This window comes from Panthera tigris, chromosome D4 (assembly GCF_018350195.1).
Source record: "Panthera tigris isolate Pti1 chromosome D4, P.tigris_Pti1_mat1.1, whole genome shotgun sequence".
NCBI classification, from domain to species: Eukaryota; Metazoa; Chordata; class Mammalia; order Carnivora; family Felidae; genus Panthera; species Panthera tigris.
The window spans coordinates 36,306,258-36,378,346 of record NC_056672.1 but is presented as its reverse complement, the minus strand read 5'-3'; positions in this window follow the sequence as shown (position 1 = coordinate 36,378,346).

Here is a 72,089-nt window from a genome sequence, read left to right as displayed (position 1 = left end):
TATGCTATACTTCTCTTTGCCTCTCTGTGAATAGACCTTCTTGTTAATTCTATTATCATTTGAAAAAAATTGTGAGAAGGGGAAGGGGAGACATATCCAATCTTCAAACTCTTTGATGAATCATTTTAAAACAGTCTTACGTGGTCAGACAAAATTTCCCAAAGGAAGTGCTATCAAAGCTATGCTATGACTAATACGTAGAGAGCAACTTGTTAAAAAAAGAAATGGTGAAATGTGAATAATACAATTTTGGCCATGCTGCCAGGATGCAATGGTGAGGTTATTATTTTGCAAAGTGCTGTGCCAGTGTATTAAATCTGATCTGAGAAATGAAACTATCTAGATTACTGGGAAGATGTCCAAACAGTTTTTGGTGTGTTCGGGCACTGATGATCATTTATTCACATTTTCATTTTACTTAGCTGAGAATATTGATTTAATTTAAACTGGGTAAAATTGTATGTACTTCAGTTTATTTCATTGGATGTGAAATCACCTCTATGCTGTACCGTTACTTACTTTACATAGATGAAATATTTTTCCTCTCTTCAGTGTTTCCCAAGAGCAAGTGACATGTGTTGTATCATGTCACATGTTCACCATTTTTTGAAAAGGCCATTTGTGATTATAATTTTGCTTTATGGTTTCTAAAAAATTAAAATTTGAGGATTACATCAAGAAATTTAATCCATTTTTTGTGGGACTCAACAGATTACTTTGGCATTTTCTGTTGATTTAAGTGATGCCTCTCTTTCATATATAGCATTGTATTTTTTGCCTTATTCATTGGAAAAGAAACTCTTAATAAAAGTCTTTTCTCCCTTCCCTTATTAGCTAACAAGCATTCATTATTGGCAAACCATCTAACCTTTTTGCTATTTATTTTCTTTTTCTGTAAAGTAAGGATATTCATCTCAAAACATGGTTTTCAAATTGTGCTCCTGGGAGCTCTTGTTGGAGTTCAGCATTTTCTTCAGGAACTGTCTTGCTGGGATCTCGAAATGCACTAAGGGCAGAAATTGACTAGGCAGGATTTGAGCAGACTTCAGTCTCTCTTTCTTCCCACTCCTGAGTGCCTACCGAACACCTCTCTATCTGCTCTGCTTCCATATAAGGGATTTTAATTTTTTTTTCCTACAAAGATAATTTTGGTCCAAAATTTAAGGGCTCCCAAATTAATAACATTATTGATTCTGTATTGTTTATAACCTTGCATACCTACAAAGGTCTTCTACCTATTTAAGAGACAAAAGTTCTCTGCCACATCTGTCTATACTGATCGGGTATATATATATATATATATATATATATATATATATATACTGTCTATACTATATCAGATGCATACCCAGTACAGAAACATGCCTTTTTATTCTTGTATCCCCAAAAGTTAGACTAGCACCAAGCTCCTATGGGTGTTCAATAAGGGGTTGGTTATTGACTGCTTTGATGAATGCATAAATATTTAAAATAAGTCTATTATCCAAACTTCCTCTATATATTGCACTACTGATATTTAAATTAATCCATATTCTCAGTTTAGAATAAGGAATAATTTCATAGCTATCAACTTCAAAACACTGACACCTTCATAATGGAACTGTTTATAGAATACTTGTTCTAGTGTCATTTCATGTGTAATTTCCCAATCTATTATCTGTTCTATCCATTAATATAGTTTGGCTTTTTTTTCTTGGGAATTTAATCAAATATTCCAAGTTTCCTTACTTTTTTATGACTATCAAGATTAAGTCCCTGAAATGTTAGTTTTGCTAACTTTGTCATAGATCAGTGTACTCACAGTACTAAAATTCAGGAATAACTAGTTTTCATTAATGCATAGAAAAAACATATTGGATTAATTATAGTCCTGAACCTTTTCAGAAAGCCTACCCTACTAAACAGAATTTACATTTGTGTACTTCATGTTGAATGGAGCAGTTATTATCACTCACTGTAGGATTTTCAACTTTCCCAAACTGTCACAGCACAGAGATTAAATCACTAAGTAGGTTAAATCACAGAGGTTAAATCACTAAGTAGCCATACTGTCGTGAATTATATACAGATTAGGACAATTCTGAATAGATAATATCAACTACTTGTAAAAGCTAAATCCTCTCCCTTATAAACAATGCTCAAGCCCGTGGTGATAGAGAAATACTATTATTCCAAAGTGTACCATCACGATTAGAGAGGGGCAGATAAAAATGTGATTGTTATAGAACCATTAACTCACTCTGATGCATTCAAACATACCACTTTCTTATTTTTTGGTCTCTAAACTATAAATTTAGGACCTCTAGGTGTTGGGATCAGTTAGTTATATGAAGTGGCAAGGCAGGTATTTCAGTGTGTAGATTCACTATTTTTAATGTAACAATCTCAATTTGGGACCTGTGTTTTACTGGGTTTCAGCTCTTGTATTTAAATATGACAAAATTCATAATAAGAGAAACTACACATCTCTGTGAAATAACTGCAGGAATAGATATTTAGAAATATCTTTTTGAAAAACTGAATAGGCGTCAGGCTCTGGGCTGATGGCTCAGAGCCTGGAGCCTGTTTCCGATTCTGTGTCTCCCTCTCTCTCTGCCCCTCCCCCGTTCATGCTCTGTCTCTCTCTGTCCCAAAAATAAATAAAAAACGTTGAAAAAAAAAAAATTAAGGGCGCCTGGGTGGCGCAGTCGGTTAAGCGTCCGACTTCAGCCAGGTCACGATCTCGCGGTCCGTGAGTTCGAGCCCCGCGTCAGGCTCTGGGCTGATGGCTCGGAGCCTGGAGCCTGTTTCCGATTCTGTGTCTCCCTCTCTCTCTCTGCCCCTCCCCCGTTCATGCTCTGTCTCTCTCTGTCCCAAAAATAAATAAAAAACGTTGAAAAAAAAAACTGAATAGGACACTAACAAAGACGTTTGGACAATTATTTTATCACTCCTTTACTTCTACTTCCAAACCTCCTGTTTAACTTTCATTCATTCCTTAAGGTCTCTGCTCAGACTTAATTTTCTCGTTATGATACATCAGATTTCTTTGTTTCTCAGGCAACATCCTCTCTATCTCTGTTTTCAACTAATGAACATTGTTTTTTAAGCAGTTATAGGTTCACAGAATAATTGGGAAGTTCAGAGAGTTCTACATACCATTTGTACAAGTACATGCAGGTTTCCCTACTGTCAACATGCCTGCATCACAGAGGTAGGTTCGTTAACAATTGATGAACCTGCACTGACAGATTGTTACTCAAAGTCTATTGTTTACACTAAGGTTCACTCTTCGTGTTCTGTGTGTTTGGACAAATGTATAATGACATGTTTCTGAATCCACCACAGAATAGTTTCACTGCCTAAAAAATCATGGAGCTCTGCCTATTCATCCCTCCTGTCGCACAAATACCTGGCACCACTAATCTTTTTACTGTGTCTCAAGTTTTATCATTTTGAAAATGTCATAGAGTAGGAGTCATATGTAGTATGCAGCCTATTCAGATTTATTTCTTTCAATTAATATGCATTTAAGCTTCCTCCATGTCTATTCATCACTTGGTAGCTCGTTTATTTTCAATGCTGAATAATATTCCTTTGTCTGGATATACCACAATTTATACATTCACCTATTGAAGGATTTCTTGATTGCTTCCAAGTTTCGGCAACACTTTAAATATTTCACTCCATTGTCTTCTTACTTGCGTGGTTTCTTTTTTTTGTTTTAATTTTTTTTAAATGTTTATTTATTTTTGAGACAGAGAGAGACAGAGCATGAATGGGGGAGGGTCAGAGAGAGGAAGACACAGAATCTGAAGCAGGCTCCAGGCTCCGAGCTGTCAGCACAGAGCCCGACGTGGGGCTCGAGCTCACAGACTGTGAGATCATGACCTGAGCCGAAGTCGGATGCTTAACTGACTGAGCCACCCTGGCGCCCCCTTACTTGCGTGGTTTCTGAAGAGAACTTAGATGCATATATTTTTTTTGCTCTTATATTGGTAAGTAATTTTTTAACTTCCTCTGGCTTCTTTCAAGGTTTTTTTTTATCTTTGATTTTCTGAAATATGACTATGTTTGATATACCTAGGTGGGGATTCTGTTTTGTTTTGGTGTTTATTCTGCTTGCTGTTTTCTGAGCCTTCAGGATGTGTGGTTTGGTGTCTGAAATTACTTTAAGGAAAATTTACAGTCTTTTCTACTTCCAATATTGCTTCTGTTTCTTTCTCTTTTCTCCTCTGGTATTCCCATTATGCATATGTTGTACCTTTTGTAGTTGTCCCACAGATTTTGGATATTATGTTCTGATTTGTTTTTCCATTTTTTCCTTTGCTTTTCAGTTTTGGTGTTTTCTACAGTAATGTCCTAAAGCTCAGAGATTCTTGTTTCAGTAATGCTCCGTCTACTATCAAAGGCATTCCCTAACATTTCTTTTTTGTTATTATTTTTTTAATTTACACTCCCTTTATAAATTAACCATCTATGCTTGTTCATTGGTTACTTCTTCCATTAAGCCCTTAACTTATTAATCATTGCTTTAAAAAAAAAACTTGTTCTGATAATTGCACCATTTCTTCCATATCAGACTCTGGTTCTGACATTTCTTCAGTCTCTTCAAATTGATTTTTTTTCTTTTTTTCTTCTTCTTGTAATTTTTAGTTGAAAGATGGACACGATATATTAGATAAATAGAATTGATAAATAGGCCTTCAATGATATAGTGATAAGGATTGTGGGGAGGGGAACCTTTCTAACTCTTATTATCAAATCTCAGTCTTTGGTGAGACTATGCCTCTGGACTGTTAATTTCACTCATGCTTCTCAATCCCCTCCTCTTCACTCCGTTAGTGATAACTGGATGGCTATGTCTGTAATTGACTATTTCCCTTCCCGCATGCAAGGCTAGAGCCAGTTAAAGTTTGTTATTTCCCTTCCCCTAGGTAAAACCCCAGCAGGTTAGCCTCTGATAAATTACTTTTTCCTAAGGGCAGGCTTTATGAAGAAGAATAGAATACTCTGACATATTTTAAAATATGGTTACTTTTCCTCTCTCTCCTACAAGAAACAAGAGGGAATTTTTCTCTAATATTCACTATGAGAAACTGATAGAACATCTGGATATAGAACTCACAAAAGTGGGGACAACTGGGTGGTTCAGTTGGTTAAACATCCGACTTTGCCTCAGGTCATGATCTCATGGTTTGTGGGTTCAAGCCCCATGTTGGGGCTCTTTGCTGTAAGCGCAGAGCTTGCTTCAGTTCCCCAGTCTCCCCTGGTCTCTGCCCCTCCCCCACTTTCTCTTTCTCTCTCAAAAATAAATAAACATTAAAAAACTCACAAAAGTGTAAGTTCCTCTTTATGATTGAGTCCTTTCGGAGTTTTTAACACTCAGACTTGTCTACACTGAGTTTCTAGGAATTTGTTAATTGAGGGTTTCCTATTAAAGCACTGGTTCCTGCAGGGGTTTCTGTACCTGGGTTTCTACTATGATAAATTAGGATTCTCTGTATCCACCTATCTTTCTTTCCAGTATTGGGAGCAGTGGTTGCCCTGTGTCCTCACTTATTTGTAATCTCTAAAACGAGTTGATTGTTTTTCCAGCTTTATTGGTTTATAATTGATATGTAACAATGTCTAACTATAAAGTGTACAACATGATGATATGATACATTTAAGTATTGTGAAATGATTACCACAATAAGGTTAGATAACACCCACATCTCCCCATATAATTATTTTTTTTGATGGTGAAAACATGTAACATTTATTCTCTTAGCAAATGTCATGTATATGATACACTGATATTAACTATATTCACCATGGTGTATAGTAGATCCCTAGAACTTATTCATCTTATAGCTAGAAGTTCGTACCCTTTAACTGACATCTTGCCATTTTCCCCACATCCCAGTCCCTGGCAACCATTATTCTTTTCCTTGTTTCTCTGAATGTGGCATTTTTTGATTCCACATGTAAGTGAGGTCATGAAAATTTGTCTTACTCTTTCTGACTTACTTCATTGAGCATGATACACTCAAGGTCCATCCATGTTTTGACAAATAGCAGGATTTCCTTCTTTTTTATGGCTGAATAATATTACTTGTATATATACATATAACACATATTCCTTATCCATTCATCCATTGATAGGACTTAAGTTAATTCCATGTTTTTGCTATTATGAATTATGCTGCAATGAACATAAGAGTGCAGGTGTCTCTTCAAGAGAATGATTTCCTTTGGATATATAGCCAGAAGTGAGATTGTTGGATCATATGATAGTTCTATTTTAAATTTTTTTTGAGGAACCTCCATATTGCTTTCCATAGTGACATGGAAACATACACTGTACAGGCATTCTCTTTTCTTCATGTTGTTGCCAATACTTGTTATCTATTATTGTCTTTTTAATAATAGCCATTCTAACACGTGAGAAGATATTCTTTTTGTGCGCTGATTTGCATTTCCTTGTTAAGTAGTGATACTGAGCACCTTTTCACATACCTGTTGGACATTTGTATGTCTTCTTTGGAAAAATTTACGTCCTTTGTCCTTTTTTAAATTGGTTATTTGGTATTTATGCCATTGAGTTGTATCAGTTCTTTATATATATTGCATATTAATGCCTTATGAGATAACATAGTTTGCAAATATTTTCTCCCATTTTGAAGTTTATCTTTTAGTTTTGTTAATCACTTCTTTTGTTGTGCAGAAGCTTTTCAATTTGATATAGTCCTATGTGTTGATTTTTGCTTTAGTTTCCTTTGCTTTTGGTGCCATGTCCAAAAATCATCAAGAACAATGTCTAGGACCTTTACTCCTATTTTTGTACTAGGAGTTTTATGGTTTCAAATCGTACATCTAAGTCTCTAATTCATTTTGAGGTATTTTTTTGTGAATGGTGTATGATAGGGGTATAATTTTCTTATTTTGCATGGTGCAGTGTCCATGCACCATTTATGAAGAGACTATCCTTTGTCCATTGAGTATTCTTGGCTCCCTTGTCAAATGTTAGCTGACCAAATAAATATAAATTTATTTCAGGGCTTTTGATTCTGTACCATTGGTCTATGTATCTGTTCTTATACGAGAACCATGCAGTTTCATTATCATAGCTATGTAATATAGTGCAATGACTCCAGCTTTGTTCTTCTTTCTCAAGATTGTTTCAGTATCCAGAGTCTTTTGGATTTCATATGTATTTTAAGATTTTTTTCCACTTCTGTGAAAAATGCCTTGGGGATAGAAACTGCATTGAATCTATAGATGGCTTTGGGTAATACGGACATTTTAACAACATTAATTCTTCCAGTTTATGAACATGGAGTATCTTTCTGTTTATTTGTATTTTCAGTTTCTTTTACCAAAGTCTTATAATTTTTATTGTTCAGATCTTATTTCCTGGGTTAAATTTATTCCTAAAAATTTTATTCATGGTGATGCTATTGTAAATGAGATTGTTATCTTTACTTCTTTTTCAAGTAGTTCATTGTTAGAGTTTAGAAACATACTTGATTTCTATATGTTGATTTCATATCCTTCAATTTAACTGAATTTGTTTATTAGTCCTAACAGAGTTTGGTGGAGTCTGTAGGGTTTTCTAAGTATAAGATTGTATCTGCAGATGGAAACAGTTTTACTTCTCCATTTTCAATATGTATGCCGTTTATTTCTTTTTCTTGCTTAATGTCTCAAGGTAAGATGTCCCATACTATGTTGAATAGTGTTGACAGTGGGCCTTATTCCTTTCCTCTGTCTTATTCCTGCTCTTAGAGAAAAAAGGTTTAATCTTTCACTCTTAAGTATCATGGTAGCTGTGGGCTTGGCATATATAGTCTTTATTTAATTTTGTTTCTTCAGGACCCAATTTGTCGAGAGTTTTAAAATGAAATTATATTGAATTTTGTTTAATGCTTGCTCTGCATCTATTGAAATGATCATATGATTTTTATCTTCCAGTAAATGTGGTATATCATATTTACTTATTTGCATATATTAAATTGTCTGTGCATCCTGGAAAGAAATAACACTTGATCAGGATATATTATTCTTTTAATGTGCTGTTGTATTTGGTTCGCTAATATTTTGTTGAGAATTTTGCACCTATATTTATCAAAGATACTGGACAGTAGTTTTATTTCCCTTTTTTTTTTATTTTTTTATTTTTTTGTTTGTTTGTTTTGTTTTGTTTTTAGTATCAGTCAGGGTAAGCTTTCCTCATAAAATGAGTTTGGGAATGTGCCCTCTTGTTCTGTTTTTTGGAGGAGTTTGAGAAGGATAGACACTAATTCTTCTCTAAATGTTTGGTTGAATTTATCAGTGAAACCGTCTAATCCTGGGCTTTTCTTTGTTGGGAGGTATTATTTTTCTTTTTATTATTATTTTTTTAAGTATAGTTGACACACAATGTTGTATTAGTTTCAGGAGTACAGCTTAGTGATTCAACATCTCTATATGTTATCCTATGATCACGTGGTGTAGCTACCATCTGTCACCATACAACACTATCACAATATCATTTACTATATTCCCTATGCTGTGCCCTTTATTCCTGTGATTTATTCCTTGGATAACTGGAAGCCTGTATCTCACACTCTCTTTCACTCATTTTGTCCCTCACCCTCCCTTCCCTCTGTCAGTCATTACTTTGCTTTACTTATAGGTCTGATTCTGCTTTTTGTTTGTGTATTCATTTTTCTTAGGTTCCACATATGAATGAAATCATATTCATATGTAAATCCTCTTCATAAGAAAAAAGTAACACCTAGAAACTTGCTCCCTAAATTCTACTTTAGTGTTCCATCCAATATTACTCTTGAGATAGCTTCAGAATTGTTACTTCTGTGGATATTCAACTCTTTTCTAAATAGAATAATAGAATTCATTCTTTCAACTCCCCTTTTAAAATGTGAATGTGGTCTGATAGTATATACACAGGGATATACTACCCCTGCTAATATATAGAGGGACAGGTACCTCCTGCTGGATGCTTTTATTTTCTTTCTACTGCCCAAGTGGGTTCCTTTCTTTCTTTTTTTCCCAACCTTCATCGTAGTAGGTTCCTTCTGTTTTATTTTTTATGGTAGCCTTAACAAATTGATAAAATGTAAAACATTTTTATGTTGAAATCATATATAAAACATTTTTAAAGCATATGTTTTAAGGTTCCTCTCTCTCTCTCTCTCTCTCTCTGTCTCCCTTCCTCCCTCCCTCCCTCCCTCCCTCCCTCCTTCTCCCTCTCTCTCTCTCTCTCTCTCTCTTTTTGGACCAGTGTTTCTTTAGAACAATAACCTCAGCTTTGGAGACCTCTGTGCCCTAAAACATCTTCAATTTCTTGTCATTATTGTTTAGGAAGACTACATATACATAATTATTTTCTGATTGAATGTCTGAGAATTGTTTTTTTCATTAGTTCAATTGAACAACCTTAACTTCAAGTGAGTGATATGTTTTGAAGTCAGAGTATTTCCATATGACTATTTATATGCAACAATTCCTCTTTTTCTTTAGTCGTATTAAAGAATCTAATTGAATCTGTGTCATTCCAGAAGATCTCATGTGTGGGTTGTCTATTTTTTCACACTTGTTTAGTTGACATCATTGAGGAAATATGTTCTTTTTGAGTATACAGGACATATTTTATAAAATGTGTATTTTTCTTTATTTAAATCTGTTTCAGAAATTCCTGAGTTTTCTCTGAGCATTGCATCTTTTTTCATGATATCAGAATATATTCATAGGTTTCTTTTTTTCAATTTACTCATTCTTAAAAAAATAATGGATTCTGATTACTCTGTATTGATTAATAACCCAGATGGAATTTCCTCCTAAAATGTTCCCACAAGATCCATAGAGAAAAATAAAAATCTGTTAAGTAACCTGTGTGGAGGGTGAGACAACCACTGAAATAGGTTGATTCCTTTCTTTCTGACTCTAGTTCTGAACAAAATGAGTCCCATTAAATGAACCCTTCAACATTACATTATTTTTTGGGTTTGTATTCTGGTACAGTTCTTGTGCAGAAATCATACAACCATAGTTTCAAAAACAAAAAAATTCTAAGTCTTATGTTTCCCAGTTAGTTTCTCCCTGCCCTTGCTGCATGTGTGTATCTGTGCATGTGTGTGTGAGTGTGTATGGGGCACATATGCTCATCCATGAGCATGTTAAATTAAGGCTGATAACTGAAATTTTTGGAAGAGAGTCAGAGTAGTCTATGGAGTGTCCACTGAACTTACTATGCTACCACATTGCTTAACTTTCCATCTACTTTCTCAATCTCTACATTATTGGAGACTGCTGGTATATTTATATGTACAATGGAGAGAATCAAGAAGTTACAGTGCATGTGAGAATAACGATTGGAATTAGATATGCCTAATGAATTAGAACTAGGGACAAAAATTAATATATAGTTTGGTTATATTGGAGATAAGCAGAGTTTTAGGTAAGTTAGAATTTCTGTAGACTAGCAAAGAAGAAAGGGCAAATTTATAGTGTATTGAATATCCTAAAAAAAACTGGCAAATAAAATATTTATAGTATGTAGGTGACAAGCATGTAGAATGATGAAATTGTTATATATTTCATGATTTAATAAAAATAATAAATTTCTTTTAAAAATAGTTTTATGAAATTTTATGCAATATAGAAAGGACTTCCTTAAAATAAGATGGTCTTAGACCTAGCTAGTTTCATTTCCCCTAGTATGTAGAGGGATAATACTTTTACTCCTGATTTTTTTATTCTACTTGATTTATAAAGAGACTTCATAAAATTTTAATAAGACCTTATGTTGATTTCATATTTCATTGATAGTCATCCAAAAACTATCATTTACCATGTGCCTAAATCATGCACAGGGTAGAGTGGAAAGCAATTTTGTTGAAGTTACTTTTGACTTAAAACTCTAAGAATAACCTAATTTAGTAGAATCTTTGACTTCAAGTGACAATGTATCGCCAGCTGTCTCCTAAAAGATTTAGGCTTTTACTTTCTTTTTCACCTGCAGTAAATAAATAATCAAAATCCTCAGATGCCACATATAAGAACTTCAGAATTGGAAAAATTCAAGGCTATTTCCTGAAAGATTCCACAGAAATACTTTTGGCTGGGAGTAGAGATGGGGATTCTTGCCAGAGACAGTTCCTGGGGGCAAATCATGTGTGTGCATGTGCATGTGCACTCGTGCATGTGTGTGTATGTGCATGTGGTGTGTGTTGGAAAGCAGAATTGAAACTTAAATCAGATGAATAGTTCCACCAGCTTCCTACACAGGTAAAAATAAGTCAAACACAAGTCATAGTTTTGAAGGTGGATGAAAGTTTAGAAGTGAGTAGGTTGGATTTTAAACTTTTACAAATTTTCACCCACTTTTAGGCCTAGCAACAGAAGGGAGAGATGGGAATAACCTTGTAGAATGGTGTGTTGATTGTCATGAAATCATATTCCAGGAGAAATGATTTGTTTGTGAGGAGCTCACTAGACTTCAGACTCTTCCTTAGGCATTCTCTCTGGTCACCAATCAATGTGGTTTCCCATCAGTATTCTGACCATTGTTTATGGGAATGAATTATTTGGAAGATCTCCCATGATTCTGCCATCTTTTACCCACTATCTCTGGAATTTTTTGGCTGGTAAATGCATCACAATTGTAATTAGATGCATCATTTCTTTCTTGCTCATAAATATGACCAGTCAAGTATTGGTCTTATTTCTAATCTAGGGGAAAAAAACAAAAACAGAAAATGAAAACAATAACAGAATAAACCAAAAAGTTGGAAGTAGGAGAAGGAATGATGAAAAAGAAAAAAAGAAAAAACTAAAACTAAAACAAAAAGACAGTATTTTCCCATGATCATTGGCTTGAATTCTGGAAATGTATGAAGAATAAAAAATATTGACTAGTATGGAGGTAGAATCGTAACTCTGTAGTAATTATAAAAAGGAAAAATTACCAATTTAACCCATTAGGTCTCCACCACTCTACTCCCTTGCAATAATTTTGAAAAATTCTATTAATGGGAAAATATTTAATAATGAAGAGATTATAAATTTGGGAACACATTTTTGATAGAAAAACATAATGGTCATTTTAGACAAAAACAGAAATGGTTTCTGTTTTATAAATTTATAAAATACCAAAAGGAGTGAATTTAGAACAGAATAAAATATAATGTGGCCATAAAGAGATAAACACTGCTAGTGTTCTGTTTTCTATCCTTCCAGTGTCTCTAATTCTGTTCACACTGTTTACTTATTGAGTGCTTAAAAAATGCCATGAATGATTTTGCGTGCTTTATATGTATAAACTAGTTAGGTTCGAGAAACTTTTGAAATATTGTTTTTGTTCTTATTTTATGAATAAAGAAACTATTTAAAGAATGACAAAACTTTTCTAGGCAGTGGTAATACAAACCCAAGTTGAAAGAAGATATTTACAGTTTTCAAATAAAACAGTAATACAAGAATGAGCATTTTTTAAAAGCAACCCTAGTCTCTACATTATGCAGCAGTTTGACTCATGTTGTCATTTAATAAAACATAGGATACAATTCCTAAGGTTTTTTTTATTTTATTTTTTTCATGTTTGTTTTATTTTTGAGAGAGAGAGACAGAGTGTGAGCAGGGGAGGTGCAGAGAGAGAGGGAGACACAGAATCTGAAACGGGCTCCAGGCTCTGAGCTGTCAGCACAGAGCCTGAAGCGGGGCTCGAACTCATGGACCGTGAGATCATGACCTGAGCTGAAGTAGGACGTTCAACCGACTGAGCCACCCAGGCGCCCCTACAATTCCTAAGTTTTAATCCTACCACAGTTTTTTATATATTACTGCATTTACACTCTCTTTCACCAGCACTATTCCACAGGGAATTCCTCAGCATAAACAAGTGCTATAGATTTGGCTTGGTGTTTGCTATCCATTGCCTCTCTTACCTTGCTGTCCTATAATTCATTCTTTACCAATAAACACTTTCATCAACATGAACTTTCATAAAGACACACAAACACACACACACACACATACACACACACACACGCATATACACATTCATTCCCTTACACACTCACAGTTTGACCTTGCTGTTCTCTGAGGTCTCTGTTCATCATCCCTCACTAACCTTTTCACATGGAAATACAATGAACTCTTTTCTGTGTGTGTGTGTGTGTGTGTGTGTGTGTAACATGCATCATATATATATATATATATATATATATATATATATATACACACACACACATATACACACTATATATGCGTTATAATTCCTCTATATATTTCAATGTTATATACATGTATAAATTCTTTGTAAATAACTTTCATGTAATTGTCTCCAAATGTACTCTGTCATCTCCTTCCAGACAGGGAATAAGTTTGGGTATATTTGTGATACTGCATTTGTTTTATAAGTGGCCATTTTTTTAAATCATTTGCTTTATTCTCTCAATTGAAGAATACTGATGTGTAATTAAAAATAATTCAGAAATTATATCAGTGTTATTTTTTCATCATATATCAATATTCTTGTGAACAAGATATATTAAGCAGAATACAATAAATATAATGTTAATTAACTAGAAATTATTAGTAGGTTCAAATATTTTTCCACAGATGTCTAAGCTTGGAAAGAGTTTTTTTTTTTTTTAATTTTTATCTTCTTGCTAATTAGTTCTTATAATGGCCGATTTTTCTTATTAAAAGAGTCATACTACTATTTAATGGATTCTGATTATGTAACTGTGTGTGTGTGGGGGTGTGTGCACGCCCACGCGTGTTTGTGTGTGTGCCTATAATCTGTTACAATATACTGTTCTCACACTGGCTGAAAAGAGATTTCTCAGGGCACCTGGGTGGCTCAGTCAGATAAGCATCTGACTTCTCATTTCGGCTCAGGTCACCATCTCATGGTTCATGAGTTCAAGCCCTGAGACAGGCTCTGAGCTGACAGTGAGGAACCTGATTGGGATTTTTCTCTCCCTGTCTCTCTGCCCCTCCCCTGCACTCTATCTCTGTCTCTCTCTCACAAAATAAGTAAATAAACTTTGAAAATAAAATAAAATAAAAAAGTTCTTTCTCTCTCTCTCTTTCTTTTGATTTAATTTCCAATCCATTGTGTACCTGTCTGGAAATGTTTCAAATGTGAAAGTTAGTCAGGAGTTTGAATTTATTATATTATTAATGATAGAAGCAAGAAATGCCCATCGTAGAGTGGTGATGTGGTGATGTGCAGCTAAAAAAATATAGGATAATACAGCAGATACTTCTTTGTATGTATCAGGTAAAGTTTAAAGTATTTTCTAAAATAGATCTGACTTACAGGACTACCGAATTTTAGGTTTGAATCTCAGATAATTTTGTTTTTCATATGGAATAAATGCTAAACTTAAATTTACATTACCTTCATTTATTTTCCTCTACCAAACTGGCCAGTCTCAGAATACTTTTTTTAAGATGATGACTTATTAGGCTATATAAAACCTTTACTGTCCTTTAGAGAAAGTCATATTGCTAATAATAATGTATTTGGTATTGTAGTAAAGTGTTTTGATTTGTAAAAAGTTAATCTAGCTGTACTTCAAGTGCAAAAAACAATTTGTAACTTGCCTGTAAAATTTGTAACTTGCTTATAAAAATCATCTTTTGAAGCAAAGTTTTAATGAATTGTTACTGAGAAAGCTTGCTTGGTTCATTTATTAAAAATGATGCTTCCAATTATTAATGAAGTTTACCATGAAGAAATAGGATTTTATGTCATTTGTTTTTGCTTAGAATAACATTAACTTAAAAAAAATCTTCAATAGAGGAAATTTAATAGGAAAACTGCTATTGTTAGATTTTGTTTTGTATCTAGTTGTAAATGAATAATTGAGTGGTGCACAGAGTGTATTACTTAATCAGTCTTTAAAAATAAATAAAGCATTGCCAGAAAAACTCAAGAGATTCCACTACATTTTTTTATATGGAAGAGAAATACACCACCATTTTAGTAAATACATACATACATACATAAAGTCACTTAAGTAGTCTTAAAATTCTTAAGAAATTTAAGACATAACTGACTGCAGTACACTTAATTAAATAAAAGCAAATGCTTAATCTGTCAAGCTTTTAAAATGGAAAATTACAAATAAACTAAAATTCATGATCGTAAAATTGAAAATTTACCCAACAAAAATTTCAAAACATCTTGGAAGTGCTATGCAAAGGTGTTTGTTGCAGTATTTTTTACTTTAAAATTCAGGAAACAATCAAAATATTTATTAATAATAATTTTCAAACAAATAACATCAGACAAGAATTTAAAACAATGAACTATCTTTACATATCAATGTGCCTAGATCTAAAACAGGAGGTTGGTGAAGAGAAGATACAGATTGAGCAAGAATAATGCAGTTTATAAAAAAAAAATCATATAAACAATTTTATACATTGCTTATGAAAATCCTGTCTGTTTGTCAACATAGAAATTGTGGGCTGGAGAAACATGCTTGGTGGGGTAGGAGAATTAAGGAGACCAGTAAGGAGAACTTCAACTAAATCTGTTACCATAAATGTTTCTATTTTCCCTTTTCAAAATGGCAGGAAGCTATTTAACAAAATGTTTAAGGTGAACCCTGAAGTAATGGAAACATGGCTGTTTTTTATAGTCATCTTCATTTTTTAAGTTTCTCATACCAAAAAAAAAAAAAAAAGAGAGAGAGAGAGAGCACTATTCATTCTTTGCAGGAAACAAAAGTTTCTACTTTCTAACATGTTTAAAGAAACTATCATCAATGTTACATAGAAAACATAAGTTTGTGGGATGCTGGGGTGGCTGAGTTGCATCCGACTCTTGATATCGGATCAGGTCATGATCTCAACAGTTTGTGAGTTTGAGGCCCACATCAGGCACTGTGCTGACAGCACAAAGCGGAGCCTACTTGGGATTCTCTGTCTCCCTCTCTCTCTGCCTCTCTCTTTATCTCTGTCTCTCAAAATAAATTAAGGAAAAAAATAGAAAACGTAAGTTTGCTTGATAATTGAATCAGAGTCAAATCATCAGAAACAACATCAGATACATTGATGGTAAGTCAACCTGATTACTTTTTAAATAAGATTAAAAACTAGAGGGTTTCAAATGTGCATAGTTGCTCATAACCCATATTGGTTAAACATTTCTACCAAAGAAGTGAATTTTGATTTGGGTTCTTTTGTGGACTAAACATTTTATTGAAATTCATACATGGAACAATGGAAATTTGAAAAAAAAAAAATCCAGGTCATAATGACTAAATTACTGAAAGGGAACAAAGGACATTAAGGGTAATTCATCTTCCAAAAAGAGTCTGTTATCAGACTGCTTGCCATGAACCTTCTCAGGGTTTGGATACTATTCATAATCCAAAACAAGATGTCACCAGAAATGATGCTGTTTGCCTTGGGCAATATGCTTGCACAAGAGAAAATCTGATCATGATGTCAGAGTTGTGAAACATTATAAAAATAGGTATGTTTTATTAAAACAAATAAACAAGATACACTGTAAAAATACCAATATTTGTGAAAAGGTCCTTCTGGACAGAAACTCATCCTTTATGTTGTTCCTGGGACAAGAAATTTGGCTCTCATAAAGCATAAACAATCTGCCTCTTAACTCAGGAGAGGATAGAACTTATTTAAGATCCACCAACAGCGTATTACTTGGACAGTATTACTTCTTGCCCTTCAGGGATGGGTGTTTCAACTCAAAGTAATATTTATTCCAAATACCACATTAAATATTTTTGTAATCTTCAACTCTATTTCCTGAGTAATTCCTGTCTCATAGACTCATCAGAATGACTTTTAGGTTAAAGGGAGCCCTGAGAGTCAAGATAGACCAAGGATCTCAATGGAACGACATGACTTGAGAGGAGAACAGTTAAAATAACAAATTGTCTGCAATAAGGACAGTAAAAGAATTGCCTAAGACTCACAAGAGAAAACTGAGCCTGTGGTAATGAAACTACTTTGTCTATTGCTGTAAAACTGTTCAGTGAAATCCTCAGATCTCGCTGCCCTTACTGCCTCTAACAGGATCAAAGAATGCCTACTATAAAGAGTAAATAATTTCTTATTGTTTTTATCAAACATATATATATATGTGTGTGTGTGTGTGTGTGTGTGTGTGTATACACACACACACACACACACACACATACACACACTAAAGAATATATACAAAATATGAAGATAAAATCTTCAGCAAATGCATTTTAAACCATAAAAATATCTATGCAATTGAACCCTTCTATTAAAATATAACAGCATCATGTTCAGGACATGCTCTTAATTAGAACTCTAGTTACATAGATCCCAGAAGAGCTTTTTGTATTTCCAAGTTGAACTTTGAATGAAAACATTTATTTGCCTTCATTAGAGTAATCTCTATAGACACAAATGCTACTACAAATAATCTAAAAAATAAACAACACTAATATTTATTTTAAAAATTGTATTGTGTGTCCATTTTGCTATGTTGTAGGTATGTGTGTTTACAGTGATCAAATCTATTAACTTTTTTTTTTTACAATTTCCACTTAATTGCCCAATAGGAATAGTTCTAGTAATGATCTACTTAATATGTATAAAGTGCTTTCCACACAAAAAGCAGCGATTTTCAAAATGTTATTGCTAAGGAAGAAGACAATTGCTAAGTTTCTAAAGGTATATTAATCATGCCAAGCCCTCAGGGTATCATTTACTTTGTTGGGGAAAAGTTAATTGTTGAACAATGCTCTAATGACCAAAGACAATAATGCACTTTAAAAATGTGTGTTGATTTCCTTCGTAGCCATTGAAACTCCAGTAGGATTCTCAGTTTACATGCCTACATTTCCAATGCTTTCATTCCTGTTGAATTTACGCCTTACTGAACTTGAATTATCTCCTTTAAAATGGGATTAGTAATTATTTTTGCAATTTTTTATGTTGTCCACATAAAGAGTAGGTCACAATTTATGCACCATTAGCTTTTATCTTAAACTTTTTTTTAAAAATTAAGATTTTAGATCTCATGCTCTATTTTACTGCTCTCCACATAATGCATTTTATTATTTATTTAATTTTATTTTTTTATGCTCAAGTTAGTTAACACACAGTATAGTCTTGGCTTCAGAAGTAGAAGCCAGTGATTCATCTCTTACATTGGACACCCAGTGATCAACCTGAAAAGTGCCCTCCTTAGTGCCCATCACCCATTTAACCCACCCCCCATCAGCCTTCAGTTTGTTCTGTATTTAAGAGTCTCTTATGGTTTGCCTCCCTCTCTGTTCCACATACTACGTTTTATTTTATTTTTTTAATATTTTTTTTTATTTTTGAAAGACAGAGAGAGACAGAGTGCAAGTGAGGGAGGGGCAGAGAGAGAGGGAGACACAGAATCCAAAGCAGACTCCAGGCCCTGAACTGTCAGCACAGAGCCCAATGCGGGGCTCGAACTCACATGACTGTGAGGTCATGACCTGAGCTGAAGTCTGATGCTTAACCTTCTGAGCCACCCAGGTGCCCCTACATAATACATTTTGAAGAAAGCTTTCTATTTGGGGCACCTGGGTGGCTCAGTAAGTTAAGTGTCTGACTTTGCGTCTGACTTCAGTTCAGGTTATGATCTTGCAGTTCATGAGTTTGAGCCCCACGCCTGGTTGTCTGCTGTCAGCACTGAGCCCACTTAGGATCTTGTCTCCCTCTCTCTCTGCCCCTCCCCCACTTTCTTTCTTTTTCTCTCTCTCTTTCTTTCTTTCTCTCTCTCAAAAATAAATATTATAAAAAATTAAAAAAAATATTCATATTTTAATAGTGTACTTATTTTTTATAAATTTATCTTAGCAGTCATTTTGTTCAGGAGCTTATGAATTCTCTCCATCTGGTGGGATTTTATTTATCCTAAAGAGGCAATGCACTATTGGTATTATTAAATGTGATTTTAATATATATCTTTCCATCTTTAAGGTATCTATTCTAATGCATTCAGTGCTTTTTAAAATTTAGTTACAGTATTTTTCACCTCTGACTTCCATGTTCTTATTTAAGTCACATATATATGTATATATGTGTATGTATATGTGTATATAAAGATGGAAATTTGTGTAGCTGTAGAATAGCATTGTAAAATTACTTCTCTTTTAAGAATGAGTAAGACTCAGAAAGAGACATACTTTCTTGCTCATTTGTCTTAACTAAAATTGTATTATCTTATTTGGAACAAATAATATATTCATTTGTTTTTAGTGGAAGTTGTTTATTTAGAAATCATCTGAAGACCACTTTCATTTTCATCTTCTTCCTCCTAGTTTTAATGAGATACAATTGGAACACAGTATTATATTAGCTTAAGTTGTACAATGTAATTATTCAGCATGTACAAATTGGAAAATGATTCTCACAGTAAGTTAACATTTATTACTTCACATAGTTGTACACTTTTTCCTTTGTGATGAGAACTTGTAAGATTTATTCTCTTAGATCTTATTTTATTTCAAATATAAAATATAGTGTTATTAATTATAATCACCATGCTGTATATTATATTGCCAAAACTTATTTATCTTATAACTGAAAGTTGGACCTTGTGACCACTTCTGCCACACCCTCATCCATCACCCCCACCACTGGCAAACCACCAATCTGTTCTCTATTTCCATGAGTTTATTTTTGTTTGTTTGTTTTGTTTGCAGATTCTACATATGAGATCATACAATATTTGTGTTTCACTTTCTGAACTATTTCATCTGGCATAATGTCCTCAAGATCCACCCATGTTGTCACAAATGGCAGGATATTCTTCATTTTTATGGCTGAGTAATACCCAAATGTTGTTTGTGTGTATTATGTTTACGTCATTTTTCTTTATCCATTTACCCATTGATGGAACTTAGATTGATTCCATGTCGTGGCTATTATAAATTATGTTGCAATGAACTTAGAAGTGCAAGTATCTCTTAGACAGTAATTTCATTGCCTTTAAATATACATCAGAAGTTGGATTGGCAGATTATAAGGTAGTTCTGCTTTTAATTTTTTGAGGAAACTCCAGACTGTTTTCATAGAGGTGTACCAATTTACAAACTACCAACCTTGGTTGAGGGTTTTCTTTTCTCCACATCCTTGCCAACACTTGTTATCTATTGTCTTTTTGATGACAACAATTCGAATAAGTTTAAGATGATACCACTTTGTGATTTTCATTTGTGTTTCCTTGATGATTAATGATAGCAAACACCTTTCATGCACCCATTGGCCATTTGTATGTCTTTGGAAAAATGTCTATTCTGTTACTCTGTCCATTTTTCAATAGGATCATTTGGGGATTTTTGCCATTGAGTTGTATGAGTTCTTTATATATTTTGGATATTAACTCCTTATCAGAAGTATGCTTTGTAAATATTTTCTCCCAATCAGTGGGTTGCCTTTTCATTTTGTTGACAGTTTCCTTTGCTGTGCAAAGCTTTTTAGTTTGATGTAGAGGTACTCGATGTAGTTGATTTTTGCATTTGTTGCCTTTTGCTTTGTTGCCTTTAGCCAAAAGCTAAAAAATATTGCAGTCACTAATGTCAAGGAGCTTATTTCTCTCTGTTATCTTGTAAAAGTTTTATGGTTTGAGGACTTATATTCAAGTGTGTAATCCATTTGGGTTGATTTTTGTGTACAGTGTAAGATAGGGGCCCAGTTTCATTCTTTTGCGTGTGTCTGTCCAACTTTCCCAGCACCACTTACTGAAGACACTGTCCTCTTTCTGTTGTATGTTATTGGCTCCTCTGTTGTAAATTAATTGACCACATATATATGTGTGTGTGTGTGTGTGTGTGTGTATATATATATATATATATATATATATATATACGTATATATATATATATATATATATACGTATATATATATGAGTTTATTTCTAAGTTCTCTGTTCTATTCCATTGGCTTATATGTCTTCTTATTTTTTAATACCAGTATCACACTGTTTTGACTACTATAGCTTTGCAATATAGTTTGAAATCAGGAAAGGTGATGCCTCCAGCTTTGTGTTCTTTCTCAAGATTGATTGCTTTGGCTATTTGGGATCTTTTGTGGTCCCATACTAATTTTAGGAATTTTTCTATTTTTGTGAAAAATATCATTGTAATTTGATAGAAATTGCATTAAATCTGTAGATCACTTTGGGTAGTATGGACTTTCAGCAATTTTAATTATTCTAATCAATGAAACCAGAACATCTTTCTATTTATTTGTGTTTTCAGTTTCTTTCATCAAGGCGTTATAGTTTTCAATGTACAGATCTTTGCCTCCTTGGTTAAATTTATTCCTAGTTATTTTATCTTCCTGATGCAATTGTAAATGGGATTATTTTCTTAATTTCTCTTTCTTTTTTAATTTTAAAAAATGTTTTAATGTTTATTCTTGAGGGGGAGAGAGAAAGAGAGAAACAGAGCACAAGCAGAAGGGGCAGAGAGGGGGAGACACAGAATCTGAAGTAGGTTCCAGGCTCTGAGCTGTCAGCACAGAGCCCAACATGGGGCTCAAACCCCTGAACCATGAGATCATGACCTGAGCCAAAGTCAGATGCTTAACTGACTGAGCCACCCAGGTACCCTTAATTTCTCTTTCTGATACCTTGTGGTTAATATACAGAAACATAACTGATTTTTATATATTGATTTTATATCCTACAACTTTATTGAATTTATTGGTTCTGACATGTTTATGGTAGGATTTTGGTGTTTTTTATATATATGATTATATCATCTGCCAATGAGACATTTTTACTTCTTCCTTTCTGATTTGGATGCCTTATTTTCATTGTCATCTTAATTGTATTGTTATTCAAAACCCACTCTAATTTTTGATTATGACAAATTATTAAACCTAAAGTGGGGAGACTCTTGCTAAACAAAGTAAATACACCTTCAGTGACCTTGTTTGGGGAAAAATATTTTTTGTTCTTTTTTAGTTTTGTTAAACAATCAAAATAGTACTTTCTGAGATTAATGCTTTGCATTTTATTCCATTTTATGGACTGTGTGGTTTACTTGATAAGGGCAGTAACTTTCAGGCAGTCACATCGCTGTAGTTTTATAATAATGGGAAATTGGAATAATTCAATTAAAACATCACATTATTTCATCATCTCAGTTAGAAATCAGACCATATATTTTGAATCCCTCTGCCTAGCACAGTACCTGTAATATGGTGTGTATTCAACAAATGTTATTTCCAATGAATCCATGAGTTCTACTTTCCCATGGAAGAAAGTATTAAAAAGAGATTTTTTTTCCTTTTTTTTAAAGTTTAATTATTTGTTTTCAAAGAGACAGAGTTTGTACAAGCAAGCAGGGGAGAGACGCTGTGAGCGCAGAGACAGTCAATGAGGCTCAATCCCAGGAATTGTGAGCTCATGATCTGAACCAAATCCGAGAACCAGATACTTAACTGACTGAGCCACCCTTGTGCCCCTAAAAAGATATTTGTTTTAGATGTACCCTCACTGTGGACAGACCAGAGGTCTGTAAGCATAAATGTCCTCTTTACAACAAACACTACTTTTCGGTTGTAAGTGGCTCCTAATTCAATACACATTTTTTTTTTCTCTTTTGGTTAGGATACTTAGTCAAGATTCCTAATAAATCATCCATTAGTTTTCTAGCTCTGATGTATTCTCTCCTGCTTACCCCTGTATTGACAGTAAAGATTCTAAATTATTGAAGAGTCTGATATTTGTCATTTATTTTTGGATTAATGCTTCACTTTTTATGAAGCACATTCATATATAATTTTGAATATCATTTTTTTCCATTTATTTTGCAAGAGAGAAAGAGAGAGAGAGAGAGAGAGAGAGAACAGGGAAGGGCAGAGAAAGGGAAAAGAGAGAATCCCAAACAGGCTCTTTGCTATCAATGCAGAGCCCGACAGGGGGGCTGGAGCTCAGGAACCATGAGATCATGACCTGAATTGAAACCAAGAATCAGCCGCTCAACCAACTAAGCCACCCAGGTGCCCCCCCAAAATCATTTTTAAATACACATAATGTTAACATTCTCACTGTAAAATAATTCATACAATTCAATGGAACAGTTCCCCTTGGCTCCTTCCACATTGCGGGGCACCTCTTAAAGAATAATCCTTTTATCAATTGTGGGAATATTTTTGTATATTTGTGTACATTCAATAATGTCATTTATTAATTTGCTATTATACAGAGCAGCAATATTATACTGTATTTCATCAATTTTATGGCAAATATTTTTTCCAGTTTTAAACATCTCTGGATGAAAATGGGCTCTGTTTTACAGTCATTGATAGCTCATGACTTAATTGGCCCTAATTTTTCTTTGTAAGAAATAAAAGTATATCTTTAACACGGTGAATTGTGGTATTTTTTTAAATAATGGTAGTTGTTTGCAAAATATTCAATTTCCGAAGACTGTATGGGGCACACAAACTTACTACTAGAAACTTGTTAGCTTACTGCTATAGAGTAGTGGGAGGTGGGGGAAAAGAGAGGATGGTTTCTGTTTTTTTTTTTTTTGTTTTGGTTGTTTTCTGAATAGCTTCTGTGTTTACCAGTCACAGTGACCCTGGGTCTTGCAGTGACCCTGTGACTTTGACAGTTCCTCTGCTTCTCTTGGCACTGCAGTTTAGGGCCCAGTTTATTCTTTTCTCTTTTCCCAGGGGTATTGTTTTATTTTATTTCCTTCCCCAGCTGCACAGAATTTTCACAGTGTCATTAGAGTAATGATTTTTGTAGCCCTTCTCCCTATTTATTAAATTCCTTTGTGCTGCAATGGAGATAGGAAAAGAGTTAAGGCAGAGATTTGTGTCCATCCTTCACAGCTTCTCTTCCTTTTCCCCCAGGTCACCAAAACAAAAATTTGTTGTGCTCTCCTTAAATTTGTGGGTCTGTGTGTGTGCCCAGTGGTATTCACAGAGAGTGAGCCTGCAAGTGTGTGGCTATCTCTCCATTTTCTGCAGCCCCCAAAACTTCACATTATTTTCTGGAACTTGCATTTTGCAAGCTTCTTGCTGGTTATGTTTACTCCAGTGACAACGCATGTGACTTTGTCTCCGTTAGATTTGGGACCAGTTGATTGCTTTGCTCCGTAATTTATTGATAAAGAAGTCATTAATTTCAATTTAGTATGACTTTTATTGTTTTGTTGTTAGTGTAAGGTGTAAGTGACACTCTTTCCAACTCTCTACGGCCTATAGCAGTAACCAGAATTCCCATTTTGGTTTTGAAAAATATATTTTTCATAAAACATGTTATTTTCACTAATGTAATGTATTTTTGTTATTTTGCATGAACTAATTTGTATTTAAAATCTTATTTTAATTTATTAAAGGCTAATATGTAAAGATATAACCCACAAAACAAAATCTCATGTAAGAGATTGCTTGAGTATACTCGTTAAAAGCGTAGAGGAGTTTTAAAACCAAAATGTTGTAGAATCTCTCCTCTAGATTTATATGGGGACCAAGAAATACCTCAAGTAAGTGACCAGATCTACTTGTATGTTTTTGAGTCCTCTATGCCATACTGTACCTCTGCTTGAAAAGGAGTGAGAACCTTGAAAACATCCTCATTTTTAGGGAGAATAATTCATATGAGGAAGGTTATATTGGAGGAGTTATAGAGGAATGAAAATTGCAGTATTTTTAAGCATAAACTTCTAACTTGTTAACTTTCTTCTTAAGAGTTACCACTGTTTTCTCTGTGCTGTGAGCACAGAGCCTGCTTCGCATCCTGTCCCCCTGTCTCTGTACCCCTCCCCCGCTCTCAGGATGCTTGCATGTGCTCTCTCATTCTCGCTCTCTCTCAAAAATAAATAAACATTAAAAAAAAAGAATTAACACTGTTTTTTCTTTGGTCACTGATTTCTCTGAAAACATTGTTAGTTATGTCTTAGGCAGAACCAGGTACATAATCGCAGGGCCCAGTGCAAAACATAAATGTTGGGACATCTGTTTAAAATAATAAGAAATTTCAAAACAGAGACAGCTGAGCACTAAATCAAGCATGGGGCCCTGTTTGACTGAACAAGTAGAACACCATGAAGGCAGCTGTGGGCCTGGGTCCACCATTCAATTGAATTCTTTAACCACACGTTTATTCTTGATCCTAGACATCCCTTTTCTTACTTTTTTATTGTTTGTGCGCGTTTTATTTCATGGTGTGTTCACCCCTAAAGAAAGCAGCTACAGGGGCACCTGAGTGATTCAGTCAATTACATATCTGACTCTTGGTTTCAGATCAGGTCATGATCTCACAATTGGTGATTTCAAGCCTCACTTCGAGCTCTGAGCTGCCAGTGTGGAGCCTGCTTGAGATTCTCTCTCTCTACTTCTCTCCCCCTCCCCAAAATAAATAAATAAATAAATAAATAATAAAAATAATAAATAAATAAAATTTAAAAAAAGCAGCTACTAAGACTACCAAATACCAAGATTTTCCAAATCTTCACATTAGATTTTCAAAGCAGCTGCCTATACCCAAAAGTTTTAATGTTTTTATATTTTTCCCTTTGATCATCCTCAAACCAAGTGCATGTTTTTATAAAACTTTCTGATGATGGAATATTTCAGAGTTGTAGTCATGATGTCCTTTTAAATTATCCAAGCTGATTTAATGTCATGGAACATTGCTAAAGATAAGTTATACATGCAACGAGAGAAAAAAACACACATCAAATATGATAAAGCATAGATGAATATACATATATATATGTATATATAAATACACATACTTAAAGCCAAATGAAATTAATCTTTATAATTAAGAAAAGCAGATACAGATACAAAAGAACACAACTCGACATATTTCTCTGCCAAATGGTATCTGTGTGGTCTTCTATGAACCAAGACACCATTTTATCCACTTACATTTCACATTTGAATTTACAACTTTTATTCTGCTTATCACACTGGAATACTGTTTTGTTTTCATGAATGTCTTTCCCAGTAAACTAACTGCTTCCATGGGGAAATCCTGTCTTATTCATGCTCAGTCTAAGAAATGGTTGACATTTTAACCTAAAGAGATCAATCAGATAAATTAGACCATGATCTAAACTTACATTGCATGTACAAATGGAATGTATCATTTAATGACAGATAGTATTCTTAAAAGGAACTTCACTGAATGCAGAGGGTCCCCAGCTTAGGATGCATCAGCCAGTAGATCAGCCCTCTTTTGATTTGAGCAAAAAGTATTTTGTCACTTGCAGCAAGTATGGAGACAGGGAAATAGGCCTCAAAGCATTGTCTCCTCTTGGGGTTAGTGCAGGAAGCTTTTATTCAGTATGCTAGGGGTCAAGGGCAGGAAGCCTGCATATTCATTAGGGAATTTACTCATATTCTGTTACTTAGACACCTATGTTAAATGCACATGCTTTAGCATGTTTGCATGCTAGTGCATATGTCATACGTTCAAAACCTTGCAGAGCATCTTGCTGCTGGGAGATTTTAGTATTAAAATGCACTAAGGTAACTGTAAGGCAGTTCATAAGGCATCTGTGTAGGTCTGGTCCAGCTTATACTGGTTCTGTGTTAGTGTCTGCATGTGCACCGCGGTGTTACTCAACTCTTCTAATGGTTTTGGTGGTTCAGTTTTTCACGGCTCCTGTGAAACATTTCATGGAAACAACTTTTACATACCTTGTAGATTTCTTATGTCTCATTAACAGAGCCACTTAAAGAGAGTCCACTAAAAAAAAGCCAGAAAATTCATAGTAAATGTTGAAGAAAAAATTTGTTTGGAATTTTATCCTAAAAATAAAACTTAGCTTGTAAAAGTTATGTTTTCATGTGTTGGGCAACAATTAGACTTATAATTACATGTTTTCTCTAATACTTAAGACAAAATATGAATCAGGGATTGAACTACTGATTACATTTTGTCCAAAGTTATTACGTGGTATGATAAAATATCTCTTGCTTCATCTTTGCTTCCATTGCATATTCAGAAAGCTGTTATTTAGAAAAAATGTTCAGGATCTTTTGATCCCAAAGTCCTAGATCTTTTGACCCTGAAACCATTCTCTTTTGACATGTCATCCATTGTCAATTTAACTTCTTAAACTACTAATCCATTTTAATTCTCAAAAAGACTCCATTGTTAATGTCATGCTGATGATTTGAGCTGTTCTTCAACAGCACCTTCATCTACCTTATGAAATCTTGCATCTTTCTTGAGATCTGTTATTTAAAGTTGCTCTCATTATCATATTTGCAGTGTAATGTCAGATGTTCTTCTGTTCATCTGAAAATTTGATAAAAGATTGACGGACAACATCCAGCTGGAATAAATTCTAATGTTAAGTGGTAAGTCTTTAGTTGGAGACTCATTTTAAGTCATTCATTAGTAAATATGTTTTCAATAAAATGTTTTTTCTTCTTATACCCAGAGACGTGGATCATGCATTGTTAGATAATGAGAACAGCTCTATATTTGAGAGATGTAGCTTTTATTCAGTGGGAACAAAATTGATGTTTTACTATATAGGTTCAGAATATTTTCTTGGAAAAGTGGCATGCATTGTGTTCTTTGTGTGATTATGAGTGTTTAGATATTTATGCATTTCATACACATACACACACACACACACACACACACACACACACACACACACACAAACACACACACACTATCTCTCAGGTTCTGCCCAATTGCCAGAATCATTAATTAGCTAACCAGGTTCCTAAGGATCACATTTATAAAATGGTAATGCATATATCAAGTAAAATATGATCCTGAGCTAGAATTTTAGCTTTAATGAATTTCAACATTAATCCCATATGACTCATCTGTCAGGAAGTGTGAGAATCAAAACTGCTCCTTTTGTTGCCTTTCACTCGCTGTAAAAACAGAGCAAAGAACAGTCCCTTTGGCACATTCATCAAAACTGTGATCAGGTTGATTAAAATGCACATATAGTGGGGCTTATCTTTTATCTGCAGTCCAACAGTGATATCTGATTTATTTGAATCTCATTAACACTCTGTTTCCATGTCCTTTTTACTATTGTTTGCTGCTGTTGCTGGCATCTAATTAAACAAGCACAACTGGAAATTGTGTATGCACATTTGCTCTATACGTTTCTCTGATATCATTTGAAACCTGTTTTCCTACCAGGAATGTACTCCTCAGGCATAGCATGAGTGTGGAATGGTGATTTGATGTTGTTCTACACTGTGTTACTTTTGTGTGAGGAATCACAGATCTTATAAATTTTTAAATTGAACAATACCCTCAATCTGCGATTTGCTTCCATTTATTTTAAAGAATTTGCCACTTGGAATGAAAGCTTTTGATGTCTGAATGACAAAGCCTGCATTTCACAGGATATTTATCTATTATTGGTCTGATTTCTGTAGTGATACACATTGTGTATTTTGTTTTTGTTGCACACATTTTCACTAATCTGTTTCCCATATACATTTTCTGAATTGCTAAAATGCAATTCAGATCCTTGGAAAAATCAGGTCTGCTGAGTGTCCTCTTTTTTTTTTTTTTTTTTTTTTTTTAATTTTTTTTTTTCACCGTTTTTTATTTATTTTTGGGACAGAGAGAGACAGAGCATGAACGGGGGAGGGGCAGAGAGAGAGGGAGACACAGAATCGGAAACAGGCTCCAGGCTCCGAGCCATCAGCCCAGAGCCTGATGCGGGGCTCGAACTCACGGACCGCGAGATCGTGACCTGGCTGAAGTCGGACGCTTAACCGACTGCGCCACCCAGGCGCCCCGAGTGTCCTCTTTTAAAGCACCATTCGCTTTATACATCACTTCAGGTTTCTCAGTTGCTATACTAGAGCACATTTTCTAGCCATTTCTCTTTTGCTCTTTCTGAAAAGAGCCACTTAGCTCCCCAACCCCCACAAATAGAAAGTAGAAAAGGAAAATAGAAATACATCAGAAATATGAAGTTATTTTAAGTCAAGATCAACTTCTTCATTCTATATTAATTTTTATACTACAGAATTACAAATGGGAATCTTCCAGAGTTAATGCCCTTTATATTAGCTTCATGTCTATGTAGTATTTGGTTCAGTGCCATGAACAGCAGGGAATACATCATGCAAACAATGATATACTTTTGTGATTGTGTCCCCCTATTCATATTAACCAAAATAATTGAATTTAAGCCTTAGTAATTGTGAAAGCAATTTGGATATAATCATATTTCAATTACTGTGATGTTACAACTCTATATTATACTATCTGATGCTTCTAGAGGACACAGTATGAACAAAAGGAGAAAATTTGCACCAAATATCTTTGCAAGCAATTATTGTTTGCTTTTTGTTGAAAAGTACCTATCAAACATGCAGGTATATAGTTGTTGGCAACCATTTTCCTACTTTGTTATCTCAGTGACCTTGTATATTTAAATTATTTTCTTCCTGCTTTTTTGTTCATAGATATCATGTGTATATGGCTGATCTTGTGCTACTGTAAGAACTATTTAATTAGTTAATTGCACTCTGCAGGTGAATACCTAGTAACATTTGATGGTAATAAGTAGAGAATAACCATTCAAATACATTATTTATGTGGCTATAAGTTGGTGCCAACAGTTTGGAGACAAGATCTTAGGATGAATTATGCTTGTTTTGTGGCAGAATAATACTTCTAGGATTTTGCTACAGAAATAACAGCATGAATATATAAAGACATTACCTATATACTACCTATTTATCACTTATTAAAACATATGTTGTAATAGAATATTGACAACAATTTAAATGGCCATGATAAATGACTCCTTAAATATAGCGGAGGAATAAAATAAAATACTAAGCAGCATTTCCAAAAATTTTAAGGTAGATTTATATGTACCTATCTAGGAATCTGTTCATATTTTTTTTAAATGAAAAATTAGGTTGATGAATGTTGTATGTTATATTATTCCATTCTGTAAATGGGTTCTGTACAACACATGTACATATGTTTATATAGAGAGGCATGTTTCTGTAACCTGGGTGAGGGAATACACCAAGATGCTAACAATAGGTACCTATGAGGTAAATACTTAAATAACAGAGAAGTTTCCTTTTCCTAACTTGTATAATTAGAAGGGAAGATGGAGGATTTTAGGTGAAAACTGGTTAATAGTTTTTAGTCCTTTACAAAGACATTATGCAATCCTCACAATAAGATTTTCTAGTTATGCTTTCTTGGGGTTAGGTAGTGTTACAGAAGTCTTAGCCCTGCATGTGAATGTCATTGATTTAATGTTGGTGATTGATAAAATAAATATTTCACACGTCTTCCCTTGAAATTCTGAATCAATTGAAAACTAAGTAGCTTAAATAAGATAGATGATTATTCACCCACCCACTTCCCCCTTCTATCACAATCTGACAAATCTAGGCTAAGAAGGGGAAGCTATTTGATGAGATCATTTAGGGACCCATGTTTCTTCTTCCATATTATCATTCTGTTCTCCCCATAGTCATATGTCTTCAACATAGTCAGAATTGGGTGACCACATATGTGGAAGGAGAAGGAGAGAGAGTCCAAGGAAACAATTTCCTATAGGTAGGGGAAGTCCTCAAGTGAGTGAATATTTTATTTCTGTTCTCATTCCATTGGTGATAACTTAGTCACACAATCACACCTAGACAGAAGGAATGTTGTGTGTGTTTGTTGTGTTCATCCTAGACCAGCCCCTAGACCACTATGTAATGTGTTCCATGTACATACTTGAATGTAATCTTGAGATGCGTATTATTTTTGTTAAAATCTCCTTCAGTATTTGAAAGTGGATGGCTGTGTGCTTTAATTAGATGCTACCACAGTATGAAAACGTATTTGTCTTATGTTCATTAGTAAAATAAAGTTACAAATATTAGTAAATGAGAAAATTTTCTTTCATCTTTATGGGCCATAACAAGTGAAATATAAAACACACCAACATCCTATCTTACATTTTAATAGGTTTACTTCTTTCAAAGTTCAAATAATGTTGTGACTAATTAGAATCTTCAATGAAAATATCAGTTATACAAATCTACTCACAAGTGCCCCAACAGTGTTTCTTAGCCAGACATGCTGTGAATGTTACTATAATGTACCACCGTTTGTTATAAAATTACTCTCATGTCCTGGAAGAAGAAAAAGAAAATCAAGACTCTAGCCTTTTCTTCTTAATTTTAAAAAGCATCATCTTAGTTTATAAGAATATATTTTCAGATTTTTATAATTTTTGTATCTGTACCAGAAAGGGGTACAGTCTAAGTTTTATGGATACTAGTATGTCTTAAATAAAACAAGTATTTTCTACAAGATTAATATAATTCTTTTTGAAATCTGTCTATTTTAACATTTCACTTTCTTTAACCTCATGTATGTAATTACTTTTAACAAGGACTATCTAATTTTGGTCATTTCCTAGTGATGCATCAGTGAGCATAAATTGCTATTCAATTGTGTCAGTTTTCATCTCTGAGTCAATGACCCATAAACCACTTATACCACAAATGTGAAATGATTCTGTTAACACAGAGCAGTTTTCTAGTTTCTCTAATCATTTTAAAAAAAGCACTTAATATAAAATGTTTTTCCTTCTACTCCAGGAACCTATCAAACTAAACTATATCTTTATTTCAGTGCCATATTTCTTATTGATGTCTACACTGTCTAATCTAGTCTGGTCACATCTCAATTATTTGTCATTAAGTTTCTATCCTGGCAAATATTCTCAAGCTGCCTATTCAGATCACTGTTTAGTTAACAAATACCCTTGGGCCTTTTTCATTCTCAATCTTAGCTTATAGTCATTATTGAAGATAATGTAGTTTAGTGGTTATATCACATTCATACAAGCTTGAAATTCAAATTCCAGCTTTGCCAGTTTGTGGATATATACCTTTAGTTCAGTTACTTAAACTGAGCCTTGTTACCTCATGTGGCTATTACTACTATTTAAGAGACGCTATGATTTTAAATGAGATAAGGTACCTAAAGCACTTAGTACTGGAACACAGTCATGATGGCTATTACTATCTGATATGATTTCCATTCTCACTAATCCTCATATGCCATTTTCTGTGAGATATATGATACCAGCTCTCACCCTCCTTCTCTGATTACTTCTTCTTGGTCTCTTTGGTTGTTATTTCTTCCTTCCATTTCTTATATTTACATATTCTCAGAGTTTTTGCCTGTCCACAGGCTCCCCTGGGTGATCGTATCCTCTTTGTTTGCTATGGACTGCATGCTTATTTTTCCCCCAAATTCATATGTTGAAACCCTAATCCCCAAATGATGGTATTCAGAGAGGGGGCTTTGGGGAGGTAATTAGGCCATGAGGTTAGAGCCCTCATGATGGGATTAGTGCCCTTGACAGATTGCTCCCTCTCTCTGCTTTTTCTGTGTGAGGATACAGTGAGAAGATGGCCTCGTGCAAACCATAAAGCAGCCTCTCGCCAGACACCATATCAGACATCACCTTGATCTTGGACTTCTTAGCTTCCAGAACTGTGAGAAATAAATGTTTGTTGTTTAAACCACTCAATCTGTGGTACTCTGTTATAGCATCCTGAACTGACTAAGTGTCTCTTGGTATAAAATATCACTTCTTAATTCTATCATTTCTGGAATATAAATCTCTCAGCATACCTACTCTTTTCATTTTCAGATCACCTCATAAATTTCATATTTCCTTCATAATATTTCTAAATATCTTTCTGTAACTCACTCTCCACATGCTTCAGTGTGAATTAATCTAGTTTCCCAAAACCTGTCTAATTATCCATGGATTTCCAGTTAGTGCTACTTCTACACTCAGAGTCACTCTCATTTTTTGAATATGTTATAATCTTCTTCCAACTAATCATTAGCCTAACAATGTGAATTCTACCTTCAGTATAACTCCATTTAAACTTTTTATTTCCACTCTGTCCCACTGTTATTCAGGCCCTTCATATTGTCTTCTGAATTTCAGCATCTCCTACATCTTTTGGCATTGATGCCAGATTAAACGTCTCCATATTCCAAAGGTCCGCTGGGTTCCTAATTATTATTCAATATGCAAGCATAGTCATGATTTAGTCCTACCCATCTTGTCATCAGTAGATGACTCTCAACATTGATAACTTGAAATAGGTTAAAAGCAGAAAAAAAATAAAATTATTTCAGATGAAAGGGAGCAGGGTGAGGACTTGTCTAAAAATCCTGTATATGAAGGTCTTGGAATTGCTTCACCTGGATAGGAAAAGTCATATTTCCTGTAAGTCAGTTTCTTACATGCAGTACCTGAGAACGTATACATTTATTTCAAGATGTAATACCCAGGTATATACTATTAAAAAGAGAGAAAGAAAGAAAGAAAGAAAGAAAGAAAGAAAGAAAGAAAGAAAGAAAGAAAGACTATAGAAATCATAGGCATATCGTTCTTGAAATGGAGACTTGTTAAATGATCAAAGGTATTGTCAGTCTCCAAAATTATGATATTCCATTCCCTGCAAAGTAATTAATTAGAACATACATGAATGCTATTAAGAGGATCAATAAGATACTTGACTTAAGAATTTGTAGAATTTTTGTTTGATTAAGGAATCACTAAAATTTTATTCATATGGATAGAAGCTAAGAATCCTATGGCTGGTCATGCTTTGATTTAAAATGTCAATTTTAAAGTTACTAATAGTCATTTTGAGGGTTGAAAGATTTGGCTGAAGGAAATAAACAGAAATCTAAGTAGTTCTGTGTAATGTGGTCCATATATCTATAGATTATCCACGCTTTCATTTTGAATACTGTTGATAAATAGTGCAAGTACAGGTAGGGGCAGAAGATGGGAACTGACAGATCTAGATAAAAATATGGTTGCATCTTTCTAATTTCATGAACTGAAATATTCATGACTGTTGAGAATAAAGAAGAGAATATATTAAAGACTGAACCTTGAAAATGAAAAGAACAAAATGAAGAATTTTTTTCCAAAATATCTTATTAATTTATAAACTCTCTGGCAGGGCTGATACCTTAAATTTTGTCAGCCAGCACCTTGGGTTTCAGCTGTCATCTTAATTATCAGCTAACACTTTAGCAGAGACTAGCAGCAGAGTGCAGCCTGCTTTGGGAATCCAGGAAGGAAAAGGTGAGGTGTCTATATAGAGCCCAATTTTAGACAAGCAGCCTTGAGCAATGGAATGTAGAAGGGCCTCAAGGCAACCCCCTGGCTGGATACAGACCAACCTATCAGGTGACCCACCTCGAGATATCCATAGGGCCTAACCAACCAAAGGACTACTTCACAACCCCACTAAAAAAAGGAAAATTCCATATGGCACTCCCTTGCATGAACTTCTATCAACCTTGTTCTGCCTCAGGCTAATTCTTTCACTTCCTGTGCCATTGGCTTCCACCCAATCATCGCCAGTCATTTGGGACCCTCTCATCCTATCGAGAAACACCCCATTTAGATACCACAGTTTGAGAGGCAAATACAGATGAGTCTGGAGAGAAGAGATGCTAAAGATTACATTAGCCTACTGCATCATTTGCTGATGGCCATTTTACTAACTAAAATTCCTACCTATCTTAAGAATAAAAACTAGAGTTGCCTGGGTGGCTCAGTCAGTTCAGTGACCAGCTCTTGATTTCAGCTCAGGTCATAATCTCATCCTTGTGAGATCAATTCCCAGGTCAGGCTCTGTGCTGGACATGGAGTCTGCTTGTTATCTCTCTCCCTCCAAGAGTATGAGCGCTCTCTCTCAAAAGTAAATACATACATACATACATACATGCATACATACTATTCCTGAACTATCTGAAGTACGACAGACAGCAGAAAAGGGTTTTGTATTTTCACCCCCACCCACTTTCACCACCTGCTTTATTTCTCCTCACCCTTCAGGAGGTTGTCTTTGGTAAGACAGTGATTTCTAACTATTCATGAAAGGTTGCTATGAGAAAAAGGCTCTATTAACAAAAGAAGAACTTTGTTGATGTCCTGCTGTAATGAAGTTTAAAGCTTATGAATCATATTTCTATTACCATAAGAAACCCATGAATACTCCTCAGGTGGAAGTCAGAAGAAAAAAAAAAAAAAAGTGCGCACACACACACACACACACACCTCACCATGAATTTGAAGATACAACAGCCAACCACCAGGATAGAGCAGGAACTGGGGAGGAAGTGGGAGTCAGAAAACAGAACCAAAGAGATTTTCATTACAATGACAGTAGAATAAGGGGAGCCTGGGTAGCTCCATTGGTTAAGCATAGGACCTCACCTCAGGTCATCTCACTGTGAGTTTGAGCCCTGCATCAGTCTCTCTGCTGTCAGCACAGAGCCTGTTTTTGATCCTCTGTCCCCCTCTCTCTGTGCACCTCCCCCACTCTCTCTCTCTCTCAAAAGTAAATAAACATTTTAAAAAATGACAATAGAACAAAGGAAACAAGACTAAAAAGAAAGGACTGCTTGCTACTCATCCAAAGGAGCTCTGTATGAATTTAAGTGTATGTGGGGGTGGAGGAGAATGTTTTTAAATACTTGGTACTACCTTCTGAAATCTGCTTCTGTATGTCTAAAAATGAAATAAGTTTATTTTTCCTAAATAAATGCAGCCCATTATTGAAATGTTTTGAGAAACATGGTTCGAACCCATGAAGCATGAGATCATGACCTGAGCCGAAGGTGGATGCTTAACCGACTGAGCCACATAGACGTCCCAGTATTGAGTTGTTTTTGATGCTGAGTATACCCCTCTCTGTGGATAAACCACAGTTTGTTTATCCATTCTCCTGCTCATGGGCATTTGGATTATATCCAGTGTTTGGCTATTACAATAAATCTCCCAAGGACATTCACATGTAAGTTTTTTTCTTGCACATATATTTTCATTTTTCTTGCCTACAACGATAGGAAAAATGACATACCTTTTATTCTATAAATTTAATAATTTTAGCGTTTTATATTTGTGTTTGTCCTATTTAAATTAGCTCTTATGTACAGAGGGAGGAATGGATAAAAGTTTATATTTTAGTCTGTGGAGAGCTAGCTGTTACACCTCCATTTGTTGAAAAGTCTCTCCTTTCTGCATTAAATGATTTGATGCTGTTGGTGATGAAGCAATTGATTATATACAACTCAACTATTTCTGGGTAATCTATTAAGTGCCACAAAATAATCTCTTTAATTTTATATCAAGATCATACTCTCTTGTTTACTGTAACATCACAGCAAGACTTGAAATCATGTAGTAGGGTTCTCCAACATTGTTCTTCAAGATTGTTTTGGCTATTTTAAATTCTTTGCATTTCCATATAATTTTAGAAATAGCTTGTAAATTACTTAAAAGCCATGCTACTTTTTTTCTTCAAGTTATATTGAATGTAAAGATCAATTTAGGAAGAATAGACATAAGTAATAAGGATTTTAATTGATGATCATGGTGTATGTTTCCACTTATTCATTGCTGTCCTCGTCCTCTTTCATTTATCTTACTGATGTATAAATTTTAGTGGAGAATTATTTTATATTTTTGTTGAACTTATCCCTGAGGATTTTTGTTTTATGGTATTTTTAAACATTTAATTTTACAATTTTTCTTGATTTTTTTTTTTACTATCGAACTTATATGTTTCAAATTTGCTAAATGCACTTATTAGCTTTAAGACTTTTATAGATTTCTTAGAACTATCTATGTGAATTACTAGGCTATCTGATAATAAATATTTAGTTTTTCATTTCTAATTTTATGCCTTCTAATACCTTTTCCTATTGACCTGAGTCTTCTATTAAACCAGATACTTAAGTTGAATCTGTTGGCCCAGATACATAAATGTGTGTGTGTATGTGCATGTATGTATGTGTGTGTGTATATATATGATTATATGATTATACAAATGTACTTAATACATACCTACATGTATATTGCTTTCTAAATATTTTCAAGTATGCATGGATGTGTGTGTGTGTGTGTGTATGTGTGTGTGTGTGTGTGGATGTATTATTGTTTTACAGGTATTTTGCAATTGAATCTTGGTCTCCTCATTGGAACCATCATTGCTCACAAAAGTTTCTTTTCAATGTGTGACAGAAATTTTGGCTTCTGAGGGCACCTGGCTGGCTGAGTGGGTAGAGCATATGACTCTTGATCTCAGGGCCATGTGTTCCAGGGTCCGTGAAGGTTAATATTATGCCCTGACCGGAATGCAGGAAGGCTTGTCCTGATCTTCCCTAAAGTGGTACAGAAGGCGCCACTTGAAGTGAGTAGTACAGCGTCTAGTGCACAGATGGTGCCACGTTAGACGATTACCTTGTGACCTCACCGCCAAGCTCCTTGCTTGCTGTGTAAAAGCTGAGGATTAAGTTCCGGACTTGGTAGAGAATAGGGACAGGGAATCGCTGCATACCGCCTGGGTCATCCTCCATCCAATCCTGCCAGTAAGTTAGCCTGACTAGAACTCTGTGGTAATTGTGTAGAGTGGCTTGTCTATCTCAAAGTGAGTTCGTAGTCTAGAGGATACCTTTACTGTCCCTCCCCTAAATTCTAACACTGACACTGAAATTAGAAAATTTCTCAGTTAGATTTAAGATATTTTATTTAGTACTTGCCACTAAATAGGAATACCACATTACCTTGAAATAGCAACTTATTAACAATGAAATATTTCTTCAGTGCATCTAGGATTCCTATTCATCTAGGGTTCCTAATGACTTTAGAATTTTATCACGTTATACTCCTCAAAATTAAGAAATAAATAGTTTTCATTCAAGATATTGGACTCCTGTGAGAGAGAAAACCTGGATTTTAACTCTCACATTTCCACTTAAGAATGTAACCAGAAGCAATTTCTTAATTTCTTATTCCTCAGTTTATTTATTTCAAAGGGTTGCTATGAAGATTAAATGAGTTAATATTTTTGAAGTGTTTAACCAGTGTCTGGCACAGACAGAGAAAGCAAAATATGTGTTTAATAAATTAAATAAGTTAATACTTTTTAATTCCACCATTCATTTTATTGTTAGAAAGTAGTAATAATTGTTGCTTCTAAATAATGACATGTTTATTATGTAATTAAATATTAATATCATGTTAGAAATTGCTGCGACTTACTATATTCTTTTATTCCCATCACTTATTAAGCTTAAAATTTAAAAAAAAAGATAAAGCTGTCATTTGATAAGCATTTTCTGTGTGCTAAGCACGTATTAAGTCTCTCAACGATCCTATAAATTCCATTAGCCCCATTTTACATGTGAAGAAACTGAGGTTTAGAGAAAAAAATTACCTTGCAAAGGTCACATATTAATAATGTCACAAGTGAATTCAGGTGTAATCTCTGTATCTTAAGCCATATACACTGACTTCCTGAGTCCCATATTCAAGCAACTGATATTCACACCTTAGAAGTAGCTTATAAATGTTAGTATAGTGAGAAAACACAGAGCTTAGAAATTTTATTTTACTCAAATCCTTATGTACCCCAAAATTCAGAGAACCAATCTTTTAGAAGTAAAAATCCACAACCAAATAAATGATAGGAGAGATTGGAAATTATTACCTGATTCTCTCTGACTCCTATTAACACAAATTCAGGTAACAGGCATTCAATATATTATGAAATGTATAAGTAACTAATTGTCAAACCCCATGAAACAACCTCTCATGTGTTTTTATTACCCAGATTCAGTGAAGGTATAGTATACATATATATTATGTGCATTATATTCACAACCATTTTGCCAATGTCTGCAGATTTGAGAACTAAAATACAAAATCAAGTTTGTTAGAAAACCATGTATTCAGTCTGTTTGATTTTCAACCTTTTCAGTAACAATCCTGGTGACTTACGTGAGAAAATTTATATTTTAGTGTTTCTGCTTTACCTTTGGAAAAGTGGGATTAACAATAAAAAAAAAAAAGAATGATAAAGGTATTGACCAAACACTTGGAAGATGCCATTAGTTAGATTTATGTTGCAGGAATGATGAGGATAAATTTCTACCATGAAAATTTTCATTATTGACAAATAGTTATTTTTCAGGACACTTCAAAATTAACACTGATCTAACTAAGAATGGAATTCCTCAGTATACTGGAATTTTACAGTATTTTTTTAATCTTTTAAATATATACATTATTGACTAAAAACAAAAGATGAAACTCTGTATGATTTTATAAACAATGTGCTTTTGCTACCATTTGGAGAGTTTAATATCATGATTATTAATTGAAAGCTAAATAATTTATTTTTCTTCTAAATGCATTTTTCTTCTAAATGAAAATGTCCAGATAAATTATTTAATTGTTTTCCATGATGTCTCTTATTTGAAAGTGTGTTTTGTTTTTATACAAATTTTGGTTCTAATCTAAAACTCTCAATCCCTGGTATAAAGTTCCAAGATAAACCACCATTAGTATAGGACTCCAGGGTAAAATATTTCATATTTTACTTAAAATACATTTTGTTGAGATAACATAAAATTTAATTGCCTAATGGTAATTCCCAGGAGATACAGATAGAAGCAATGGAAGCCTGGTAGGCTTAGTTATATGTATCAACACCAAGGCCTGTGCTAGATGCTCAGTCCTCATCGCTTAATGCAAATATGGTGGCTTTGTTATTAATGAAGGGTATTTAAATCAAACATCAAATATATGCAGATATTTCTGCTTTATATATTTTCTCTCCTTTTTTTTACCTCACCCATTTGGCTAGAATTCTGACCTTCTAGGTCTCAGTCTAAATATTACTGTCATATGAGGGACATTTTACTGACTATCTCCACCAATTATCTCCCACTCCAGGCTTGGTAGACCGTCATCTTATTTATCCGCTTGTTTACTTCACGTTCTTTGTTAGCATTTATGCATGGCTGAAATTTAAAACTTACTCATGCAGTATTTGTTTACTGTGTATCCCCAATGTAGGCTGTTAGTTCCATGAGACAGTGCCTAATTCCCTTTATCTTATTTAGAACTCTACACAATATTTGTTTTTCAGTAAATGTTTTTTGAATAAACCATGAACAAAACAGGACAAAAAATAATTTGCAAAGATCTAAAATAAGACCATTTGTGAACTGTTTGAAGGATTGCCAGACAAGTAATAGGTGGAGATATAATTAATTAGTTTCATGTATAACTAATTACTGTGAAGGTAATAATGTACATCCTTATTTGATCATTAATCTATCTTCACAGTGTGACCAATACAATCTACTAATTGCTAATAGGTGAATGTCAGGCCCAGTCCTGTTTCTACTTTTCTTTCCATTCTGTTTCTATTTGCATTATGTGTTGTGTGTGTGTTTTGTTTTGTTTTGTCTCACAATGATTTGTTTTCCAGCTGACTAAAGGGATTCCCTCACTTACTTTGCATTGACAGATTTTTGCCTTTTTTCTCCTATAATTTATCTACATTTCTGCTTTGAACCCTTATTATTTTGGTGTCAGAAACATTAGTTTAGACAATGTAGCAATTCATCAAATCCCTTTTGCTCTGAACCGGATTCAGGTTTGGGAGTAGGATGCTAACACATGTGTGTAGTACATCTACCTTAATCTGATCAGCAGCTGCCAATGCTAGTTTCGATTGTTACTATCTCTGGCATTTCAGTGTTGGTCCATAACAGTGTTATTGTAGCATCTCTTTCCTTTGCCAAAGGCCCCTTTGAATCTCACCTTTACCCTACAACTTCTGGGAAGATGGCAGTATATTTATATGGCACAGGTAATATTCTGCTACTTTTCCATGATGGTTTCTAAAGAGCTCTATGAAGCCTTTTCCTTTCTCTGAAATGGCTTCCTTCATGACTTATCCTTGTTGCTATAGTTTTGTCTTATTACAAGTGTGGTCTATTTTAAAGGTATTTATTTATTCATTCAATCAATCATTCATTCATTATTTTTTAATACTAAGTAATCTTGTGGAGTAAACCTCTGAAACCCAGGTTATCGGGGGTTTTGTTTTGTTTTGTTTTCTACTCAACCGTCACATCAATTTCTAGAGGCAATTAATGTTTTGGATAATAACTGATAACAACAGGAAGGGAATATATCAGGGAGTAATTGCTTACTATTTCCAAATAACACTCCATGTATATAATTGCATTACCACTGTTTGTTAACCTTAACACAATATATACTTGTTTGACACTGGGGCAAGTACTTCTACTTCACTACCTTCACTTTATCTTGACAATTATAGCGTGTTATTTTATGCTATGTTCGGTTTACTACATGCACTGTTGTGGGTAATTTATTCTGCATCTGTTTTATATGATATTGAATTGTTCTGGACAACTATACTCCTAAGACTTGGCTTAGGCTTTTATTGTGCTTGGATGTAGACAGGCCACTATTGTCTTTCTGGTCTCATAAGCACCACTAGAATTATTTGTTCCATCACTGAGTCTCTTGACATTGGCCAGGTTAGCTCATGACAAGTATTGACCTCACATTCCCTACAATCTCTTTTTTCAATGACACCCACTACTCCTGATACATTGGTGACACTGCGTTTTGAATTCAACATCCGGTAGGTTAGGATAAAAGGACCTATTTGAGCTATCCCCAGATTCAGTAAAGAAAGAAAATCTCTGGTGTAGATTGCTTCCAGGAAAATCGTAATCTCAAGGAAAACAATACATCCTGTACTGGATGGGTTTTTGTGTTTCTTTTTTTAAACTTCCTATTTGTCAGAGTTCATTGATATTAAATAAGCATATCAATGACTATCTACTGGAAGAAAAAGAAAAAGAAAAAAAGCTTTACAATACTTTAAATCCCTAAATTTCTCTCCTGCCTAACTGCCTGGATGATACTGGAAAATGAAACTCTTTTCTTTTTTTTTTTTAAGTTTATTTATGTATTCCGAGAGAGAGAGAGAGAGCACAAAGAAAGAAAGAGGGAGAAAGAGACTTCCAAGCAGGCTATCAGCACAGAGCCCAATGTAAGGCTCGATCCCACAAACTATGAGATCATTACCTGAGCCAAAATCCAGAGGCAGACATTTAACTGGCTGAGCCCAGCCAAGTGTCCTGAAAATGGAACTCTTTTATCTCCCTGTTCCTCTTTTCCTTATGTGTCCACTCTATTACTTTAGCTAAAACGTGGCTGTACTGTGACAATCCCCTAATGTCATACATACTATAGGATTATTTTACAGACATTTTCCTCACCTCTTCATCTCATTGGTAGACAAGTAAGTTTTCAATACTTATATTAAAACTATACAGACTGCTTAGTATTGATTACTAACAACTCTATTTACTTTGTATAAGAAATAATCCTTCTCGGGGTGCCTGGGTGGCTCAGTCGTTTGAGCGTCCGACTTCGGCTCAGGTCATGATCTCACAGTTTGTGGGTTCAAGCCCCACATCAGGCTCTGGGCTGACTGCTTGCTCAGAGCCTGGAGCCTGCTTCAGATTCTGTCTCCTTCTCTCTCTGCTCCTCCCCCGCTCATGCTTTGTCTCATTCTGTTTCTCAAAAATAAATAAATAAATAATGTAAAAAAAAAAAAGAAAAAAAAAATAATCCTTCTCTAGCATCACTATTAGTAATAATTTGGATTAAAATTTGGCTCTGGAGATATCTTCTTTTTAATGTTTTTTATTTATTTTTGACAGAGAGAGAACAGGGGAGAGGCTAAAAGAGAGGGGACAGAGGATCCATAGCAGGCTCAGCAAGCAAGCCTGATGTGGGCCTTGAACTCAAGAACCATGAGACCATGACCCTAGCCCAAGTAGGATGCTCAACGGACTGAGCACCCAAGCACCCCTGGAGATTTCTAATTTTAAAACCAAGAGACAAGGAAAGAAGTCAGAAAAAAAATTGCAGATGTATTTCTCATTATACAAATGCCCTAAGGCTCCCCAAATTTTGTATATATTCAAAGCTAATATAGCTCTAGATAAATGTTCTTCCAATATATAGCAAGTTTTTCTCTCCACTGTCAACATTTTTCAGGTTAAACTTTAGTCCTCTAATTAAAAAGGGAAACAGTTGGGGCGCCTGGGTGGCTCAGTCGGTTAAGCGTCCGACTTCGGCTCAGGTCATGATCTCACGGTTCGTGGGTTCGAGCCCCGCGTCAGGCTCTGTGCTGACAGCTCAGAGCCTGGAGCCTGTTTCAGATTCTGTGTCTCCTTCTCTCTGTGACCCTCCCCCGTTCATGCTCTGTCTCTCTCTGTCTCAAAAATAAATAAACATTAAAAAAAAATAATAATAAAAAAAAAAAAAAGGGAAACAGTCAGGAGTATATAAAACACAAAGCTAGAGCCTTTAAAAAGTCAAAATGTAAATGTATTTATACAAAATTATAAAATCTACACAGCAAACATTCAACAAAGTTAAGGAATGTATGTGACACATATGTAGACAAGAGATTTCCCTGATTTTCCAAGTGTTTTTATAAATCACTTTTATACAAACAAAATACAAGCAGAAAAAGGGACAAAATATTATACAGACAGTCACCAGGAAAAAATAGATAAAGGGAAATTATCAAAAAAAGATATTCAAACTCCCTGTGAAGTAAGTAAATAATGAAAGAAATCAGATGCTGTGTTTATACATTCGGCAATTATGTAGGGGATGTAATTTGGCAAAATCTGTCAAAATTAAAATGCATGAACTGGCCCAATAATTCCAGGGCTAAGAAATTACAACAGATATCTTTATACCAGTATGCAAGTATAAATTCAGTACTTTTTGATCTTGGAAATATAAAAAACATTCTAAATGTTTATCAGTACCGATCTTTTAAGTAAATTGTATATATAGGCTGTAGGCTTTTTGAGAATAAGTTCACATTCTTCTATATTGTTGAATTCCTTGCAGGAAGTAGATGTGGACACTCAATAACTTATTTGCATTACTGAAAAGGTGGGTCATAAAAATAAATTTAAAATACTTGTGTAAATTGAATCAATTAAATTGTTGACCAGTTATGAAATATAAAATATTGTACGAGGCATATGAGAAATAAATAATAAAATTAGATGTGGTGCTTACCATTACTGACCTTATAAAGCAAGTTCAAGAGATCGGAAGGTTAATTTACATAATAATCCTAAAAGTCATTAGCACCTTACCATCTATTCTCCATGGTATTAATTAGGGTAAGTAGTAGTAAGCAGATACTACATTGTAAGTATATTTTCGATTAACACCTCCATGAGTGGGTTATTGTATTAGTTTTCTATTTCTGAGTAACAAATTACCACAAACTCAGAGACATGAAAGAATATTAATTTACTCTCTACAAGTTCCTAGATCAGAAGGCCAGGAGGACTATACTGAGTTCACTGCTTAGGGTCTCACAAGGCCTTAATCAAGGTGTCATCTGGGCTGGACTCCTTCATGGAGGCTCAGAAGATGAATCTGCTCCCAAGTCCATTAAGGTTTTTGCAGAATTCTCTTCTTTGCATTTGGAGGACTGAAGTTCTCATTTCCTTGCTAGATATCCACAGGGGCAGCTCTCTGCTCCTAGAAGCCACCCACTTTCCTTCCCAGGTGGCCTTTCCATAATAAACCAGCAAGGACAGGTTAAAAACCTTTGTGCTTCTCCTCTCTCTGATGTCTTCAGTCACACCACCACTGCTGCTAAAGGATTTGTGTGAACAAATTAGGCCCACCCATATAGCCTTCCTCTTGACTAGCTCAGAATCAACTGATTAGTAACTTTAAAAATATCTGCAAAATCCGTTTTTGCAAAGACAAATGCATATCATAAAGAGTGTGACTTCTTATCATATTTCCAGTCGCCTGGAGTAGGGTGGCAAATATTGGCAGGGGTAGGGCGTATCTTAGAATTCTGCCTACCACAGTCAGACACACCTATTAGATTAAGTACTACAATCAGGGTTAACTTCAGGAAGATATGTGCCTTGCATGCTTTCCTAAATCTGTAAGTAGTAGTCTATTTTCAACTAGTTTTATAAGGCCTATAAAGGAATCGCAATATATAAGCTTTCCCTTAATTACTTACATTTACATATCAACATAAAGATTTACATTTAAGACCAATAAAAATGAGAGAAAACCTGAATGGGAGATTAAATTAGATCCAGAAGGTAAGACTTTGCCTGAAAAAGGAAAATGTGGAGGCTCCATTTTAATAAGATGATTTTTAAAGATATGCAGTTTTCATATTTGTTACATGCACACATTGACAGCACCTGCCCTTTTGTAGCTATAGAGAAGCAAATGAGTTTAGAACCTAGGTTGCAAGCTCAATTAGTTAAAACTGAAAGCTAAAAGATGACCTACATTGTTAATAACACTCGCATCATGAATTGTAATGTTGATCTCAGAGTGTTTGGGGCTGCACACCTTGGTCAGCAATATTTTTTAGTTGATAAGCTAGTAGCAAAAACTCAGAAAAGAGAGAAGTTTTGGCTTGCTATAATGGGACATGGAATATCAACCTGGACCTTAAGCAGCTCTGATTTTCCCCACTTCTTTTCTGCATGGGAAATTCTGAATATCCATCAAATATTAGCTTAGGTGCTATTTTACATAGGAAGCACCTATTCCAATGGCACCAAACAAATGTAACGTTTATCTTTTTTACTACTGCACTTTGTACTTGTTTACATCAATTATCATCTTTAGTCTCAACTTTTAACTTATGTGTTTTGATTACCCCACTTTTTTTAAAGTTTATTTACTTATTTTGAGAGAGAGAAAGAGAGAACACTAGCAGGGGAGGAGCAGAGAGAGGGAGAGAGAGAATCTCAAGCAGGCTCTCTACTCACACCAACACAGGGCTCCATCCCACGAACGTTGAGATCATAACCTGAGCCAAAATCAAGAGTCAGACGCCTAACCAACTGAGCCACCCAGGTGCCCCTGATTACCTCACTTTTTATACAACACTCTCAAGACCAGGAACGTGCATATTCATTTGTATCCTAAATGTCCCAAACTAGTAGATACACAATTCGTATTTTGTTAATAATTTCCCTAAAACCCAAATATTTTTTATTATTAAATTACCTTCAATGGTGAGTAATAAAGCAGTTTTTCTTTACACATTCTTTGTACTTTAGAGGAATCCCAATTTTATGTATGGATCTTTTTGAGATGGAGATATAGACAGTCCCACAGTTAAAGGGCAGTGAGGTGTGATTTTATGACTTAGGTCTGACCAGTTAGATCACCCAATTTGTTGGTTTGACCTTTGGAGATTGTCCAGGGGAAGAGATTATTCCTATGGTGTGGCTTCCCTATGTCTATGAAAAAAGTCTACTGGCATATTGAGTGAAATTGCATGAGATCTACATAATTTGAGGAAAATCCCCAGCTATAATTAATTAAGATTTAGCAATCATACACATGGAATATGTTTGCATTTATTCTGTTGTTATTGTAGGTCTCTCCCAAAATTGTATATTGTTTTTCAATAAAGACCTAGTATTTCATTTATTGAATAGTTAACAAGTATGATTTATTAATACATTTATAGTTTTAAATTTTCCTTTTTTTTTGCTAGCAAATATATGCTGTTAACTTTTATATTTTGCCCTTATGGCCATCAAAATTTTAATTTATTATTTATAGTATTCTGTAGCTTTCTTGGAAGTTTTACTTAGAGTCTTACAATCTAAAATATTTTGTTTCAAAATTTAATGCTTTCTATCAAATGATTTTAATTCAAGGTTACATAATATACTCATTTTTTACTTCAGTGTGTTTTGTGTAGTTGAGGAATTCCCTAAAAATGTCAAAACTAGAACATTAGCATTGATACAATACTATTTTCTCATTTGCAAATCTTATTCATATTTTGACAATTGGCCAAATAATGTTTTTTCTAGCAAAAGAAAATTCATAATTATGAAATTGTATTTAGTTGGTGACATGTCTCTTTAGACTCCTTTATAAAAGTTCCTGAATTTTTTATTGTATTTGATGAAACTGCCATTTTTGAAGAGCACAAACTACAAATTTTGTAAAATATTCCTTAATTGGTTCATCTGATATTTTTTCATGATTAAGTACTAGTTATACATTTTTGGCAGGAATGCACAAAAAAATGATGCGAAGTTTGTCTCATTGTATCGTATCAGGAGAAACTCATTATTGATTTATTGGCCATTATTGGCAATGTTTAACTGTGGTCATTTGCTTTGGGTAGTGAGTGCCATGTTTGTTCCCTGTGATAATGTCACTAGTTTACCCTTTGCAAGGAGTATCTTGTGGGCAGATAATTTTAAGACTTATGTAAATGTTTTATACTATTCACATATTCACCCACTAGTTTTGATATCCCTTAATAATCAGAATCAATTGTTACCAAAAGGTGGTTTCTAATTCCATCCTTTCTTTTCATTGATTAGTTGGCATTATACTGTAAGGAATTATTTCCCTTTATATTTTAATTATTTGTATATATGCTTATTTATGTATTTACTTATTTGTGTTACTGTGGATTTATTGATTCTTACGTTAGTAATTTGGTTGTAATCCTTTATTTTTATATTTAATTTGATGCTTGGATTTCCCTAGGTTTTTTTTAATAGATCAAATATTCCTACATGTGACCCTTGTAAGTTTTTGTTCTTTCCTTTTGTCATGCTCTTGCCATTCTTTGAGCAGTTCCTTCTTTGGAATAAGAAGATGTCCTCAGCTAATCTTATGCTTTCCTATGCCCCAAATTCAGTAACCAGAATGTAGGTGCTAGTTTTTTCTCATTGCTCCTGAGGTGTCATTGCATCCAGACCCTCTCAACTGACAGAAGATATAAAAGATGAATGTATATTAACATACACATGCCCATACATGTGTGATGTGCAGATACATAAACACACCCAAAGCCAACTAGTTTATATAGCTTAAGCATGTGCAAATTGACAGCTTAATTCTGGTCAAACCTATTAGGCATCATGACTTGGCCAAGTAACAAATGTAGCATATAAGAAGCTAATAAAGCTGTTTCCTTGACTCAACTAAAATAAAGATTCTGCATGGAAAATGTTGTGGTTCATGTTCTACAAATAAAAGTCCTGTGCAACTAAAACAGGATCCTGGGTAACTGAGCCTGGAAGTCTCTGAGTACCCCCGAGCTTGCCTGTGATTTACTTCTGCTGCACTATACCCTTTACCAGTATATTTATGTTCTGTAGAGTCTTAGGATTCCTTTCAGTTGTCCAACCTGTGTAATTTTTGCAACATATTCTTACTCACTCATATATATACACATATATTTTTATATCATGCTATCTAAAAATACCAGACAAAACCACCAGATTACCTTGATAACTCTAGTCCCAATCCAGTGCCACAATGTGTTGTTATTCTTTATCCCTTCCCTGTTTATAACTCCCTACTCTGACAGTGAGAAAGCGAATTTCCCATTATCCAAAATATATTCACTTATTTCCTAAAGTCTTTAATGTATAAAAATCAGTTTCAGAAGTGCTATCGTTTCTGCAAAATAAGCCTACTAAGTAGAGTTTAATGTCTGTCTGGATGAGTTTATTTATTTTTATTTATTTTTTTGTCTTTAGCATGAGAATATAAAATTCTAATATTGTATTCAAAAGTTACTTGAGTTAATTCTTTTTTATTCCCTTTGGTGTAATTATGTTGTTCATTTGAAATATGGTTTGGTTCATTTGAACCTGTTTTGAATTTTAGAGATTTTCAACTATTAAAAAAAAATATTTTTTAATGTTTATTTATTTATTTATTTTTTATTTTTTTTATTTTTTTTAACGTTTATTTATTCTTGAGACAGAGAGAGACAGAGCATGAACGGGGGAGGGGCAGAGAGAGAGGGAGACACAGAATCGGAAACAGGCTCCACGCTCCGAGCCATCAGCCCAGAGCCTGACGCGGGGCTCGAACTCACGGACCGCGAGATCGTGACCTGGCTGAAGTCGGACGCCTAACCGACTGCGCCACCCAGGCGCCCCAATGTTTATTTATTTTTGAGAGAGACACAGACAGAGTGTGAGTGGGAGAGGGGCAGAGAGAGAGGGAGACACAGAATCGGAAGCAGGCTCCAGGCTCTGAGCTGTCAGCACAGATCCCGAAGTAGGGCTGGAACCCACGAACTGTGAGATCATGACCTGAGCCAAAGTCGGACACTCAACCGACTGAGCCACTCATGCACCCCTTTTTCCACCCATTCTTTATGTATTGTATTTATTTCTTTATTCATTTATTCATTTGTTTACTTATTTATGAGTATGTGAAAAATGAAAATGGTTTGAAGTAGCAGGACTATGCAAAAAAATGTATTAAGAGAAATATTATGGGTGCCTGGGTGGCTCAGTGAGTTAAGTGTCTAACTTTGGCTCAGGTCTTGATCTCCCAGTTCATGAGTTTGAGCCCCACATGGATCTCTATTCTGTCAGTGTGGAGCCCACTTCCAATCCTCTGTCTCTCTTTACCCTACCCCCATTCATGCATGCAAACACTCGCGTGCACTCCTCTCTCCCAAAAATAAACATTAAAAGTTTTTTTAAAGATAAAAAAAAAGTTATTTTCCCAAATTCCCTGTATTCTTTCTATCTCATTTATATCCATGCCCTATAGGTAACCAGTTTCATTAATCTCTTGATTACCTTTCCTGTGTCCCTTTACTCAAAACTTCAAATACATATGTATTTCCTTATTTCTCCTTTATCCTTGCACACACAAAAAAACATACTGTAGATTTGGGATCAGCAACATTTTCTGTCAAGGGTCAGATAACAAACAGTTGCACGTGTGTTGGACTAAGAGACAAATCAAGGCTATTATATAGATCTTACTCTAACAAGAGAGAAAAAAAAATCCACAACTTTTAATTGATAATTTTAAAATATAAAAATGAAAATCACATATACTTTTGGAGTATGTATTTAGTGAGTAAGAGAATGGAATTGTTTAGGGGGAATTTTTTTTTTTTTCTTAATTAGGTTCCAAGACAGTGTTCATTAACAAAATCAATTGCAGAACTTCCTCTGTTAATACTGATCTGATTAAATTTTATATGTCATTTTCAAATGTGTCTTTTCTCATAAATAAATACTGCTAAATTCTGTTATCAGTTTATGAGTGTATGGTTTTAACTGAGCATGTTTACAACTTGAAAGGCATTTATAGAATTATATTCAGTTTTTCTTTTGAATGTACCCTTACCTTAGCATGCCATCACATTGCAGAACAGTCAAAACCAGTTGAAGCTTAGTTAGAAGCTCCCCAATTATAGTTACGTGGATTGTGAAATATCCATATTTCCTTTGTGATTGCACTGAGGTCCCCAAAAGACTGTTGACATGTAATGTAGAAAATATAATTACTGCAGATTTTTGTGGGAGCAGACATCTTTCTCTTTGTTTTAACTTTTGACAGTATAAAAAGTGTATTAAGTCGCTTGACATTACTTGTGATTCCAACATCAGTCACTCTCAAAATGACTTTGCCACAATATAAGTTTCACATGTAAACAGTATTTTACCTTATAATTTTAGATCAAATTCACTAAGAAATATTTCCAAGTATATAACAAAAGCTAATTTCCAAAATCACTCAGTGTTAAATAATAGTCATTGAAAATGGTTCTTCCAATCAAGAATTTCAGTTTTGGTCTCGAGCTCAACAAATTGAAACACAACTTCAGCAATGCTAAAGTATAAAACTGGTTGTGTTGTAGGATGAATAGGGACATTAAGCTTCTATTATAATAAAAAATCCCAGAAATAACAATGATTAAGTGCACAAATGTGAATGTCATTTACCATTGACATCACTAGCTTAATTACACATGCTAGAGTCACATATTTTAAAAACTCCTCAAAGTATCTGCTAATAAATAATACAATGAATACTATGGACTTTAAATACCTTAATTTTTCATAATCTTTGGAAATTTGTAGAAGGAAGTCTTTTTTTTCTTGTTCAACACATATTTTTTACTAACATGAATTTTAACACTTCTTAGAAGATTTCACTTCAGTTTATACTAAATTAATATTTCTAAACTTCTAAAAGGTGTTTGCCTATAATTGTTCATGCAGACTATTCATATAGGGTAGTTCTCTAATTTTTTAGTCACTTTATACCTGGCAGTAACTCCTTGAATAAAAAACTGAGCAGGAAAAATCACATCTGTAGTTTTCAAAATCCACAGCAAACAACAAAAAAATCAATTGCTCTTTTTCACTTTTCTTCTTCTAAGTTTTTATTTTAATTTCAGTTAGTTCACATACAGTATTATATTATTTTCAAGTGTACAATACAATGATTCAACAATTCCATACATCACCCATGTTGTTGTTTGTTTGTTTGTTTTTACTTTTACAAATATTTAGTGAGTACTAAATGTGAGATATTATAGAATTTAGGGTAGTTTACTTTCTATATGGAAATGATTTTGTTTTATGTTTCATATCAATGCAGATTATTGCAGAAATGTGAAAAATACTATATTTGGTAATTTGCTCCTAATTAACTGTTGATGTTACTCCCAGTGTTCTCTTCTCACTGAAAGTATCATATTAAATAAGTTTATTTTCTCTGGATATATTTCTTTGATTCAACCAAATAGTGTTTAATCAATTACCTATCTGTGAATGTCTTTCATTATGTGGCTAGCACATGAACCACTGAATCCTTGCTTTCATCCTAGCTTCACTTTTAATTTTTATTTTTGCGAAGAAATTCTGCTGTGATAAGCTAGTCTATTATAAACATTCTAATTTTTCCAGCCACTGATTTCTTGTGAGTTGAGGATATTGTGATGAGTGCTTAAACTTCAAAAACAAAGTGCAAGTGGACCAATTTTAAAAAAAGACAAAGGAATCAGATAAAAATTTTATGAAAGAAGATATACAAATATCCAATAAGCAAATGAAATCATGCATGGCATCATTAGTGATTAAGAAAATGTAAGTCAAAACTACAATGAGATACACTCACTAGGATAGCTTTAGTTAAAAAAAAAAGTAGATAAAGAATAACAAATGGTGGTAAGAATGTGAAGAAATTGGAACACTTGTGCATTGCTAGTGGGAATGTAAAATTATGTTCCAGTTTGGAAAACAATTTAACAGTTTCTTAAAAACTTCAATCTCATTTTACCATAGATCCAACAATTTCATATTTAGATATTTATGCAAAAGAAATTAAAACATGTATATACACAAAGACTTGCACACAGATATTCTTAGAAGCATTTTTTATGAAGAGTCACAAATTGGCTCCCGTCTAGTACCTGGAGACGAATATAGTGGTTTTTTTTCTGTTAGTCATAATGGGGACTTATGCAGTTCACATATGTAAGAAGTCTGCCTCACAGTGAATTAATTCAGTGGGAACAGAGACCCATCTTAGAGTTTTGTTTGTTTTGTTTTGTTTTGTTTTGTTTTCCAGTCTCCCAAAGTACTATGGAAAAAGTTACACTTAAAAACAGAAAAGATTTCTTTTTTTTTTTTTTTTTAATGTTTTTTTAATTTTGAGAGAGAGAGAGTGTGTGTGCGGAAGGGGAGAGGCAGAGAGAGACAGGAAGACAGAGGATCTGAAGCTGGCTCTGCGCTGACAGGAAAGAGCCCTATACAGGGCTCAAAATCATGAACCATGGGATCATGACCAGAGCCAAAGTTGGCTGCTTAACCAACTGAGCTACCCATTTGCTCCCAAAACAGAAAACATTTCTAATAGGGTTCTTTATTTCTGGAATCAGGACCAAGTGGAAAATTCTTTAGCTACTGATTTTGGCCAAGGAAGTAAGATAATAAGAGTATCACATTTCTGTTAGAATTGAGGATAGTAGAGAAAGATTCATGGGTGATTCCCATCTTATTTCCACTAGTACCATATTTTGGCCAGTGCAAAAAGTAGATGGATAATAATAGTAAACTACTGGAAATACAGTCTCATCCTTATGCCAATCTCAGCTGTGGATACAGATGAAGTATTCTTAACTCTAACAAATTAATGCGACCCCTGGTACCTTGTATATAGCTATCTGCAACTATTGACTTCAATAATCCCTTCACCTCCATTCATATAAGATAATCACAAGCAGGGACGCCCGGGTGGCTCAGTCCATTGAGCGTCCGACTTCAGCTCAGGTCAAGATCTCACAGTTTGTGAGTTCGAGCCGGCTTTGGGCTCTGTGCTGACAGCTCAGAGCCTGGAGCCTGTTTCAGATTCTGTGTCTCCCTCTCTCTGCCCCTTCCCTGCTCATGCTCTGTCTCTCTCTGTCTCTCAAAAAATGAATAAACATTAAAAAAAAATTTTAAAAAAAGATAATCACAAGCAGTTTGTCTTTACCTAGCAAAACCATTTTAATACTTGCATTGTCTTAGTTATTGTAACTCTTCTGTTTATCACAATTGCCTGGCGAATCCTTCATAGTATTAATGGCCCAGGAAATACACAGCTATGCATTAAAGTACTTATATCTTACTATATGTTCCTAGTAAACCGGAAGTAGCATGCAATTTAGAAGGCTTAGTAAAACACTTGCCTGCCAGAGGAGGATAAATTCTGCAAGGTGTCTGGTTTGCCATATATAAAAAAAAAATCCTAGGAATCCAATGATCTTGGGAAAATTGTGTGTTTTTCTAAAGTGAGGTAGAATTTGCTGTATTTTATGCCACACACACACACACACACACACACCACAAAAAAAGCCAGATATTTAAGGAGGTGCATTTTGAATTCTGGAGGCATCATATACCGTATTTGGACATGCTATTCAGATCCATTTACCATGTGTCCTATAAAGCTTCCTGTACTCACTAATATCTGAGGCAAAAGTGAAAACAAACAAACAAAAGGTCTACTGTAAGTCTCAGCTACCACACAAGCTCTTTTTCCACTTGGGTCATATGACACAGCCAATGCTGTGAATAGTGTTTTCAGCAAACACGTGCACTAAATACAGCCTTTCCTCAGTCCCAATAAAGAAATCATAGAATTGACAGTTTGAATTTTTGAAGAAAGACCATGATGATTTCTAGCAATTTCTATCCTTAATTTAATGTTTTAAAGTTTATTTAATTATTTTGAGAGAGCGAGGGAGCAAAAGAGAGAGAGTGTGTGTGCAAGCAGGGGAGGGGCAGAGAGAGGGAGACAGAATCTCAATCAGGCTCAACACTATTAGCACAGAGCCAGACTCCTGGCACAATCTCATGAACCATGAGACCATGACGTAAGCCAAAAGCAGGAGTTGGAGGTTCAACTGATTGAGCCACCCAAGCACACCTAACTATTCTTCAACAGAAGTTCCTGACTGCTCTGGGCCCTAATAGACATTAAACCCATAATAGCAAAACACCAAACTGATCATCATGAATTGTGTTATATAATCAAATAAATAATGAAATTAGACATTGATGACAGAATTTTTTTATGAAATTGAGGTAAGACCCAATCAGGTTCAGAAGCCAAAACAAACACACAATAGATCGACAAACTCCTTTTCTCTCTTTTCCTGTTTCACTACCTCTCTCTTAATCTACATTTATGGCTTTATGAAGAATATACTCTAAGACAATGGAGAAGATAGAAGGCAAATGCAAAATGAAAAGGTAGGGATTAATATATTATTAGATAAAAGTGATATGAAATATACTAATTAAAATGATATTGTGTAGTGATAAAAATATAATCTATAGCAAATACCTAAACAACATGAGTAATTTAGATGGCTTCAAAATACATTAATCATAAGCTAAGAAGTCTCAAGAATAATAGTATTAACATGATTGTAATATGGGACTTAAAATCACCTCTTAATCTATGGAATATCATTTGGAAAGAATAAGCACATGCAAGATTTAATTACTCAAGTTATGCAATTGATGTTATGTCATATTCTGAAAACACTGAATGTGACTACTTTTTAAGTTACTAGCATTAATAAATAACAAAGGAGACATTTATTAAACCAGGAAAAAAATCTTTAATAGTTAAAAAAACACTTCCTTTTTGGGTGAAATTTGCTTCATTCTATAAATTTTGCTATATTGTGTTTCCATTTACTTTTGTATAAATGTTTTGTGTTTTTTCTATTTTCCTTTTGTTTTCTTCTTTGACCCATTGGTTGTTCAAGAACATACTGTTTAATTTCTATATACCTGTGAATTTTCTAGTTTTCTTCTTGTAATTGATTTTTAATTTCATACCAGTGTGGTTGGAAAAGATGCTTACATGGTGGCCTAACATATAATTTATCCTAGAGAAGTTACATGTATTGACAAAATGTGTATTCAGAATGTTCTATACATGTCTGTTAGATCTATCTGATCTAACTGTGCTTTAAGTTCAACGTTACCTTACTGATGTTCTGAAACGTATCCACTGTTGAAAGTGAGGTATTGAAGTCCCCTGCTATGATTGCTATTTCTTCCTTCAGAACTGTTAATATTATGCTTAATGTATTTAGGTGCTCTGATATTGGGTTGCATAATTATTGCAATTGTTACATTTTCTTGATCAATTGACCCCTTTATTATTATATAATGACCTTTTTCTGTTAACAGTTTTGGGATTATAGTTTGTTTTGTCTAATGTAAGTATAGCTACCACTGTTTTTCTTTTGTTTGCATGGCATATCTTTTTAAATCTCTTCACTTTAAGTGTATGTTCTTACCATGGAAATGAATCTCTTGTAGGCAGCATATCCTTGAGACTTTTTTTTAATCCATTCATCCATTTAATGGGGGAGGGTGGCTGGAGGATTTAGTTCATTTACATTTAAATAGGTATTGATAGGTATGGACTTACTATTGCAGTTTTGTTAATTGTTTTTAGGTTATTTTTCTTGGTTTTTCTATTCTTACCTCCTTACGCTCTTTGTTATTTGATGATTTTCTGTAGTGGTGTGCTTTTATTTATTTATTTTTCTCTTTTGTGAATCTACTATAAAGATTTGTTTTGTGGTTACCATGATGAATACATAAAATACCTTATGGACAGAACAGTCTATTTTAAGATGATAATAACTTAACTTTGAACACATACTAAAGCTCTCCATTTTTATACTAATCTCTATCTTTTGCATTTGATGGCACAATTTACCTCTTTTTGTAGTGTTCCTAATGGCTCCCAGTAAGTGAGTATCCCAAAGGAGAGGATCCTAGTACCTAGATGGAGACTGATTAGAAACTAGGCTTCAGTTAGCAGCTGAGAAAGCACACAGTTGAACCCCTTCTAGAAAGAAACTGAGAAATAGGCAATTTTGCCCACTTTTTATGCTCTGAGGCCAGGTGCATAGCTGTGGGATGTGCTCCTGTTACTGTTTAAAACTGCTTCTTTGTTTGCTGTAGTATTGTGGGACCAATGAAAACAACCCCTTTTGTCTTTCAGAGGTGGGTGTTCTTAGAGGGCCATGCCTAAGGTGGGAGCCTTAAGATCTGAGGCAATAGGTATGAGGTCCAGACCCTGAGCTCCCCAGGGAAGAGCTAGGAGTTAGGGGTTCCCTCTTGATTATGTGACAGGGGAAGGGGTCTGTCATGAGAGTATGTCTCACTCATCCTTTTCTATACATTTAAGTATGGTATTTTCTCAGTTGTCTGATGTATAAGAAGCACTCAAGTCAATCTGGATTTCTCTCAGGTGGACTTACTCCATTTACAACTGTGCATTCAGTGCCTCTGTGGAGGGAGAGAAATTCAGGAGCCTCTTATGTCATCATCCAGTCTAGTAACATCTGCAATAACAAAACTTAAAGAAAATAAAAGCATCTAGCAAAGAGGATAAATTAAAAGACTATAATATGCATCATATAGGAGTTCTAGAATAAAATATCAGAAGCAATACATTAGAAGGAATATATGAAAAAGTAATTACAGAGAAATCTCCAGTTCTAAGACCTGTTTCCAGACAGAAAGTACACTCCAGTAACTTAGAAGAATAAACCTAAATCAACGTACCCAAGGATACTATTCTGAAGATGCAAAAAAACAAGGAAACAATAGAGAATTCTCATGGTTATAAGATACAAGAAAATAAAAGAGAATTCTCAGAAAATTCTGAGAGAAAAGCAAATTGCTCATAAATGAAAAATAATGTGGTGACAGTATTTTCCTTATGAACTCTAGGACAACAGTCAAATAATATTTTCAAAATAATAATAGAAAGTATTGGTCAACTTCAGATTCATACATAAGCTATTAAGGGTGAATATAAAATAATGACATTTTCTTGATAGAAAAAAATAAGAATATTTTTGACACACTGTGACACAGCAAACTATTAAAAATATTGTTAGCATGTATGAAAATGAACCAAAAAGAGGAAGGAATAAAATATCACACTCCTTCAGCAACTGGCATATTTCAAAAAATTTAGACACCTATTGATCATATAAATAACAACTTATTTTTTTGTATGTTCAGCAAAATAGCAAAATTAAAGCCCTAAGCAGTAAGATGAAGAATGGGAGAGTTTTCATAGGTAATTAAGGAAAGTTATGTCTGGAATAGAAATATAAATATTGAATGACTTGGAACATTTTTATTAAAAAAACTATAAGCAAATAGGTGACTCCGTGGTAGACAGTATGTGTGATAGGTAACACCTCTCAATGGTGTTACCTATCAATATGGAAACCTTTCAATATGTTATTTTAGATGGCAAAAAGTAACTTTGCAGAATAATTAAGCATGTTAAGATGGGATGATAATTTTGTATTTCTGGATGGATCCAATGTAATCACAAGGTGATTTCCTTTATAGAGCAAAGAGGCAGAAGGGCCAAAGGAGAACATGTGACAATTTAAGCAGAAATCAGAAAAGGAAAGAAAGACTGAAAGTTGATACACTCCTGGCTTTGAAGATGGAAAAGGGGTGTAAAGTCAAGGAAGGCAAATGGCTTTTAGAAGTTGGAAAAGGAAAGGGATAGATTCTTCCCTAAGCCTAAAAAAGGAATACAGTTGTGCTGACACCTTGATTTTAGTGCCATTAGGCCCATTCAGATTTCTGACCTTCAGAACTATGAAATGATAAATTTGTGTGTTTAAGCCACTATGACTGTGCTATTTTGTTGCAGCAGAAGAGGAAACTAAGACACTATGATGCCCTTAAATGTGGGCTGTGCGTTGTGATTTTCTTCAAAAAAGTAAACTATGAAAAGGAGGAGAAAGAGTGTAACTTTACAGTGGAGAACCAGACATACACTCTCTCAGCTTTGTGATTTAGCTCAATGTCATAAATAAGTGAAATTGATAGCGTTTACCCTTAATGTGATACAATAAGCATGACAGTTAACCTCTGTGGTCTTTCTCTTTAAAACCTGTAACTCCAATATAACTGTGAAAACAACTATCAGACAGCCCTAAATTGTAAGACAGTCTATAAAACACATGACCAGTACTCCTCAAAATATCTCAAGGTCATCAAAAACGAAAAGTCTGGGAAACTGTCCCAGCAAGGTGATATTAAGGAGACTGGAAAAAAAAAAAAAGAAAAAAGTTGTAATGTGGTATCTTGGATTGGATCCTGGTACAGGGAAATAACATTAGGTAAAAAGTAAAAAAAAAAAAAAAAAAAAAAAAATCTGAACAAAGTATGAACTTACTGTTTCGTTAATTGTCACAAATATGTCTTATTAATCTAAGATGTTAACTATAGGGAAAACGGAGTGTGGCGGGGGAATATATGAACTTTTTTGCAACTTTTTTTACAAATCTAATCTATTTTAAAATAAAACATTTACATACTTACATGGTTGGCGATAGACACACCTATAACAAAACTAATAAAATATTTGTGAAATTATATATTGCAAAGATCAGCTAAAATAATTGGTGTAAGAATAATGACACCAGGCTTGGAAAATATGAAGGGTAAACAATAGGTATAAAAGTGGAATAGCTGGTGATCTGCTGATTCAGGCTGCATTCAGTTTGGCAGTCCTACTACAAGCTGTAATTCCAGCTGGGTTTGCATTCTATAGATGGTGTGATTCAGATCTCCATATGTGATCGTTCTGGGTACAGCAGCTATCTAAGAGAAGCATTGCTCATGGAAATGGTAGAGAAGTAAAGGGCAAGCCCAACTGTGTAAGATCATTACCTGCCCCACTTCCACAAAATCTGCTAAGAACACATGATTTAAAGCTAGTCAAGTCAGTAAAGAATCAAGAAAGTTCACTCTGCTGGGCACCTGGGTGGCTCAGTTGGTTGAGCACCTGACTCTTGATTTTGGCTCAAGTCATGACCCCAGGGTTGTGGGATCAAGTCCCACATCAGGCTCCACATGTGGAGCTTGCTTAAGACGCTCTTTCTCTCGACACTTCTCCCAACTCTCTCTCTCTAAAAAAAAAAAATTAAAAGAAAAAGAAAAGATAGTTCACTCTGCCCCTATGAAAGGACTTGCAAAATTACAAAATCTTGGGAATAGTGAAGGGCAAATGCCTGAGAGGTAATCATTTAATTTACTACACACTCCATCATAGTGATAGATTTTTACCCTCTATCATAGTGATAATAGACTTTTAACTTTCTTCTCTCTGAAATTTATAGTTTAGACTGATGAAAACATAACAGGGGAGTTTTGAAAATCACAGTTATCAAATAGGACCTAATAGAATCTACAAATTTATAGTGTCTATCAAATAGAAAGAATGCATTGTTTTTGAATTTTGAAGAGTTATTTTAATAGATGAACCACTAATTAAGATATATGGAACTTCTCAAGAAGTGTTAAATATTCAAAAGCTTATAGGCCACATTCACAAATTACAATTAATTAAATTATAGAACAATAAACAGCCATTTTAAGACCCCCAGTGAAGAGTACTTGTTGGGATGATAACTGGGTGTTACATCTAAGTGATGAATCACTAAATTATACTCCTGAAATCATCATTACACTATATATTAACTAATTAGGATTTAAATTTTAAAAAATTAAAAAATTAAGTAAAAATAGAAAGTCACTTGGAAAGAAAAAAAAAAACAGTGAAAGAACTTCAAGAAACTAGAAGCTGATTTCATTAAAATCAAGTAATAGAATTAAGCTGGGAGCTAGACCTATAAGATAAAAAGAGAAAAGTATAAAATATTAAGAGGTGAAAGAAGCAATAGCCATAGTAAAAATAGATACTTTATATATGAGATTAAAAAGAATTACTTTATTCTAATGAATGTCCAAAACTAGGCAAAATGGATGTTTTTGCAGACAAATGAAAATTTGCCAAATGCCAGAGACCAGCTCCAGCAACCAGGGGTTCCAGAAGGAAGAATGGCATCGGTGAAAATAAAACAAAACTAAAATAAAAAACTAGAAAATAAAAAACTAAAACTAAAATAAAAATGGACACAGACAACAGCAGTGTGTTGAACTGGACGATTTATTGTAGCAAACGTGGCATTATATTTGCTAGTGATTTCCTTGTAGCATATGTCATCTCTGTTTTTCTAACATTACCTAACTTTGAAAATGTTCCTATGTGTAAACAACCGTTAAGAAATAACATGGCGATTTTCTCATAAAGTTCCCTTATACCCTTTGATTATTGATTAATTTCTTACATTATTCCATTATGCAACTGCGTTTATCTATAATCTACAAAGCATTTGCTTTGCTGTTCTCGTGAAAGGCCCTCCATTTCTCAACACCTCAAGTGGAACAGTTACAGGGACATGACCTCCAAACCACATGAGCCAGGAGAACAATGTGTTTGCCGTGGTCCGAGGTCCCAGAAAGGGGCTGAAAAAGCCTTAGAAACCCATGCCTCATACATTCTCAGAAAGACAATGCACCTAGGAACCAATGAACCATTCTGTACCTTAACCGACTAGGTTCAGTCATCATCTGGAATGCCTGGGGGGGTGGGGGGGGGGCAGGTGGGCCTAGGGGTTGACGTCACCTGTGCCCAGAGATACACTCCTTAGTTGCTGGAGTGAGGCTTTCAAATCCATATGTCTCTCCTTTACAGGCCCCCTTTGCTGGCAAAGGTATGAGGCTATCCTTCCTGTAAGTAGAGGAGTCTCCATAGGGGATGGCAAGGGCTAACGTAAGGCCGCACAATTTCTTGTGGAACCTTATTTTCTTCCTAATGGTTCTTTTCCCAGGGGACCTGCCGAGGGCAATTCCCCAGCAGACAATTCCCCAATACCCCAGGTACTCTTATTAAGGCCAAATTACCTACAAGCGGGAGTACAAGAAGGTTCACTTTCGGCGGGCTGCCCTGCAGTCACCAATCCGTCCACGGCCTGGGTCCTGCCACTCAAGCTGGGATAGCTCGGCTTCCAGCAACAAAAGTAGATCCAAAAAGATATAAAAAATTATGAACAATAAGTGAAAAAACACTATTGAGAACAAATACATGTCATCATTTAATTAAAGATAATACAAGTGCCACCTTACTTCAAATAGAAATATTGAAAATGAAGGAAAACAATTTATATAAAGTCTTAATACAGTCTTGGCACAGAGTAAATTTGTTTTTTTTTTTTGTTTCTTAACATTATCATATTGTTTATTGACAGATGGGAGTAGGCCCTGAACCTTTTGTAGTTAAAAATTCTCATCTTTTTTTTTTTTTTTTTTTTTTTTCCTCTGAGTCCCTCTTTTCAAGTCAAAGGCACTTGGAAGAGGTCCTTTCAGTCTCAGACATGTAGGTCTTATATTCCAACCCAACCTACCAGTTTCTACAGAGGTTACCATATTATTTTTTGAGTTAAATCAAAATGATGCTTCTTGTTCTCTTTTGCATTTGTCCTTATATGTATTTACTCTCATCTATTTGATTACATTAAGTGTATGGCTCCTACATGTTTTCTCTCCTGATCCCAAGCTTCAACAGTCATTTAAGGACTCTCTCCCAAAAGCGAAATAAACAATGGTGATATGCTAGGAGCTCATGAATCGCACAAGTGTGGTTTTGTTCCTTCACAAATATGCTTAATAGAATGAGTCAAACACTATCTTCTTGAAAAAGCAATATTTATTAGCTAATTAACTCTGAGCTGACAGTTGTAGCATCTGTGGTTTTATTTCAATTTATTGATTTATTTGCAGTTTTGCTTATTGGTACAGTCGTTTGAGAAAGGAAACCTCACTCTGATCATATTTTAAAGTACCTAGAGCAATTACCATGGCAATTATACAGAGTATTCTCAACCCAATGTGATTAACGTCCAAGAGACAAACCAGTTTTTTAGTATCTTTTGCCCATATCTAGAGACAAGATGCACTCATTTTTTTAATCACATTATGTTAGTTACCATATTAATGAAGTTAATTATTTGATTTCATCCACTTCATGCTTTAAGTTAAAGCCCTAAGCAGTAGAGGGGTTGGTCAGGGCATCTAAAATGCTCTTTCTCTTTGAGCAGAGCTAAGCTATGAAGGATGTGACAGATAAAACACATTAGGTAGCAATATATTTCCTTAAGAAAGAAGTTTAAATGAGTTAAACTGTAATGAATGAAGAGTCTTAAAACTTACCCTTAAGAGGAGGACTTCCAGAGAAGATAGTGGAGTAGGTGGACCCTAAGCTCACCTTTTCCCAAGGATACAACTAGGTAACACCCAGATCAATGTAAATAACCCAGAAAACAACTTGAAGACCGGCAAACTGATTCTCCACAGCTAAATGAAAGGAAGAGGGGACATCAAAGTGGAGATATGGTTAGAGTAGGACCGTCCACTGCAGGGAAGTTTGCTGCAGGCATGGAGAGGAAAGAGTACCAGACACCATCCCAGGCACTTTAGGTACAGGGCACCTACACGGGGAAGATTAATACCCATAACATTTAGCTGTGAAAAACAGAGGGACCTAATAATCAGTGGGGTTTAGTACCTAGAACTTTAAAAATCAGAGAGCTCAACTCTGGGACAGCAAGGAGGCTAGAGTCCCTATTAAAGGGACAGCACAGCAAACAGCTCTGATAAGAGACATAGTAGAAGCGGAAGTTTGAAAAACACCCAGGGTATACAGGAAGGAGATTCATTTACCAATTTCAAAGCATGTGCTGGAGGGACAGAAATCTCTGGGGGACTTCTTCGGCAACAAAAGAGTTGGCAGGCACAATTCCCACTCTCAACCCCCAGCATAGATACACAGAAACCTGTGGAAACCAGTGCAGCATGTATATGCTCCACCTAACTTACTAACAGCATGCCCCGCCCCTTCACTCTCCTGCAGACCAGCCCCTTCCAATGTGTCTTTGCCTGGGGCCCATTCAAAGTGGTACCACAAGCTTAACAGCCTGCAAGCAATCCCAAAAGGGGCCAGCACTACTGCAAAGTTGTGACACCTGCCCAGGGAGAGGAAAATAGCCACACAAACCCGGCCACCTGCAGCCCCAGCAGTGGGCTGGGGGCAGACAGTGGGTCTGATTACAGGCCTTGCCTACCAATAAAAGCTTCTGCAGAGAAATCACCCTGTAGTTTGGTGTTGCTGCATCTCTGGTAAGCACCTGGTCTAACTCAAGTCAAGCCCAAGGAGGCCCCAGACTGGCCCACTGGCAACTCAGGTGCCAAAAGCTGCTCACAACAGGCAAAGAGAGTCATTGCAGACAACTGGACTAACAGCAAACACAGCTTCTTTGTAGAGTGGGGACATGCAGCACACATAGGAGATGCACCTGGAGTGCCAGGTTCTGGTGAATAAGGGACATGGCACTGAAGGGCACTACAGGACCTCTTCTTCATAAGGCCATTACTTTCAAGAGCAGGAGACATGGCTGACTTTTCTAACACATATAAGCAGATCCAGAGAGGTAGACAAACCGAGGAAACAGAGGACTATGGAATATGAAAGAACAGGACAAAATCACACCAAGGGAGATAAACAAAATGGAGGTAAGTAATGTGCCTGATAGAGAAATTATGGGACTTAAGAGTGGAGGACCTCAGTGAGACCCTCAACAAAGAGAAAACATAAAAAAGAACCAATCAGAAATGAAGAACACAATAACTGAAATTCAAAATACTAGATGGAATACATAGTAGATGAGAGAAAGCAGACGAATGGATCAGCAACTTGGAGAACAGAGTAATGGAAAAGAATCAAGCTGAATAGGAGACAGAAAAAATAATAAAAAACGAAAACAGACAAAGGGAAATAAGTTACACCATCAAACATAATAATATCCACAATATAGGAATCCCAAAGGAAAAGAGAAAGAAAAGGGGACAAGAAATTTATTTGAAAACAAAGATAAATAGTCACAGCAAATAACAGACTCTTAACTATAGAGAACAAACTGATGATTACCAGAGGGGAGGTGGGTGCGGGGATTGGTGAAATAGGTGATGGGATTAAGAGCACACTTACCTGATGAGCACTAAATAATGTATAAAACTGTGGAATCATTATATTGCACACCTGAAACTAGTATCACATTGTATATTACCTATACTGAAATTTTAAAAATATATAAACAAAAAAAGTTACCCTTAACAGCTCCATAAAACGTTTTTAGTTGTAAATACAAATACAAGTGGCAAGCATATGTGATTCATGTTATTCCATGACCATTATCATTGTATTCTTACTAAGCATATCTATGAGTATCTGGCAGTATGTTTGTCATTTTAGTATAATATAATGTGTCATTTTGGGGGCCAAAACAAAAGAGACTCATAAATATGGAGAACAAACTGAGGGTTGCTGGAGGGGTTGTGGGAGGGGGGATGGGCTAAATGGGTAAGGGGCATTAAGGAATCTGCTCCTGAAATCATTGCTTCACTATATACTAATTTGGATGTAAATTTTTAAAAACAAAAAATAAGGTTAAATTATAAAAAATAAAAATAAATAAAAAATAAAAGATATATAAAAATAAAATTATATATATACATATATATATAATGTGTCATTTTGATTTTTGATAAGTGTGACATAAAACCTTAAAAGACACTTGAATTTAATAGTATAAAATTTGTAATTACTGTGAGCACACTTTCACACATAAAAGATAAGAGGTTCAAAATCATACCAAGGTCCAAAGATGAAAAAATCAATGCAGGACTTGTTGATATTTATGGTGAACAATTATTGCATTATCATTTACAATTGGAAGACAGATGACATCCGGAGAGCAGTAGATGCACTAGGCTGTTCTGACTCTGTTTCTGATCAGTTTCCTTAGAAAGGCAACATGTGGGGCGCCTGGGTGGCGCAGTCGGTTAAGCGTCCGACTTCAGCCAGGTCACGATCTCGCGGTCCGTGAGTTCGAGCCCCGCGTCAGGCTCTGGGCTGATGGCTCGGAGCCTGGAGCCTGTTTCCGATTCTGTGTCTCCCTCTCTCTCTGCCCCTCCCCCGTTCATGCTCTGTCTCTCTCTGTCCCAAAAATAAATTAAAAACGCTGAAAAAAAAAAAAATTAAAAAAAAAAAAAAAAAAAGAAAGGCAACATGTAATTTTCATTGGGTCAGGACTTGTTTCTCTATGAATCAGCATACACAGATTTATATTAAGGTCTAACATTCTCTATTATAACTTCTGTAAACATGGAACTATAAAAGATAATTTTTCAACATCACAATTGGAGAAGAACATATAGCAGTGACTGTCAAGCACATGTGTGTATTGATATTTTAAGATAAAGCTTTCCACCAAGAGGGATGTTTTTGAAACTATCAGCTGTTGCATAATAGCATATTGTTCACTGTACTTTGGGGAATACAGCCAAAAAGACTTTTAATATTTTTTAATGTCTGCAAAAGGAAAAAAAAAAGTATTAAACTATTGATAAGAATACACTATTATCCCTATATTAATAACAAGATATACATGAGGCTCTAAAAACAATCTATTTCTTTAAAGTTCCTTTATAATGGTTAGTAGGAAGTATGTAACTTATTTTCATATTTAACAATGTCCAACATCAAGTTTATCAATTGTTTAGTAGGTGTTATATTTCATATAAGAGACTTTTTTTTCCTACTATAAGGGTACTTTGCAGAGAGATAAGCAAGAAAAATATACAAAAGCACAGTTTGTCTAAAAACAACAGATGTAAGATATTTATCACCCGAATCAGTGATTTCTAGGATTAAATGTTTATTTGAACTGTGCTCTGTGTTTGCTTGTTCAACAAAACTATTTCAGTTTTTGTTATACAATGAGGTATCTGATTATAGTTAGAGTTAGTTGGTTTGCCAGCCACAGTCTCAGGAGCTGCAAGTATACATCTATCATGCCCCATTTTTCAATTGTGTGAGTTGATGGTTGGAATGGAAATACAGAGTTAATGGATCTCAACATAGCAAGCTAGGAGCTAGATACCTGAAAATGAAATATTCCATTGCCCCATCACAGTTCATCTGCTGTATGAAGTGACTTTGGACAATGCTCCAGTGAATACTGTAATAACATGAGATGGCAGATGTAATGCTGCGGTGTATTAGAGTGGGGCTGAGTTAGTTCAATAAACTTTCAGAGAATGACAAAGAGTATATTACAGACACTGGAGATAATTTTCATGTAGAACCCCATAACTTATCAGTTGTCTTGAGCACATCACAAAATTGGCCTACACCAACTTGATTTTTATTCATGCTCCTTGGCTAAGGACTAAGACTTCTCTCAAAATTCAAATTAAAATCTGATATGTCCATTTAATTCAATGTAGTTTTATGTTTTTCAACATTTTCTTGTCATAATATGCCAGTATTGTAATTTTTTATTCATAATTTCATTGAATGAATAAAGAACAGTTGAATAATGAAATAAGAGGAGTGTAAATGTACTTGTGTTCTTCATTCCACCTTTAGGGTTCTAGGATCTAAAATCTATGAAATGTTCTCAATAGAAAGTAATTTGCCTAGATTTTAAGGATGAACAGTGTGAGAAATTCTGCAATCTGCTTGTGCAATGAAATTGATTATCTTAATGACAAGATTCCTTCATCACTATGTAGAAACAGACTATTTTCTCATAGTATACTGTTTAAGATGTTGAATTTTTTTCTGTTTACTGCAATGTTATGTGCTTCACATTCTCTAAGCACCACATCTCTGTTTTTGTATGGTTCTTGCCATTTGAACTTTATTTATGTACGTATCTTCCTTTCAAAATTGTAAGCATTTCAAATGTAGTATCCATGGTCTATTATTATTTTACCCTTATCACTGCCTTGCAGAACCTCGAAAAAGGTAGGGGGAAGAAGGAAGGACCTTTTCTTACACATTTGTCAATACATAGAAATCTCTCTGCATTTAATTTCACTGTAGTGAAAAAAAAATCTGACCTCAGAGGAGATACACAATAGTATCACCATTATACCCAGAGTAGTTCTTGATATACACAAGGAACAATAATTATTTTCTAGTAAAAGTAGATTTTACATTGCTTTTTAGATTTGATCTGCACTTAGTAGCCATGGTCATTTGAATATAGAAAAACACTGTATGTTAACTAATTGGAATTTAAATAAAAACTTAAAATTTCCAGAAAGAAGTATCTATTGTCTTTTTCATAAATAGTAATATTGCTAAGAACATATACTGGAATGATGTTTATTCTTTTTTCATTTTCTTGTGTATTTAGATTAATTTATAATGGAGAACTCTGTACTCCTATGTTAAATTCCCTTAAATTTTAAGGGAAAAAGAGAGTCATTATGCTTCTACATGTAGCAGATGAAGAATGTTATTTTTTCCTTGTGTTTTAAGCTAAAATATTTGAACCATGATAATATAATGAATACTTTTATTCCAGGCTATTTAAAAGATCCTTTCAGTGTACAAAAAGGGAATTATATATGCAGACAAGTATCTGGAAAATTCTTTGGAGAGAGAAAGTAACACCTGTTTCTTCCGCCTTACTCTGTAGTCACAATAACAAAAGCATGGATAAAAGAGATGTAGACTTTATTTTATGAAATGTATCTAGTAGGATGAAAAAATGAAAAAAAAATTGGTGTGTGCACATGATGATGTGAATGAGGTCTAGAAAAATAGATACCAACCAGTGTGTGCTTCATAAAAAAATAAATAAATGTTTCTGCAAAAAAAAATGTAAAAGAAATCAGATTCTGAAGCCACAAATTTTTATTGCCAAGCAGGACTGCTTTTCAGAAGCCTGCATCTGTTATAAACAGACCAGACGGATATACACAGAAATAGAAAGCTTCAAAGAAAGGGTGTGATTCACATGCCTTGCTTTAATAGCTGTATCAAGCTTTCTTTTGAAGTGGATCGGTCTTCGAAGCAGGTGTCCTAAAGGTGCCATCTTACTGCTGAAAGTCAGCCAGCGTTTGAAAGCTTGCCAGCTTGAAGGCCATTAATTGACAAGCTGTGAAAGTCCAGCATCACAGGAAAGGAAATTACACAAAGAGGTGAGCCTTGATTCCTCGCACCTCACCCAGAGAAACAGCAGAGGGAGCTGCCAATCTTTTCAAGACCGAAGTATACGCAGTGTGCAACTTCAGTGATGGACCTGTAAATAAGAATTTTACTGGGCAGAAATCACTGTAGTCTCTTTAATTACCTTATGGCAGTTGATTTATGTAATTTTCCCACACTGCCAACCTAGAATTATTTTGGGAAAAAAATGTTTAACAATAAAAATATCTTCTTGCTGGTAGCTCCTAGTTGCTAACATTTGTGTAGTGGCCACAGTAATATGACAGTGTAGTTCCAGGTTAAGGGCAATAGGCAGAGATAAACTCATTCTAACTACAGGTATTTCAGGGCTTTTCAAATCTGTTCTTGTCTATAAGGATTTTTTTTAATAAATATAAATTTCTCCTGGTCTCTTTCTGAGAATATGCCTAAGGAGCGCAAACAAGATTTAAAGTGGGTTTGTCCACTAAGCCATTATGAAGATTTTGTTACAGATTTTTTTTTTAAACCCAGCAAAATGATTATATAGCGTCAGAAGTATTTATTCAGTATCAACCACGACTTGGGAAGAGGCACACACCATCTCTCTCTTCACTTGAATGCTAATTGCCTTAGGCAATCCTTTTGAAAATACAACAGAGTGATAAACTACAAAACAGTAGAAAACCTGCCAATGCTAAATGGTGAGAGAACCTCATAAGAATTTGAAATCGGTTATTAGAAAATTCATTCTGTCTGCTGCAGAGGTAATTAAACATGGTGACTTGACATTGTGGAGTGTCTCCTAGCATTTACTGAGTACGAAGCTATTCTGATAGACAGGGGTTTCATTGCTTTGATTTCTGTGCTATATTGTACAACAGTTTCAATCTAAACAGGCCTACCTGAGAAAAAGATTTAGAAAATGGTCATTCCTACTTCTACTACCAGCATGTTGGTATTTCTTAAAAAATATGGTTTTGGTTTCTCTTGTCTGCTGCATTGATATAGGACCAAGAAAGGTAAAGATATGGGATTATTCACATTTACATTTGTATAGAAAATAATATTGATAACACCTTTTAAAAATTCCAGAATCTAAAACACCCTCTATGGAATTATTTAAATAAGATGTGTGCCTGCCAGTTCTGCACATGGGGTGGGCATTCCTATACACTTGGGATAATGGTGATAATTGTTTGAAGACATGTATTCCTTAAAGATCTCAAGATGACCCATTTTTTTTCGCTGCTGTTCTATTTCTAGTACAAGCAATTTCGAACTTAAATATTTTCAAATCATAACTTAAGATTTTTTCATGCAGGGTTTATCTATAATATGTGTTAAGGACATTCTAAAATCATAGTTAATCTGGTTTTAAATATATTTGAATGGATCTATTGCAGATAGTATACATTTAACTTTATATTTTGAAATGAATTTATATTTAAAGAAAATTTGCAAAGGTAGTACAGAGGCTATTTATATATTCTTCACCAAGCTTCTCCTGGTGTTAATAGTTATGTACTATGGTGCATTTATCAATCACATTGGTGCAGTGCTAGAAGCTAAACTATAAACTTTGAATATATGAATTATAAAATATATGCATTTATTTCCCCAGCTTTTCCTTTGTCTCCCAGTACACAGTTTAGGGTATCATGTTGCCTCTAGTTGTGCTGTCAATTCAGTCTCCTCTAATCTGACAGTTTCTCAGCCTTTTTCTTTTATGAATTTGACATTTTGGAAGAGTACCGCTAAATTATTCCATTGAATATAGGTATGTTTTCTTATGATTACAATGAGATTATGAATTTTGCAATGAGATTATGATTACAATGAGATAATGAATTTTACAAAGACATTATGCTTCTTTCTTATATCAGGGAGTGCTAATCAAAATGACTCATTAATGGTAATGTTAAACTTGTTCATTTGAGTGAGGTAGTGTCTGCCACATTTCTCCACTGTGAACTTGCTGTTTTTCCATTTTCATATTCTGTTGGTGAGAAATGAGTCTCTAAATCCAGGTATACTCAAAGGGAAGTTTATGTTTAAATTCAACATCTCTTTTCCATTTGTCCTGTTTTTGGTCCGTCTCTCCATTTGCACATTCTTCCCTCTCTCCCTCTCTCCCTCTTTTCTTTCTTTCTCTTTTTTCTTTTCTTTTTTTTTTTTTTTTTTACTTTTTTAATGTTTATTTATTCTTGAGAGAAAGACAGAGGGTGAGTGAGGGAGGGGCAGAGAAAGACACACACACACACACACACACACACACACACACACACACACAGAGTCTGTAGCAGGCTCCAGGGTCTGAGCTGTCAGCACAGAGCCCATCGCGGGGCTTGAAGTCATAAACTTGCAGATCATGAGCCGAAGGTGGAGGCTCAACCAACTGAGCCACCCAGGAGTTCCTCTTTCTTTTCTCTTTCTTTCCCTTCCTTCCTTCCTTCCTTCCTTCCTTCCTTCCTTCCTTCCTTTTCTTTCTTTCTTTCTTTCTTTCTTTCTTTCTTTCTTTCTTTCTTTCTTTCTTTCTTTCCCTCATACTCTCTTTCTTTCTTTCATTATTTACTGTTGTGATTCTATTTTTTCTCCTCTGTTTTATTGACTATGACACTTTGTTTTATTATTGTAGTGGTTGCTTTATGGTTCATTACGGACATCTTTAAAAATCATCACCATCTAAATTAAAATGATAATACAAAGCCTTAAAATAATACACTTTCATTTCTCCCTTCCTATTCTTTGAGCTACTAAGGTCACAAGTTTTATTTTTACATTGCATATCTTTTGAGCCCCACTCTATATTATTATTCATTTTATGTAGTCAGTTATCTTTTAAACTGATTTATATCATGTTGTACACCTTAAACTTACACAATGTTTTAGGTCAATCTTATCTCAAAAAAAAAATTAAAAAAAAAAGAGGTCAGTGGTTGCCAGAGGTGAAAGGGTAAAGAAGAAAAGGTAAAGCACAGAGGAATTTTAAAGCAGTGAAAATACTCAGTGTGATATTATAATGATGGATATATATCATTGTACATTTGTCCAGACCCATAGGATGTACAATGTAAAGAGTAAACCCTAAGGCAAACTGTGGACTCAGTGTAGGTTCATCCTTGATAAAAAAATGTACCATTCTGATGAATGATATTGGTAATGGGGGATACTATGATGTGTAGAGGGAGGGTGTATATGGGAAATCTCTATACCCTTCTCTAAATTTTGTTGTAAACCTAAAACGTATATGTAAAATAGTCTTTAAAAGTATATATTTTAAAAGTGACTTACATAAAAGGATTATGCTTATTATTTATTTTTGTAATTATCATTTTTGATGCTCTTCATTCCTTGTGTAGCTCCATATATGTATCTGGTATCATTTATCTTGCGTCTGAAGGACACCCTTTGACATTTCTTCTAGTGTACTGTTTCCCTAATGATTTCTTTCAGCTATTGTATCTCCAAAAGACTACCTTACTTATGTTTTTTATATATAGTTTTCCTGAGCATTAAATTCCAGGTTGACACCATATTTCATACATTAAAGATTTTGCTCTGCTGTTTTCTCCCATACGCTGTTTCAGAAATGTGCTATCATCTTTATTTTTATTTTTATTTTTTTACACAACATGTCTTTCTTCTTTGGTTGCTTTTAAGATTTTCTCTTATTCCTAGTTTTAAGCAATTTGATTATGATATGCCTGGGTGCAATTTCTTCATTATTCTTAGGCTTTGGGTTGAGTTTCTTGGATCTAAAACATTTTTAATCATTATTTCTTCAAGAATTTTTTGCCTTCCTCCCCAATTTGAGAAGTCCAGTTGTATACTAACAATAGGTTGCTAAAATTATCTAATGGTTCACTGATGCTTTCTGTATCTGTGTGTGTTCTATACTTTATATGTTCTTTATTATAT